At 42.3% G+C, this 50,749-nt stretch overlaps 2 protein-coding genes across 2 annotated transcripts; one reads left to right on the top strand and one right to left on the bottom strand.

The window, feature by feature from the left end:
• Nucleotides 1-8,392: 8,392 nt before the first annotated feature.
• LOC307118635 (solute carrier family 12 member 3-like) lies at nucleotides 8,393-29,985 on the top strand (the record flags this gene model as incomplete). The annotated part of the gene is made up of 26 exons (XM_079804326.1): nucleotides 8,393-8,638; nucleotides 8,727-8,816; nucleotides 9,229-9,304; nucleotides 9,832-9,927; nucleotides 10,572-10,711; nucleotides 10,882-10,992; nucleotides 11,076-11,187; nucleotides 12,101-12,231; nucleotides 12,314-12,398; nucleotides 12,518-12,678; nucleotides 12,916-13,023; nucleotides 13,103-13,226; nucleotides 13,314-13,415; nucleotides 13,757-13,912; nucleotides 14,017-14,116; nucleotides 14,200-14,311; nucleotides 16,831-16,965; nucleotides 17,041-17,147; nucleotides 17,229-17,311; nucleotides 17,414-17,497; nucleotides 17,883-17,981; nucleotides 18,186-18,297; nucleotides 18,385-18,471; nucleotides 19,229-19,361; nucleotides 19,787-19,854; nucleotides 29,847-29,985. 26 exons carry the CDS (start codon nucleotides 8,393-8,395, stop codon nucleotides 29,983-29,985), a joined length of 2,997 nt encoding a protein of 998 aa, XP_079660452.1.
• Nucleotides 29,986-31,763: 1,778 nt separating this feature from the next.
• Nucleotides 31,764-48,571, bottom strand: slc12a10.1 (solute carrier family 12 member 10, tandem duplicate 1; the record flags this gene model as incomplete). The annotated part of the gene is made up of 26 exons (XM_079842578.1): nucleotides 31,764-33,125; nucleotides 33,307-33,374; nucleotides 33,457-33,592; nucleotides 33,695-33,781; nucleotides 35,304-35,415; nucleotides 35,528-35,641; nucleotides 35,736-35,801; nucleotides 35,883-35,965; nucleotides 36,884-36,990; nucleotides 37,124-37,258; nucleotides 37,369-37,480; nucleotides 38,794-38,893; nucleotides 38,985-39,140; nucleotides 39,989-40,090; nucleotides 40,206-40,329; nucleotides 40,442-40,549; nucleotides 41,645-41,802; nucleotides 42,460-42,544; nucleotides 42,664-42,788; nucleotides 43,464-43,575; nucleotides 44,661-44,771; nucleotides 44,860-44,999; nucleotides 46,212-46,307; nucleotides 46,606-46,681; nucleotides 46,767-46,904; nucleotides 48,263-48,571. The coding sequence occupies 26 exons, from the start codon at nucleotides 48,569-48,571 to the stop codon at nucleotides 32,987-32,989; spliced, it is 3,099 nt and encodes a 1,032-aa protein (XP_079698704.1). The 3' UTR covers nucleotides 31,764-32,986.
• Nucleotides 48,572-50,749: the final 2,178 nt, after the last annotated feature.

Raw genomic sequence — 50,749 nt, 5'->3', positions numbered from 1 at the left:
ATGGGGGTCCCAATATAATCCCGCCACTCAGCCGTCTTCCAGCGCCCTGCGTAAGTGTGAGTTCCCTGTCGTAAGACTAGTACGGACGAAGGACTCCCACTTAACACAGGATTACCAAGGTACACTGGGAAGCATATCCCAGTGAGGGAATGCCAAGATGCCTACCCGTGGGGAGGACTTAAGAGACACATATGACCCGGAGAGGGTTGCATATGGAAGATCTCTAGGGTACCAGCCGAAGGTGGATTTTTAACCCTAGGGGTGGCGGGGACACGCCAAGGGAAGAAACCCGCTCACTGCGGAGACTTACGGTGAAATACACATGTGGGGGTCGCCAGAGGGAACCATGCACATGGGGCACCTGGCCGGACATGAGGGTCTGGGCTCGAGAGGGCAGACTGAACTGATGTCGGCGTCGACAGTGCTGGAGGAGCTCAGGGCTCTCGGGGAGCTCACCTGAGGAAAATATCGCACGTATCCAGTCCGTGGAGTGGAGTGGCGAGCAAGCGAAGACACCTGAACCTGGTCTATCACCGGCCCCTCGGGGGGGCGAGTACATAGTCGGACACTGGCTCCACTCGGAGATTGTAGAATCTGGCGAATGTGTTGGGTGTCGCCCAGCCTGCAGCTCTGCAGATGTCTGCTAGCGAGGCGCCATGCGCTAGAGCCCAAGAGGAAGCCACACTCCGGGTGGAGTGTGCCCTCACACCAAGGGGACATGGTCGGCCTTGCTGCTGGTAAGCCAAAGCAATGGTGTCCACTATCCAGTGAGACAGCCTTTGCTTTGAGAGAGCACTTCCCTTCCGCTCTCCACCATAACAGACAAAGAGCTGGTCTGAGGTCCTGAAACACTGCGTCATGTCTACGTAGGCGCGGAGAGCGCGTACTGGACAGAGCAATGCCAAGGCTGGGTCTGCCTCCTCCAAAGGCAGCGCTTGCAGGTTCACCACCTGGTCCTTGAACGGAGTGGTGGGAACCTTGGGCACATATCCAGGCCGGGGTCTCAGGATCACGTGAGAGTTAGCCGGCCCGAACTCCAGGCACGCTTCGTCAACCGAAAATGCCTGCAGGTCCCCGACCCTCTTGACTGAGGCCAATGCGGTCAGCAGAGCCGTCTTCATAGACAGAAACTTAATATCGACCGACCGCAAAGGCTCAAAGGGAGGTCTCTGCAGAGCAGTTAGAACTACTGCGAGGTCCCAAGAGGGTACGAGAGGAGAGCGAGGAGGATTCAGTCTCCTAGCTCCCCTCAGGAACCTGATGACCAGGTCGTGCTGACTTACCTTTTTGTTCTCCAAGAGATCGTGGTGGGCAGATATTGCGGCCACATATACCTTGAGGGTGGAGGGAGACAGCCTTCGCTCCAGCCCCTCTTGGAGAAACTCAAGCACGGACCCGATCGGACATTTCCAGGGGTCTTCTTGGCGGGAAGAGCACCAGGTGACGAAGAGGTTCCACTTCAACGCATAGGCATGCCGAGTGGACTCTGCCCTAGCGGAAGTGATGGTGGCGACCACCGTAGGTGGTAGGCCACTCAAACCTGCCGGGTCCCGTCTAGGAGCCACACGTGGAGGTTCCAAAGGTCGGGACGCGGGTGCCAATGGGTGCCCCGTCTCTGAGTGAGGAGGTCCGGTCTCAGAGGAATAGGCCAGGGAGGGGCTGTCGCAAGGAGAATGAGTTCGGGGAACCAGGTCCGGCCGTGCCAGTACGGGGCGACCAAAAGGACCTGCTCCTTGTCCTCCCTGATCTTGCACAGAAGCTGTGCGAGTAGGCTCACTGGGGGAAACGCATATTTGCGTAGGCCCCGCGGCCAGCTGTGCGCCAGTGCATCCGTGCCGAGCGTGCCCTCGGTCAGGGAATAATACAGGCTGCAGTGGGAAGAGTCGTGGGAGGCAAACAGGTCTACCTGTGCGTCGCCGAACTGTTCCCAAATCAGCTGAACCGTCCGGGGATGGAGTCTCCATTCTCCCGGGAGAGGCTGAAACCGCGAGAGCTCGTCGGCTGCGTGGTTCAGGACTCCCGGAATATGGACAGCACGAAGGGACCTCAGGCGCTTCTGACTCCATAAGACGAGATGGCGGGCGAGTTGAGACATGCGGCGGGAGCGTAGACCGCCCTGGTGGTTGATGTACGCTACTACGGCCGTGTTGTCTGTCCGGACAAGCACATGTTGGCCCTTCAGCAACGCTCGAAAGCGGTGCAGGGCGAACCGTACTGCCAGCAACTCGAGGCAATTGACATGCAGGAGGCGCTGGGGTCCTGTCCAGGAGCCCGCGGCTGCTTGTCCATTGCACATGGCACCCCAGCCCGTGGCAGAGGCATCCGTCGATACGACAACATGCCTGGAAACTCGTTCTAAGGGCACACCGGCCCGTAGAAAGCTGAGGTTCGACCACGGGGTGAGTGTCTGTAAGCAGGCCCGAGTCACTTGGATCCGGAGCGTGCCAGACTGCCATGCCCATCTCGGGACTCGATCGCGAAGCCAGTGCTGAAGCGGTCTCATATGAAGCAATCCGAGCGGCGTTACCGCGGCTGCAGATGCCATATGCCCCAGGAGCCTCTGAAAAAGTTTCAGTGGAACCGCATTCTTGCTCTCGATTTGTCGGAGGCAAGTCAGCAGAGACTGCGCGCGCTCGCTCGAAAGCTGCGCGTACATGGCGACCGAGTCGATCTCCATACCGAGAAAAGAGATCCTCTGCACTGGGCAGAGTTTGCTCTTCTCCCAGTTGACCCGAAGGCCCAGACGGGTTAAGTGGTGGAGAACCAGATCTCTGTGTCCGCAAACCTGCTCTCGAGAGTGGCCTAGTATGAGCCAGTCGTCGAGGTAGTTCAGGATGCGGACCCCGTGCTGCCAAAGGGGCGCAAGGGCTGCCTCGGCAATCTTCGTGAAGACGCGAGGGGACAGAGATAACCCGAATGGGAGAACTGCGTACTGGTATGCCCGCCCCTCGAAAGCAAACCGTAGGAACGGTCTGTGTCGAGGAAGGATGGAGACATGGAAGTAGGCGTCCTTCAGGTCGATCGCTGCAAACCAATCGTCCGGACGAACGCATTCGAAAAGGCGTTTCGCAGTCAACATCTTGAACGGAAGCCGGTGAAGGGATCGGTTCAAGATGCGAAGGTCCAGGATTGGCCGTAACCCACCGGTTTTCTTGGGTACAATGAAGTAGGGGCTGTAGAACCCCGACCTCATTTCGGCTGGAGGGACAGGCTCGATCGCACCCTTCGCCAGTAGAGTGGCAATCTCCGCACGCATGACGGGGGCATGGGCCCCGGTCACGGTATAGCGGACTCCCCTGTAACGGGGAGGAGCCTGCGCGAACTGAATCGCGTAGCCGAGCCTGACGGTCCGGGCAACCCAGCGGGACAGCCCCGGAAGCTGAAGCCAGGCTTCCAGAGACTGCACCAACGGGGTCATACGGACAGTAGGCGTACCCCGGGTGGGGCAGCGAGGCAGCGTTACCGGCGCGGACAGGGGAGGCTGTTGGGCGTCCCCGGGTCGGAGCACGGTTAACGGCTGCGCCCTGACAGAGGAGACCAGGGAAGGACTCGCGTTCCACGGGGGTCTGCTCTGCCAGGGGGCTGGCGACAGAGAGGGACGAGAGTGGCGTGACCCGAGGGTGGCGCGCACTGCCGTCACCGATCTCTGGGGGCTCAGGGATGGGTTTGTCAGTTCTTTCTTTAACCACATTAGGGTGCTGCTGACCCGGGGGCCAGCAGCTGAACAAAAGATTCTCCCCCGGCCCTCCACCGGGGGAAGGAGCGGCCCTGCCGCCGTCTCCTGGAAAGAACTGCCCATCCCTGAGCCGTCCGCATCAGGAGCGCCGCTTAGCCTGGCGTTTCTTCGCGGGCTGCGGGGCTGGAGCGGACTGGGACGCCTTCCTGCGGCTGCCTCTGCGCGGCCCGGGTGGAGGCTGCTGCTTGGGTGGCGCAGAGGCGGAGGAAGCCGCGGGAGGACGTCCTCGGCGGCGAGCAGGCTGAGGCACCTGCGCGGGCGGTGGGGTGGAGGCAGCAGCTGACCGCCGGGGCAGGATGTATTTTATTGCCTCAGTCTGCTTCTGAGCGGCCGAGAACTGTTGGGCGAAGCTCTCGACCGCTCCGCCGAATAGCCCATCCTGTGATATGGGGGCGTCGAGGAAACGTGTTCGCTCGGCGTCGCGCATATCAGACAGGGTGAGCCATAAGTGTCTCTCCTGGACCACATTTGTGGACATCACCTGACCCAGGGAGCGCGCGGTCACCTTCGTCGCCCGGAGAGCGAGGTCGGTGGCGGCACGCAACTCATTGCTGAGCCCTGGATCAGCCCCTCTCTCGTGCATATCGCACAGCAACTTGGCTTGGTAAGCCTGAAGAGTTGCCATGGTATGCAAAGAAGCGGCGGCCTGCCCCGCAGCTCTATAGGACTTCGCCACCAGAGATGACGAAAACCTACAGGCCTTGGAGGGGTGCTTTGGGTCACCACGCCAGGACGAAGCGCTCTGTGGACACAGTTGCATCGCAACAGAACGTTCGACTGGGGGGACCCCAGTGTACCCATGAGCCGCGGCTCCATCGAGAGAGGTGAAGGCGGAAGAGGCCGCCAAACGTTCACGGGAAGACAACGGGGCCTTCCAGGAACGCGCGACCTCTTCATGCACCTCGGGGAAGAAAGGTATTGGAGGAGCGGCCGGACGGGTGTCCGAACGCGCCGCCCCCAAAAACCAATCATCCAACCGCGAACGCTCGGGCTGAGGCGGAGGGTTCCACTCCAGTCCAAGCGCTGCGGCGGCCCGAGAGAGCATGGCTGTCAATTCTGGGTCCGACTCGGGCAATGCTGGGACACCCGAAGGTGGCAGCACAGCCGAATCCTCATCCTCAGATGACTCCAGCCCACCTTGTGATGCGGCGATAGACATCACTTCCTCCTCCGCCGCGCCAAACGCCACAGTCGGGACAGCAGGAGCCGGCCCCGATGTAGACGCTTGAGCGCGGGCCGGGTCAAGTGCCTGAGAGGGGGGTGTGGGCCGAGGAACTAGCGTCGGAGCTTTATTCCACACCGTCACCCTCAGATCACCCTGGTCACCAGCCAAAGTGCCGCCTCCAGAGGAGACCGCAGATTGGGGGGGGACGGAGGGGACTCTCGTTCCGGCATCAGCACGGAATTCACGGAGTCTCGATCGTAACACTGAGATGGCCAGGTTCCCGCAGAGAGAACATGAGTCATCCACGAGCGCTGCCTGAGCGTGCTGAAAGCCCAAACACGTCACACAGCGCTCGTGCCCGTCGAAAGAAAAAAGTGATCTACCGCACCCAGAAGTGCACGGACGGAACATCCTGAAAAGGACGCGTCACGTGCAAGCTCTTTTATGAGAGGAAACTTCACAGTCGATGCCGAAGCGCCCAGGGAAACACACACCAGCTGGATGCAGACCACTGCACAGATCAGCAGGCAGGAAGTATGCGATCACTGGAACGCGCCGTCACACCAACACCGACTGGAAAGCTGCTCGTCTCGAAGAAGCTGACAGAGTCTCAGAAGGCTGTAGGAGTGAAGAGGTAGGTACTCTTGGCTCCGAAAGCAGAAACATAATGCGATATTGCCTCGTACTTCCTTATATACTCACGCAGTGAGGCGGAGCTACGTATGCAAATTCCGCATGCCCCATGGCATTGGCACGCCATTGGGCGTTTTCTCAAAACTCGAAGTTGATAGGCTTCTAAGCGAAACCCCCATTCGTTAGTCACTAACGTTACGTCGTAGTGACTGAACGAAAGGGAACCATCGTTCCCTGAAGGAGGGAATGGAGACGTTATGCCGACGTATTGGTGACTTCGATGTAATGAAAGGGAACCAACGTGTGCGGTAATTTCTTCTATAGGGCGCTCACTGCACGTGCTTGTAAACACTTGTAAAACCAGACACAATACGTCTTAAATTAGGGTCTGTTGTTCACATAAAGCAATCAAATGAATTCAGAAGTCTCTGAATAACACACAAATAATATGGACTACTTTTATGAGTCTTTTGAACTTCACAGTCTTGAGTTTTTGTTTTGTTTGTTTGATGTAAATTCTGGGTCAACTATTCCTTAGTTGTCTTTTTCCTCCTGTATATTGTAGTGTCTACATGATATTAATACAATAATAGGCTATATACAAATAGTGAGTTCTTCATGCATAATTATTATTGTTTAATTAGCTCATAAGATTTCATTTTTTAATGCTTTTTTAATGCTACTTAACTGTAAATAGCTCTCACTTTAGATTAGGCCACGGAAAATGGGAAAATGTCAGTTCTTTATATATCGTTTTCTGTATATTTCTATTTTTAGGGGTAGAGTTTGTGTTAGGGGGTAGAATATACAATTTGCACAGTATAAAAACCATTAAGCCTATGAAGAGTTCCTGTAAACAACATATGCTAACGTGCGTGTGTGTGCTTAATGTATTTATGTATTTACATAACTGGTATTGCATTGTTCCATTTACTTTTTTTATCATTATAATGACGAGATTATCAGATTATCTGTTAAAATATTATTAATTTATCTATTTTGTTATCCCAAAAGGTTTGTTTTTTGACAATGATCTACAGTGGCAAATCAGTGACAATCTACAGTTACGAGTACTATTCACTGCTGCCATTTATGTACAAAAACTTTCCCTCCTGAATGTTCATTTGAATATATATTGTTTGATCAATATGTTTTTGTCAGTCATAAAGTTGCAGATCCTCATAAAACACAGACAATTCAATAATCGCCTTAATAGCACCCTAAATATTTCAACTTACATGTCTGACATGCCACATTTTTCAAATAGAGAAATCTTTCAAATGTCCTGCTTCTCAGATGTTTCTTCCAAGGAAAAATGTAATAATCTGAGATTTAAAAAAATAATCTCTCCTCAAGAGTTGCAAAAGCGATCTGCCAAATCTGCCATCAAAGGCCAGAGATCTCAAAATGAATATGAACTCAAACATTTCCTATCAAGTCATTAATTTTATAGCATTATACTCTTACTGGACTCTGTTTTTACCTCAGATGAAACATTTGAGACACAGTTGAGGAGCTATCTAAGCAAGAGTCCTTCCATTCAATCATTGTCAATTCCTTCCCTGGGGTCATTTTGACCCGAAATTTAGATTTTTTTTTTTAAAAATTGAGTGTTCATCAGAGGGGACTTCTGTCGCACTTGAACCATGAATACACACAAAAAATGGGCTGAATTCGAGATCTTGTGGTTTTAAAAAAATAATTTACACACGGGTCAATTTGACCCCCTTAGGAATCAATGGGAATCAATGGGAAGCAAGGAATGCTTCATTATACATAGAAAAGATAAAATGACTAAGACTAAAAATGCTAAAAATTTCACCCAAAAAAATGATGGCTAATGTGTATCTAAATGGATTCTGAAGAGATAAACTCGAGAACTGATTTTAGGACCCAGCGGAACAGCTCATTTGCTTCATGAAGAGCTATAAGGCAAGAGACATGAAATATCATGTTATATTATTTTTAATTGGGTAAATAAATAAATATATATTTAAAAAAAACTCTATTTAATAAAATTATATTTAAAAGAAAACAATATTATAAAAATAAAATTATATAAGATTTTTGGACCAAAAAAAAAAGGTATAATTTTAGGGCTTCGGGTCATTTTGACCCACAAGTTTGTTACAGGTTGCGAGGGAAGAATGAGAGTTAAAAAATATCTAATTTATGTATTTTTCTATCCTTTGAGGTGTGTGAGCAGGTTAGAGATGTTGCACACTGCTCTGATAACAGATAGATAAACTTTAAACTTGCTTCAAAGCATGGAACATCCCAAGTTTCCAGGCCTATCCATGCAAGTCATTCAGACAAGGAAACTCAATCAAGTGTCTGTCATGATCTGTAATCATTTAATTTATGATGGTGGCTTTGGGTGAAGGAGATCTGATCTTCAGATTTCTAAACTTCAGTGTTTGTTTTGCTTTTCTTGCTTGTAATGTTGACTAGTTTTATATTAATCAAGTTTTTTTCTACATGACTGAGTAAGAGCTTTTGGCAGTCTCTATTTGACCGATCTTTATGAAACCAGATCGTTGATATTTTCAAACAAGATTTCAAAGATAGCAAGAGAAAACAATATAACCACCGGTCATGGTTGTGCAACAGTGTTTGTGGATGTATAATAATTTATGTTTGTGTGGGTGTGTGCAAGTAAGCTCAATTAGGGTATAAAAGGAAACGCAACTGATTTCCTGACAGCAGAGGAAGGTCGTTCATGTCCACTCGGCTCACTGGACGCACGGAATGACTCAGCACTGTGATCGTCTGGTGTGATTTCTGAGGGATCATTTTGTGATCTTCTTCACAAGGATTAAAGCAGGAAATTCACAGGCTAAAGTATCCCAGAATCCACAATGGTCAAACATATTGATCGCATCAGAAACTCGATCCCGGGTCTGCACCGCCCAGATGACAACCTCCCACCTCAAGGTGTTACGGTGGATATGGGAGAGTTTGATTATGGGAAAGAGCAGGACAAGAAAAAAATGTCGTTCTACAATCCGATTGACCCCGTGCCAAAATATGAATATTACGCCAAAGACACGTGGACAGGACGTATAAAAAGCACCAGACCATCACTGGATGTTCTGCGCAAACCAGTAAGTGTCTAAATAAATGTAGATAATATTGTTTGGATGGCAACTCTTTGATATTTGGTGTTGATTCTCTGTATGTTCCTGTCAACAGCCGGAACCGGATGATCTTTCTCCACCACCAGAGGATGATGGACAGCCCAAAGTCAAACTCGTCCGCTTTGGATGGGTTCTGGGAGTCATGGTCAGAAAACACAAATTATACATTTGATCTCTTTAACATAAGTTGCTTCTCCTAGACGTTAATTGCTGAACTAATGTTCAAGTCTCTCACTTCTCAGAATATTTTATACTCGAGGGTTTCAAGAGATCTCAATGTTAGAGCTGTAACCTTGTGCTTAGGGTGACTCAAAACTCTCCCAACGTCTCCTCTCACACTGTCCTATGAAATAAAAAAGGCAAAAATCCCAAAAATACACACTTAAAAACACCAAATTCTCCTAAGAGCAGATTTTTTTCCCAACCGCATTCATTTTATACCTCTAAACTGACTAGATACGGATGAATTTCGAGTCCCTTTTCACCCCATTGTCAAACAAAATAATAAAGTTCATATCCCCCCAAATTGTCATAATCTTTTTTGCTATGCATTTCAGATTCGCTGTATGTTGAACATCTGGGGAGTCATTATGTTCCTGCGGCTGCCGTGGATCACGTCTCAAGCCGGAATCAGTGAGTCAATCCTTCATTTGGTTTACTTAATTCAGTTCATACCTAAACTTCAGTTAAAGTCACTTTACATTCTCAAATGCCTTTTAAACAGGAACATCCCAGCAAACTATTTTGCCATCCAAACACAGCCCTGACGTCTAGGTCAAAACAAGGCAAAATTTGGGCGTTCAGTGAAAATGTAATAGATGTCTAACCATAGCCCAATAATAGACCAGTCATCTAGAACATGAAGATGTCAAAGAAATGAAACCAATCACCTTGTAGTCACTCTTGACTTTGCTTACATGATGGAATATCATACATCTCGCAAGTTATTTTGGCAAAAACGACATGCAACCAAATTCAAGGTTATTTTGGCTGGGAGAACTCATGGCCGGATTATATGGGGTCTTTAGTTAACTGAGATTATGAAATGACAGCTATTGCTTGCTGGGATTTTTCCTCTTTCAGGGATTTATAGGCCAATTTTACAGACATGTTACATATGTGCCTCAGGAATTCCATACATTTTGCCTTTTTGCCTCCAGTTTTGACCTACGTCATTATCTGCATGTCTGTCATCATCACAACAATCACGGCGACGTCAGTGTCGGCAATCTCCACCAATGGGAAGGTCTACTCTGGTGAGTCAAATTAATCATTTGCCATGAGAAAGCAACATGTTTTAAGTAAATCAGACCTATTTGATTTCATATAGGTTTTATTCTGGCTCTTTGTCTCGTTTTCCAGTAAAAATATGTAAACATGCTTAAAACAAGATAAGTTTACTCAACCTGATCTCATGGGGAAATGTAACTTTTATATATTAACGAGACAAATACCAACAAATGCCAATTGCATGCTTTCACTGAACAGGTGAAACACATATGACACAAATACACTAGCCCAAATTAGTTAAATAAGGAAACCCAAACGTACCAAATGCAATACAGAAATTCATCAACAACATCACACCTCCCAATATACCATAGTACAAGGTGGTGATTAAATTTTTTTAGGATTATTAGAAAAAAGTAAGCATGAAGGTCCACCCTGAACCCCACCCTTAAACATACCCATCACTGGGGCATAAGTAAATCATATGAAAGAGATTGACGAATTCATATGAAAAAGCCACCAATTCACCAAAATGTAAAATAGTTACAAATTACCATGATATTGTGTTGTTTTACCTGAGTATAAAAGTGTGGACGAAATGAATCATTTTAATTTATTTTAAACAAATGTAGAGAGATTTATTTGTGAAACAAAGTCTTCTTTGCACCAGGTGGCACGTACTTCTTGATCTCTCGGAGTCTGGGTCCGGAGCTTGGAGCGCCCATCGGTTTGCTCTTCGCCTTCGCCAACGCTCTCGCCTGTTCACTCAACACGGTGGGGTTTGCAGAAACCGTCAGAGATGTTCTCAAAGTGAGACACACTTACAAATACATTTATTTATTGTTGGGTTTCAGGAAATTCAGAGAGCTGCATGAAAGAAAATGCAGTACAAATTTTAATCCATACAAGCACTTTCAATATTTAACTAAACACTGTCCAGTACAGCACCGCTGTTTATATCTCACTTTCTCTCTTTTAAGGACAATAAAGCTCAGATGGTGGATGATGTCAATGATGTGAGGATCATTGGGACGATTACTGTCGTCCTCCTCCTCTGCATCACATTCGCTGGCATGAGTTGGGAGGCGAAGGTATGGTCCTCTGCTCTTGTCTTCGCTCATTTCCCAATTTTTAATGGCATGACTGCTTCTTTTTGGTTTTCACTCCACCACAGGCTCAGATCCTGTTCTTCATTGCGCTCCTGCTGGCCTTGGCTAATTATTTCGTTGGGACCCTCCTTCCCCCCAGCACAGAGAAGCAGGCTGTGGGATTTTTCGGCTACCAGGGTGAGTAAACAAGATTCAAATCTAATTCAGGCATTAAGTAGACTGTAAACCCAGTCTGATCTGCTGGCTATTTGATTTCGCCCTGCAGCTCAGACTGGAAACCTGTACAAATGTACAAATCTGCGGGGACCAATAACAAACCGGCTAATCCACCTGGCACGCTATCGTTGGTCTGATTGTTTATGCCCGTTGATCACACCTCTTGTGCAGTAGAAAATACAGAGAAGACTCCCCAGACCAATGTTCAGTCTTAAAAGATTGAGCTTGGTCTTGGGATGTTGCCCTTATTACGTGATCTACCAGTGTCATTCACAAATCCTTTCCCATGGCCTCATGGGATAGTAAAGTGTCCATCATATGCACACTTCAGAATCTCGCCAGATGAAGTAGGTCAACCGTGTACTTTTTGCCTACTCTTTCAGCTGTGAATTCGGACATACTTCTTTTGTGATATACTGTTTTTCGCCTACTAGTAGGGCGATTTCGGATGCAGCTGCGGTTATGGTAAGGGGCAGGACATTCCTCAAACAGGCTTGAAGCGCTTGACCAATCACAACACACTGGTCCAGCCCACCAATCAGAGCTTTGCTTCATAGAGACAGGAAAGAAGTGTTACTGATAGACTGGGAGGAGAGGTGCTGCAACAATGTCAAAAATAGGAAAAATGTGTTTTGGAACATTCAATCATGAAAAGATATTCTAGTAGAGCCCAAAAGCAAAACAAGACTTTGTAAAAGGGGATAATATGGCCTCTTTAAAGCAGTGATGACTCTGATTATCCAAAAAATGATCGACTCATCCTTGTATCCTGAAGGGCTTTTTTAGTCAAACCATCAGTTATCATCAATATCACAGCCAGATTGTGATATTGTGAAGGTTGAGCTAAACCTAACTAGAGTTTTTATTCTTCCAGCTGATATTTTCATATCAAATCTGCTGCCTTCCTTCCGGGGTAAAGATGGATCTTTCTTCAGGATGTTTTCCATCTTCTTCCCTTCTGCCACTGGAATTCTGTCTGGTGTCAACATCTGTGGAGATCTCAAGGTAATCTTGTTGTTTTTCAGGTGGAGCGTGTAAAGTAGGAAAACGCTACAAAAATGATGCGTGTGTGTCCATGTTTTTTCAGGATCCAAGTGGTGGGATTCCTAAAGGGACACTGCTGGCCATATTCTGGACCACCGTGAGCTATTTATTCATCGCAATCACATGTGGTGAGATTAGACATTTTGTTCTGCTCTGTTTTGTATCTTAAACTCCTATAATTGCTAAAATAAGCGTCTTATTGGTAAACGGTCCTCCATACTGAACACTTCCCTCTCTCCCCCCTTAGCTTCAACTGTTGTAAGAGACGCTTCTGGTGATGTGAACGATAGTTTAGCGCTATCGAATTCTTCAATCCACTGCAGTGGTCTGGGCTGTAAATTTGGCTGGAACTTTGACCGATGTGAACAGAACTACACCTGTGGCTCTGGACTGGCAAACAACTTCCAGGTGAGCACATTGCCCGGTTAGCACAACGCAAGCGACTGATGCTAGAGTCTTTAGCTTCCTTGTTACAGCGCCCACCTCCCACGCCAGAGACCACTCTTTTGAGTAGGACCGGTTACACACAGAGCAGTGTTCATTTAACGCCAGGATTTCACTGTGGATGGATGGCTGAATGAATGGATTGATGGATGAATAGATGGATAATGGATGGACTGACTGTCTAAGGTTATTTTTCTCCAGGTTCTTACGACTATTTCAGGATCTGGCCATTTGATTACCATTGGGATCTTTGCCGCCACCTTGTCGTCAGCACTGGGTTTCTTGGTGTCTGCACCCAAAATATTTCAGGTAGACGATGTGACTGTTTTGATGATGATGTTTTTCTCGCATGCAGTCGATTGTAAAATTGTAGGTATATTTTCAACAGTGTTTGTGCAAGGATAACATCTACCCCTACATTGGCTTTTTCGGGAAGGGTTACGGGAAAAACAATGAGCCTCTACGAGGATACATGCTCATGTTCACCATCGCTTTGGCTTTCATCCTCATCGGTGAGTCCTGGATCTCCTCCAGATCAGTTGCTGAGCTGTTTCTCTCTGCAGATGCTTTAACATTTGGCGTAATGTTGATCTTTTCAGGTGATCTGAACACAATCGCTCCTCTGATCTCCAACTTCTTCCTCTGCTCTTACGGCCTCATTAACTTCAGCTGCTTCCATGCAACGATCACCAAATCACCTGGTGAGAACTTCATCATCAACAGTTTTCGCAGTGTGTAAATGACAGACTGGATTAACAGACAAACTATATGTGAATAAATAAATAAATATATATTTTTAGATCTTCTGTTGTCATCTAAGGCATATTTTTGTAAAACAGGCATTCAGAATTGTGCTCCGGTCAAGTTTAGACACTTTAACCTTGTTAATTAGTATATGATTATTGATAAATGGATGGAAATTAAGAGATAAAGTTAATCATGGCTTTGTGAGAGATTGAAAATAGGGTTTAAAATATACTTGTACAGTGATTTGGTCCATAACCGGTGTCTAATATTTGTGTTTGTCGTCTGTGTCTCGCAGGCTGGCGGCCGCAGTACCGTTACTTCAGCCCGTGGACGTCTCTGTTTGCCTCTTTCTTGTCTTTTGTCCTCATGTTTCTGTTCACCTGGTGGGCCGCTCTCGTCACATTCGCTATCGTCCTCAGCCTCTTAGGCTACGTCACCTATAAAAAGCCTAGTGTGTATATGATGCAGATTATGACTTTTCCAATTATGACCATCAAAACATAATTTATGTTCAGTTATTTGAATGCCCTGACTGTTGTCTGATCATGTGTCCAGGGGTTAACTGGGGCACGTCTTATCAGGCCGGTTTCTACAACATGGCTTTGTCCTTCTCGATGAATCTGAATGGTGTGAGTGATCATGTCAAAAACTACAGGTGAGACTGTAAAAGTAAATATTACCAAACTGACCATGACATATCACGATACACCAGCCGCTCACGTATGAACTCTTTCTTAGGCCTCAGTGTCTGGTTCTGACCGGCCCTCCGAACACCCGTCCCGCTCTGGTGGACTTTGTGGGCACTTTCACCAAAAACATCAGCCTGATGATCTGTGGGAACATAATCATGGTAAGAACCGGAACTGAGCCATATTTAATGCACACAGATATGTACTATGATGTATGGGTTAAATTCTAAATGAAATCAAAAATTTCGGACCCACTTTATATTAGGTGGCCTTAACTACTATGTACTAACATTTTAATTAATAATTTGATACAATGCACTTATTGTGCACATACGATACATGTTTTTACATTGTACTTACATTTTAAAAAATACCTGCATGTAATTTACATCTGTAAATAATTTCTGTAGTTACATTTGTACACAGTTACACAGTTGGCACTTCCCTTAAACCTAACCCTACCCTTAAACTTCACCACACCTGTCCCTAACTCTACCCGTATCCCACCTCAATATCAGCAAAGGTGTTTTGCAATACAATTTGAACACAGTAAGTACATTGTACTTATTTTTTATCTAAGTACATAGTAGTTAAGGCCCCCTAATATAAAGTGGGGCCAAAATTTCATACATATATGAAGTTTTTCGTATTGTGCAAAGCTTAGTAACTCTGGCCCAGGGTTATTATCTCAGTTTTTCTCAGAATACTAAAGTCTGATTCACATCAGTGCACCTGTACAGACAAATGGTGAACCCCCTTTTTTTAGTTAGATTTTTTTGACTGAGTAGCAGCAGCATCGACTCACGCATATAATACGGCAAACTACGCAATGCTCGTTCCCGTTATCTCAGGGAACCAAGGTTACATTTACTGGAAAAAGGTTAGTAACCGGAATGTTCCCTTTCGATATGGTTCACGCGCATTGCCTCAGTTTATGGCATGTAGTTGGAGCGCAATTCAATAGTCGCGTGCTTCTAGCGCAGAACATCTCAAATCGAGGATGGGCCTGAGACTGCATCTTTAGGAAGTAGACGTGAGCGTTGCATGCAGCAGGATGATTCAGAGGAGGAATGCTCTGTGTGTGAAAGGCGTTTGTTTTTTATTTGATTCGCTACAACAGGGGAAAGAGGTCTGGGCGCCAGTACCACTGGTGGGGAGACCCAGTACCGAGAGCAAACACAACGGCTCCAACGCCCAGGAACTGGTGGTGAACACACGATTGTTTTGGTGGTGGTCTGGCCTCAGCCTCCTCCTCCTGGTGCACAAGGCTGCTTGGGTGGTTTAGGGACCCCACTCTTTCTTAGAGCAGGGTCCGTGGCACCTGGGAAACGGGTAGCACTTTAGCGCAGTGCTTCTAGCGCAGAACATCTCAAATCGAGGATGGGCCTGAGACTGCATCTTTAGGAAGTAGACGTGAGCGCTGCATGCAGCGCGATGATGCAGAGGAGGAATGCTCTGTCTGTGAAAGGCGTTTGTTTTTTATTTGATTCGCTACAACAGGGGAAAGAGGTCTGGGCGCCAGTACCACTGGTGGGAGGACCCAGTACCGAGAGCAAACACAACGGCTCCAACGCCCAGGAACTGGAGGCGAACACATGATTGTTTTTGGTGGTGGTCCGGCCTCAGCCTCCTCCTCCTGGTGCACAAGGCTGCTTGGGTGGTTTAGGGACCAGCTCTTGCTTGAGCAAGGTCCCTGGCACCTGGGAAACGGGTAGCACTTTTCTGGATGGAAGCGCTGCTTCACCTCTGGTTCCGCTTTTGCTGGGTCTGAACGGGTGCAGGAGCTGGCTTGGTGTGTTGCTGAGTTGTCGACGACTTAGGGCGACTTGAAGCAGTAGAGGAACTCAATCGTTTGGGCAGGAAGGGGTGCATCAATTGTGATGTCTTCTGCGCGGCTGTGAAGCGCTCAGGGAAGCCATCCACTGTGGAATCAAATAAGCCAGAGGGAGAGATAGGGGTGTCGAGGAGGGCTATCTTGTCAGCGTCCTTTATCTCAGTTAAGTTCAACCAAAGGTGACGCTCGAGGACCATACAATTGGCCATGGCACGCCCGATCGCTTGAGCTCCTTGAAGGCCGTCGGGTTAGAACTACTCTCTTCCATGGCATGGAGAAGCTTGGCCTGGTAAACTTGAAGCACTGCCACTGTGTGAAGGATGGAACCAGCCTGGCCACTTGTAGTATATACTCTGGCCGCAAGCACAGACGTCACTCTGTACGGCTTAGACGGGTGAGAGGCTTTAGTCTTCCAGCCGAGGACCGTATGTGGATAGAAATGCACAGCGACTCCTTCTTTCAATGGGGGAAGTTTAGAATATCCCTTTTCCTCCATGCCATCAACTGTGGTGGAGTAATGGGCGCACACTTAATTGGGGGTGCACCAGGACCTCATCAGGTCTTCATGGACCTCCGAGAAGGATGGGGCTGGTCGTTGATGGGGGGCCTGCTGATGGCACCTGGCTGCAGGAACCATTACTCAAGGCGGCTGCGGGCGGGCGGGAAATTTTACTTTATATTTTTTTTTAATAGGAGAAAGGTCATATGATTTACAGAAATCCTGATCGATACACATTTGCTTATCACCACAATTTCCCCTTGCATTTTAACACCAAATGGCTTATTCAGTGTGCACTCGTGATGTTACGGTGTTGTGGGTATATTGTATCTCTCTCATGCTTTCAGGAGGACGAGAAGTCCAGTTTTCCACAGCACAGCACTGATATGCTGGTGGACTGGCTTAATCAGAGGAAGGTTCGATCTTTCTACACATCCTTCAATGCTGACAGTCTGAAAGAGGGCGTGCACAATCTCATGCAGGTAAGACCATCGCTAATCTATTCTAAAACCTTTTTCCTCATTACGTCCTTCTCAAACGGTCGATCATCTTTCTAGGCTTCAGGTCTCGGTAAGCTGAAGCCGAACACCCTCGTTATGGGATACAAGATAAATTGGCGGGAATGTAAACCTGAGAGCTTACAGGACTACGTCAACACCATCAGGTGAGTTCTTCAGATGCTGCTTTTGTTTATTTGCCATGCATTTCTTTCTATAATTGATGTTGTTTAATGTTTCTCATTCAGTGACGCTTTTGACTCCTGTTACGGCATCGCGATTCTGAGAATGATGGATGGATTGGACGTTTCGGATGCTTTGCAGAGTTCAGGTGTGTACTGTGTGTTTTATACAGTGTAATGACTTGAAAATGGATTGACGCTGCAGTTTGAGACATAAGACACAATTTTATGTGGGTTTGTTTTGGCTGAAGGCCGATCATCGGCAATTGACAATCCAGCATTTGACGCAGATGAAGTCAAGCAATCCGAAAACGATGAGACAGACCGAAATTCAGGTGACCAGTCTATGTTTATGCATTAATTAATTTAATTTGACACACCCTGACGTAATTTAACACCAAGGCCAATAACTACATTTACCTGCTGATAAATTATAAAAACACTGTCAGGCAATCAGAATCAACTTGACTTTAAAGAGCTTGAGCATTTAAAGTGGCAGATGACATTATAGAACATGCTTATAATAAACAGTACAATATTGTGCGTTGGTGTGGGTGATAAAATATTTATCATTATAGTTACAGTTATTGTTCTTGGTTGTGATCAATTGATGTGATCACTCAGTCAGCCAATCAGAATGCTTCCATTGTAATCAACAAAGCCATGTTTCTTCAATCAAGCTTCATTTGATGGGATCTGACCCCTAAACCTCCTTTTTAGATATTTCGGATGATGGCTCGAGCGATCAGGTCAGATCGGTGTTTCAGACGAAACAGGGCAGAAAGACTATTGACATCTACTGGATCTCTGATGATGGAGGTGAGACACGACTACCTGAAAGATACTCAAAATCACTGTGGAAAAAAGTAGTAGTTCAGTCTGTGTTGGTATTGGTCTTGCTGCTGGACCAACATGGTTTTGGTCTGGTAAAGCTGATTAAAGCTCAAGGGGATATAATAAACCTCCAGCACTATCCGTTTGCATTCCCATTTTCGTATTCTGAATGCTGTTGCTCTCTTTCAGGTCTGACTCTTTTAGTGCCATATTTGTTGACCAGAAGAAACCGCTGGAAAAAGTGTAAAATCAGAGTGTATATCTTAGGAGACCAGGAGACCATGAAGGAAGACCGTAAAGAGTCAGTTTATCATTATATCCTCATCATCAGTTACTAGTTTTGATATGCAGAAACAGTGGTTCTGTAAAAGTTTTTTTCTCATTCCAGCATGAAGATGCTGTTGAAGAGATTCCGGCTGGAGATCGAGGACATTGTCGTGATAACAGACGTTGATAAAGCTCCTCTGCCTAAAAAGTGAGAATTGTGCGCAAATAAACACACATACAAAAACATGCAGGGGTGCGTTTCCCAAAAGCATCGTTAGCCAACTATGGTCGCAAGTTCCGTCGTTATCAACATATTTCAACCAGTCTGTGTTTCCCGAAACCATCGTTCGAACGAACATTCGCAAACAGTGTCGCAAACTTGTGTGGTTGCAACGACAGCTCTCGACCTGTGGTTAGAAGCATAGTTTCTTGTTTGCATGACATGTGGACTTAATAAATCCTTATCTTGAGCAAAATAAGCAAGCTGACATTCAGTACAAACTATATCTTTTATTTAGAATACATACAAATGTCATTAATGTCTTTTAGTTTGTCAAGAGATTTAAAGCACCGTTTTTGAAGAATACGCATGTGCGGACGTGCTCTAGTACGTAAAAAAGAGCCTATTTGAATCTGGAAATAAAGCAAAATAACTGAGAAAAATTTGAATTATTCCTCAGGTGCCATATCCATAATGTGTAGCAAAAAATCTAGCATGAATTCGATCTCAAAATAATTAATTAAAAGCATTTATTACTCCACCACCTGCGTGACATCATTAACCAACGTGGTTGAACGACAGATTTGCGACGATACGGTTTCGGGAAACAGTCGTGACTAGCTAGTTGATTTCTTCAACGATGCATAGTACTATGGAAGTTAAGCAGGGAGTTACGTCGTTGTACGGGAAACGCACCCCTGGTTTGTAGTAACTGTAGTGGTTTGCTTCCTCTCTGTTCCTGTAGTTTGCAGCGGTACAAAGAAACCATTGCCCCCTTCATGGTGAGTGAAGAACAGGCTGGAGGAGACGTACAGGAGCTCAAAAGACTGAATCCATGGAAAGTTTCCGACAAAGACCTGGAGGCCATAAAATCCAAGGTATGTGTATGTGTGTGTTTTCTGCTGTGTCGTTTTGAACACGAGTGCAGTCCCAACTAACAAAAATATATTCTAATAAGTTTTGCTTTGTTATGTTATTTCTGAATATTTCCTGAACTTTTTAAAAAATATTTTAAACTTTTTTTCCTTGGTTATACAAACGGTAGTAAAATTTTAAAACAGACGCATGTTCTAAAACGTTTCAGATAAAAACATTCCATGGATGATGTATAAATAATATTTTTGTGCTAATGTTTTGAGAACATTATTACAGACTAGATATCTTTGAATGAACATTTTCTTAATGTTCCTGGAAGAACGTTTGTTCATCACTTTGAGAGATCATTGCCAGAAAATTATGTTATGTTATTATCCCTGTTGGCAGGGATCCATCAGACCCTCCATTCAAAATCCTTTATTTTCAGGTGGAGAGGACGGTGAGACTAAACGAGATCATCAAGAAGAACTCCATACACGCTGCTTTAGTTGTAATGTGAGTATAGATTTAATAAAAGTAACAGTAAAATAAACACTAAAATAAAACAAAACTCTATACAGTAGTCATATTTAAAGAAACACTTTACAAATAGGTCTAATTTGTACCTTTGGGTTGTCCCGAATTCTGGAAGGCCACTACGACTTAATATTTAATATTTCTTTAAGGAGTCATAACTATTGGCCAGTGTAGGGCCTAGTCTAGGTCTAGGAAGGCTTTCTGTGACTCTCCAGATAAAAATGGTGCCAATATTTTGGCCCATTGTTCTGTTGGCCATTTTTCTCTGAAAGCAGTGCTTTCAAAGGCATGGAGGTAAGCTTCAACATCATCATTCTCTCCCATTTTAGGAATCAAGTCACCAGTCGGTATCCTGCTAATATCTTGGGCTTGTTTCAGTTCCAATTCTTTAACTTTAAGGTTATTAGCCCTCTTTTCTTCCTCCAGTAAGGCCGCTTGGATTTGGTGCTGGATTTTACTAATTTCTATCATTGATTTCAGTAAGTCTTCAAATTTACAATCAATTGACTGTGTACTTAGAAACTTAAAGTCAAAGTCAAAGTCAACTTTATTGTCAATCAAAACCATGCAACAGTACATTACACAGTAGACTGAAATTGCGTTTCTTCCATACTCCAATGTGCAATATTAAAAAATAGAGAAGGACTTGACACACACTAAGCACAGACTAACCATAAGACTAAACATAGGACACCACTAGAAAAGTGCAAATAGATATTCCAGAAATATAGTTTGGTTGAGGTATATTAGTGTAGTATAGTGCAATACAAGGTGCAATTTGGAAAAAGTGCAAGGTAGCAGCATGGAGATAAATACATTTTGTAAACTTGTTACCTTCTTGTGCAAGGGGATATTGGCATATGTACATGGAGTAAAAAAAAAAAAAAAGTCCTCCACTTCCCTCTGGAACATCAGCAGTCATCCACATGCCCGCATTTTCTACCATATGTGACAACATTAAAGGTTCAGGATCTTTAACTTTCCCAGTAAACACCACTTCAACAGTCTCTTCAGTATGCAGGTGTAGGTTTTTAGCTTCAGCTCACAACAAACAACTTAGTCTGTGTCTTTTCCCAGCCACACACACCTTGCACAATTCTCTCACACCCCTATTAGATCCTACTTCTGCTCTTATTAGCTGCAGCTGCTCTCTCTGGCAGCCTGGGTTTTGTAGTCCTTAATAGGCAGCCATCTTGCCCCCCAGCTTCCACTTGTGGTGACCTGGGAATGGTAGTTCTTAACAAGATGCCCTCTTGCTCCAGCCATCTCAGAGTAATGTATCTGCCCTCTAGAGCACGCCCTCTTATGATGCCACAAGAGGTTAATTCAACATAAACTAACAATGTTGTGTAATTAACTAATGTTAACATGATTTTAAAAATACATTATTAAATGTCAAAATTAACATTAACAAAGATTGTTAATTGCTGTAGAAGTATTGGTAATTCTTAGTTCATGTTAACTAATGTTAACAAATAAAACCTGGTTGTAAAGTATTACCATGAAATAATTCAAAATATGAACAAAAACTATATTAGTATATCAATGGTATTAAAATACACTGTAAAATGCAACAAGTTCAGCTAACACATTTAATTTGAGGAAAACAATTACCTCAATTCAATTAAGTTTTTAAAAAACAATAGTTCCCATTCAGTCGGTCACGTTCGACTACGTCGGACGTACCGACGAATTGGGATCACTTCAGGGAGCCCCTATCAGCTTCGAGATATAGAGAACAGGCCAATGGGCCATTGGTGTGCGAGATTTGCATCTCGCGCTCTGCCCCGCGCCGCGGGTATAAACAGGAAGCGAGAGCGAATGCACGCTGTCATTCACTTCGGAGCCGAACGGCGTTGATGAAGCAAGACTGCTTTTCTAAAAGAGAGCCTATCTGCAAGAGAGATGCTCCAGAGAACGAGAAGGACGCTCTGTGTTGGCGAAAAGGCACAATCAGCGCGACCGCATGTTCACCGCTGCATCAGCATAACAAACTGCTGTTCTTACAGCAACTGTCGGTCTGGTGAGGGCGTTTGTTTCAGTGAGCGCAAACACAGGACTGCACTTACCACCTGTGTGTTGCCGCGGTCTTCCCCTGGGTGCTTCAGCACTGTTTAAAGAGCGTTTCCTCACAAAAGAGCAACACGGGTGTGAAACTGCGTCTTTTTCAAGACGTCATTCCACTCGTGCGTTTCTGGATGCGGTTGTTTCCTGTCCTGACGGCCACGATCCCTCTCGCATAAACATGTTGAGACTGTGTTCGTGGGTGATCCATGTTCTCTCAGGGGAACAGGATCACGTCGACCAATGGTCATCTCACCTTCCGCGTGAGGGTTTGAGTGTTCAGCGCGCCGTGTGCCGTCTGGCTGCCGGGTGACAGCGCGGGTTGCCACGGCAACTCTGCGCGCGTCACTCGGCGCCTCCGATGCGCGGTCGAGACTATGATGCCTCAAACGGGGTTGAGTCCCTTCGCTTATACCCCGATCTAGTCTCTTTTCTGGTGCACCAGAGGGGGGACTATTTTGGCTGATAAGCCTGGGTGGCCTGAGGATTACAGTGAGGCTTCCCCGCCGCGTACATCTCTGTGGGCCCCTCACTCCTCTATCGCATCACAAGCATGTTGAGACTGTGTTCGTGGGTGGTCTATGCTCTCTCATGAGAGCATAGCCACGTCGGCGCGCTGTTCGTCTTGCCTTTTTCATAAGGGCTTGAGTGTTCAGCGCGCCGTGTGCCGTCTCACAGCCACGCCCACTGTCTCACGTGTCTGCTGGTAGCTTACAGATGGGATTGCTGGTCCTTGAAAGGGGACCTAGCGTTTCATTTGGGGCTCTAGCAGAGGACAGATGTCAATCGCTGCATCGGAGAGAGGGCTGTTATGTGTTGAAAATGAAGATGATGCCGAGATTCCCACCGTAATAGTGGGCGCTCGTGCTGAATCAGATTCATACTTGACAGCCATGCTTTCCCGGATGGCTGAGGCATAGTGCAACGCGTAAATCGCCTTGCCTGCCCCTTGCCTTTTCTCGGATGTGCATTGGAAGGCTTTGGCATTGTGGAACTATTGGTGCCAAAATATGGAACACCAATAGGGCCATAATCTGTATAAAGTTTTCCTCTCTCTCACTACCCTCATCGGTGGGGTGGCAGTGCCACTGGCAGGCCACCTCCGCCCTGCTTAGTGCACGAGGGTAGTTCTGAGCCGAGGTTGAGCTGCGCACAGCGCTGGCCCTTGGCTAGACGATGTCCACCCTGGTCCAGAAACACCATTGACCCGGATTTGGTCTGGAACTGTTCTTCCCCGGAGGAGGGCCGGGTGGTAAACCATTAGTAATTCTGTTCCGCCACTGATGTGCCAGTGGTACCCAAATAAAAAAAGAGCAGTTCCAATACCTCTGGGTCTCGGGAGTTCAGGAATGGCAGCGTGTGACGCTACAAAGCCTCGCCGCTTTCATTCCCCTCCCCATAAGAGGGCGAGAATGGCAGTGTGTGACGCTACAAAGCCTCGCCACTCTCATTCCCCTCTTCTCAGCGGTGCGTGGACAACAGTGCGCGACGCTATACCTCGCCACTCTTGTTCCCCGCTGAGGAAGGAGGTGAGGCAGACCGTGCGCAACGCCACAAAGCCTTGCCACGCTCAGCCCCTCCTTCATTTGGGAGCGCGCTTGGCGGTGGTCAACGCTCCATTGCCTCGCCACCCTCAGACGCCTCTCCCTTCGCCAGCAGGGGGCGCCGGCTGTGGGAACGCACTCAAGCGGCCTCCCCACACTCGCACGCCCCCTCCGCGGACGCAGGTAAGTGTTGCACAGCACACTCAGATCCCACTTCGGGCCGCTCCATGCCGTCCGAGTCGGATCCCTGCATTCCGCGTCGCTGCCCCGCTGCGGGTACATCTGTGGTTAATCCCCTTGCTCGGTGTCTGGAAGCCTGGCTAGAGCTTCCCAGCCCGTCTCGGGGCCGTACCATCACACTCGGCTATGCGATTCAGTTCGCCCGGCGTCCCCCTAAGTTTGGGGGCGTTCACTTCCCAGTAGCGAAGGAGAGCGCCCCCGTGCTCCGGGCGGAGATCGCAGTCCTACTGGCGAAGGACGCGATGGAGCCGATCCCTCCAGCCGATATGAGGTCCGAGGTTCTACAGCCCGATATGAGGTTCTACAGCCCGTACTTCATTGTACCCAAGAAAGGCGGCGGGTTACGGCCGGTCTTGGAACTGCGATTCCTGAACCGGTCCCTTCACAGGCTGCCGTTCAGAATGCTAACGCAGAAGCGCATCTTCAGGTGCGTCCGTCCCCAAGATTGGTTTGCAGCGATTGACCTGAATGACGCATACTTTCATTTTCGATTCCCCTCGACCGGCCCTTTCTGCGCTTCGCGTTCGAGGGACAGGCATGTCAGTACCGCGTCTTGCCCTTCAGCCTGTCCCTGTCGCCCGCATCTTTACGAAGGTTGCGGAGGTGGCCATTGCCCCCATGAGAGAGCATGGTGTTCGCATTCTCAACTACCTCGACGACTGGCTGATCCTTGCCCAGTCGTGAGAGCAGTTGTGCTAACACAGGGACAAGGTGCTCAGTCACCTCAGCCAGTTGGGACTTCGGGTCAACTGGGAGAAGAGCAAACTCTGTCCCACACAGAGGATCTCTTTTCTCGGTATGGAGATAGACTCGGTCGCCATGACAGCGCGCCTCACCGAGGAGCGCGTCCAGTCAGTGTTGAACTGCTTGAATTCGTTCAAAGGCAGGACAGCCGTACCACTGAAACATTTTCAGAGGCTCCTGGGGCATATGGCATCCACAGCCACAGTAACGCCGCTCGGATTGCTTCATATGAGACTGCATCAACGCTGGCTACACGATCGAGTCCCGAGATGGGCGTGGCACAGCGGTTCCCTCCGTGTCCAAGTGACTCCGAGGTGCCGCCAAACCTTCAGCCCATGGTCGGACCCTTTGTTTCTACGGGCGGGAGTTCCCCTAGAACAAGTGTCCAGGCACTCCGTTGTCTCCACGGATGCCTCATCCACGGGTTGGGGTGCCACGTACAATGGGCTTGCAGTTTCGGGTCTGTGGACGGGGCCTCAACTGCAATGGCATATCAATTGCCTCGAGTTGTTAGCAGTTCGTCTTGCACTCAGCCGCTTCAAAGTTCCGCTCAGAGGCAAGCACGTTCTGGTGTCACAACTCGCCCGCCATCTCCCCTTATGGAGTCAGAAGCATCTGAGGTCGCTTCGTGCCATTCACATTCCGGGCCTGCTCAATCGTGCAGCCGACGAGCTGTCACGTCAGCCGGTGCTTCCGGGAGAATGGCGACTCCATCCCCAGGCGGTCCAGCTAATCTGGAGTCGTTTCGGGGCCGCACAGGTAGACCTGTTTGCCTCCCCAGAGACGACCCACTGTCAGTGGTTTTATTCCTTGACCGAGGGAACCCTTGGGTCGGATGCCCTGGCCCACAGCTGGCCCCGGGAAGAACGCAAGTATGCGTTTCCCCCAGTGAGCCTTCTTGCGCAGACACTGTGCAAAGTCAGGGAGGACGAGGAGCAAGTCCTGTTGGTCGCTCCATACTGGCCCAACCGGACTTGGTTCCCGGAACTAGTGCTCCTTGCGACAGCACCTCCCTGGCCCATTCCTCTGAGGAAGGACCTCCTGACTCAGAGACGGGGCACCCTATGGCACCCGCGTCCAGACCTCTGGAAACTCCATGTCTGGTCCCTGGACGGGACGCGGAGGTTCTAGGTGACCTACCGCAAACGGTAGTTGACACCATCACTTCCGCTAGAGCCCCCTCTACGAGGCGCCTCTATGCGTTGAAGTGGAACCTGTTCGTCGATTGGTGCTCTTCTCGCCATGAAGACCCCCGAAGATGTTCGATCGGATCTGTGCTTGCCTTTCTACAAGATGGGTTGGAGCGAAGGCTGTCTCCTTCCACCCTCAAAGTCTATGTTGCCGCTATCGCAGCTAATCATGAGCTAGTAGATGGAAAATCTCTAGGTAAGCACAATCTGGTCGACAGGTTCCTTAGGGGGGCGAGGAGGTTAAATCTGCCTTGCCTCCCTCCATACCCTCTTGGGACTTAACTCTGGTGCTAACTGCACTACAGAGAGAACCCTTTGAGCCTCTGCAGTCAGCTGAGTTGAAAATTCTGTCGTAAAGACAATACTCCTGACTGCGTTGGCCTCCATCAAGAGGGTAGGGGACCTGCAGGCATTTTTGGTTGACGAATCGTGCCTGGAATTCGGGCCCGGTAACTCTCATGTGATCATGAGACCCCGGCCTGGATATGTGCCCAAGGTTCCCACTACTCCCTTCCGGGACCAAGTGGTGAGCCTGCAAGCGCTGCCTTCGGAGGAGGCAGACCCAGCCCTAGCTTTTCTCTATCCCGTCCGTGCTCTCCGGACTTACGTGGACCGAACGCAAAGCTTCAGGACCTCAGAGCAGCTCTTCGTCTGTTACGGAGGACAGCAGAAGGGAAAGGCTGTCTCCAAGCAGAGGATGGCCCACTGGATAGTGGATGCCATCGTCTTGGCTTATGAGTCCCAAGACGTGCCCTGCCCGCTCGGGTTAAGAGCCCACTCCACTAGGGGTGTTGGCTCTTCCTGGGCGCTGGCTCGTGGCGCCTCGCTGACAGATATTTGTAGAGCTGCAGGCTGGGCGACACCTAACACGTTCGCTAGATTCTATAGCCTCCGTGTAGAGCCGGTATCTTCCTGTGTGCTCACTTCCCATAGTCAGTAACACCGAAATGCCTGTTCTAGTGTCGGCTTGCTGCGCCATTCCCTCCCCTATGGTAGACGGATGCTTGCGCTTATTCTGCTCCAGTCGAGTTCCCCGGATCGGCGAACCCTGTTGAGTCCTCCGCAACCCACGGCAGTCGGACGTGGCGAAGCGTTCGACGCCAGGTCTAACACTCGTATGCATTGGTGGAACTTGTGTTAGGCTGGGTTCCATATGTAGTGACCCCCACGGCGGTCCCATATGTGTATTCTTCCACGGTACGGCTCCCTACGGCGAGCCCGTGTCTTTCCCTCTGCAGAGTCTCCTCTGCCGTCCCAGGTACGTGTTGTCCCCCTCCACTAATTGGCCGGGGCCAATTCTCCACATGTTAACTCCCTCTGGGCATGATGTGGCTTCCGCAGCGGCCTTCACAGGCACGCTTTCCCAGCGTTATCCAATACAGTCAGCTGAATGGGCTTTTGCGGAACAGCAGCTTTGACTCTCCCTGCGTGAATTCCCGCCCGCATCAGATCGGGGTCTGAGGGGCTCATCGCTGGCCGCTGGAAGTGGTAGTAACTATGGCGTTTTCCATAAGGGATCCCAATTCGTCGGTACGTCCGACGTACGTCGAACGTGACCGACTGAATGGGAACGTCTCGGTTACGTATGACAACCCACGTTCCCTGAAGGAGGGAACGGAGACGTACGTCCCGTCGCCACAGTTGCTGTACCATCACTGCAGGTCGAGCCACTAAGTTCGGCTCCTCAGTGAAAAACAGCGTGCATTCGCTCTCGCTTCCTGTTTATACCCGCGGCGCGGGGCGGAGCACGAGATGCAAATCTCGCACGCCAATGGCCCATTGGCCTGTTCTCTATATCTCGAAGCTGATAGGGGCTCCCTGAAGTGATCCCAATTCGTCGGTACGTCCGACGTACGTCTCCGTTCCCTCCTTCAGGGAACGTGGGTTACCATACGTAACCGAGACGTTGTCAGTACTGAGCTTATTTTAATAAATTCCACTAAAACAAGGATATTTTTTAATATACAATTAAACTTTACACTGCATTTAGCTCAAAATAGCACACATAGTCAAATTACGCTAACTCATTACATTTGATGACACAGATTACCTCAATTAATTTAAGTTTAGAACCCAATAGTTATGAGTACTTATTATACAATAGTTATGAGTACAATTTCAGTTGAGTTCACTTAAAGAAGGTATAAATTGAAGTCAAGAAATTAAGTTATTAATTAAGTGATGATTGCACATTAGTGATGAACACCTGATGATAATGAGCAGAATCACTGAAGGAAAGAGAAACACAAGAACTACAACTGACTTTCGCCACAGCTTTAGATGTAATCAACTGAAGAAAAAAGAAGACGTTAAATCTCTGAAGATCTCAGCAGAGGAGGATTAAACTCCACCAACAGCATTACCAGCTTCACACATTACTAACCAGACTGACTTTTTTTCTGTCAGACATCTACAGACGATCTTATTGAGAATTAATAGAGGTTTAGATGTTGATGTTCTAAGGAAAATGTTTGGTCATCATTATGGTTATCAGTATTAGCTTTAGTTTGACTCTGGGTTTTTCTGTGAGTTTGTGGTCTTTGTAACCAGTGTTGGGAATAACGGCGTTATAGATAAACGGCGTTACTAACGGAATTACTTTTTTCAGTAACGAGTAATCAAACGAATTACTGTTTCTTCCGTTACAACGCCGTTAGCGTTACTGAGGGAAAAAAATGCGGCGTTACTATAATTGAGCTCATTGAAGCGGTTTTCATCCGAACAGGCTCTCTGTCAGTCGGACCTGCAACGCGCAACGCGCGCGCGTTGATAGGTTGAGTTCACACACACACCTATGACGCACACGCATATGCCCAGTCAGCGATGGCAGTCCAACGACTTCAAAGGTAGCTTTCGCAAACTGAAAGTATAAACGCTTCTTTTCCCTCGTTGAGGTGAAAGGTAAGAATGTTTATTGTAACGTGCAGCTTATGCCCAAGAAGAAAGAGTCTCTCCTCGTCGGTGGAAAGTAATTCTATTTCTAATCTAATGAAGCCTCACGTCATCACAGCCACAACATTAGTGGCTAAAAACCCAGGTGATAACGTGAGCTCCACTACCAGAGGAGTAGTAAAGAAGTACTGATACTATTTACACAATATTTACACTATAGTAGGTCTACTGATAATATTTACACAATATGTACACTATAGTAGGTCTACTGATAATATTTACAATAATATATTGAATTTGACAGGTGTCTCTCACATTGTCCCACAGCAACATTACAATAGTGTACATTAATGTACAATGTTTTATAATAATAATTTATTCTATTTAGTGTCCAATTCATTCATTTAACATATTTAATATTGGGGGCATCCAAGTTATTTGACATATTTGAACATTTGAAGGAAAAAAAAAGTAACACATTAGTTACTTTCCCTGGTAATTAGTTACTTTTATAATGATGTAACTCAGTTACTAACTCAGTTACTATTTGTAAGAAGTAACTAGTAACTATAACTAATTACTTTTTTAAAGTAACGTGCCCAACACTGTTTGTAACAGTGTTTACTAAAACTAGTACTAATACTTTGCTGCAAAGGAAACCAGAAACAAAGATTATCAGGTGATATCGTTTTCATCATCATAAAGTAAATTAATCAGTTAATCTTATCTCTAACCAAAAGTGGTAATTGGTTATTAATAGACTATATTCACCAACAAAATTATTATTGGTGAATATAATCTATTAACACTATTATCAACTATACAATTATTATCCAATTATCATGCTGGGAACTAGAAATTTTCTCATCTGAACTCATTCAGTTTGAGTTCTGTTTCAGTCATTGTATCCACATAACGTTTGGTAATATTTCAGTGCAATTAGTACTTATTTTACGGTGTAACACTGGTGTAGATAGGTAGACTAGTTAACCCATCCCATTTGTTTTTCCTGTTCTGCCAATAAGCAACTTGAGCCAACAAACAAATGAGTGACATCACAAGTAATATATCACAGTTTTGCATATGTATGAAGCTAAAACAAAAACACAAGCAACAAGAAAACTGGAAAGTGACAAAGAAAAGAAAAATATGTTTTATAAGGAAATTTGTACATAAGCATAATTCGTATTTGCTTCTAAAACTAATTTTGAAGCATTTAAAGAAGTGTTTGGCTGGTAGTGTATGCGTTTAATGCATCTCCTCATCAAATGTGTGTGTGTATGTGTGTGTGTTTCAGTTCTCTTCCAGTCCCTGATGTCAACTGTCCCAGTTCTCTCTATGTGGCCTGGATTGAAGCGCTGAGCTACGGCATCCACTGTCCCGTCCTGCTCATTCGAGGAAACCAAGAGAACGTAATGACCTTCTACTGCCAGTAAAACACTCACATTAATGTGAGTTCATCATTAAACACAATTATTACTGCACGTGAAGCTGCTGTCAGTTTCAGTGATGTGAAGAATCAGACCTGTTGAACTGAAATTAGCTGCTTAATCCTCTTGTACAATGATTCTTTTACTGCGAATGTATATGGTAAATGGACTGCATTTATATAGCGCTTTTAACAGACCAATGGCCATCCAAAGCGCTTTACACATTGCCTCACATTCACCCATTCACACACCGACGGTATATTTATATCACATGTTCATATGTCTGTATCTTGGAGGATGTCAGATTCAGATAGATTCGGCTAGAAAGAGTACAATATAAATACTGTAGAAAGGCAGTGCAGTTATGCTGGTGGAGGGAAACAAAGAAACTTGGTTACACTTTATTTTGTCCGTGTTACAGTGTAATTATACATTAAAATACTGAGTAAAAAGAATTACCTACATGTACTTATTATGGAGTCAGGATTAGGATTTGTGTGTGGTTTAGGTTAGAAGTGGCATGTAATTAAGCACAGTTTATAGTAATTACTGTAGTAACTACAACACTAAACACTAACATAGACACTAAAATACAGTGTTATCTGAAACTTTGTTTCAGCGTAGAAATGTCATGTAATTTAAACAAGACAACATTATAATACAATAAAATATGTTTATTTGTTCTTGCTTGTAAAATTACATTTCATAGACCAAAACAATATAATGAAAATTTTACATTTTGACCACATATAAATACTAGATTATTGTGAATTACAAGTATGTTCTTGATCTGCTTTTCAATGTGAAAAAATGCAATTAAATGCAAAAATACAATGATGACCATCTCAATTTTCATTGATTGTCTCATTACACCAAGTAGAAAAAAAACATGTTATAAAAGCTGTTCAATCACATGGAAATAAACTTTTTTAAGCATCACAACTTTAAGAATATATTGGCTGAAATAAACACAGATTGCATTGAGTGTTTGTGTGTTTCTGTGTTATGGTCCCCCTTTTTTAAAAAAAAATGAAGACAATATTTATCACATAATTAAAATTTTAAATGATTTAAATTACAATTTAAATCTAACAGCTTCAGCCCTTCACCTTCAAAACCTTGACACAGACATTATTTCACAGCAAAGATAAAAATTAGAAATACAATAATGCATATAATGAGCTTTAAGCAAGAGGATAAATGTGCAAAAAGAATAAGGCAAATCACACATTTTATACACTAAAAATGCAGGTAAATTTAAAGCAGCGGCCTCAAACATATTTAGAATCATACAATGCCAAAGTCATGGGTCCAATTCTCAGGGAATGCATGAACTCATATAATATATTTCATAATAAAATGTAATATATTTAATATGTAATATATATAATAGTTATATTACATGCACACATTTTAAAGTGTGATAAGTGTTTGAGGCTGCTGTAGCTTATTTTAAAGATTTTTTTTTATAGCAAACGACAAGCAAAATCTATAAACTGCACTTGGCCAAGTGAGTCGACACATTAAGGCAAAACACCATAGGTGAATAAGGTCAAAAATTAATAGGTATCATCATACTTCCCCAGTCAACTGATTATATTGGGAATTGCAAACATGTTTTTGTATCACACATTTTCTGCAATTTTATGAGGCAATATGTAATGGAATATGCACAAATTTGCATTTACAGAACATAAATCTGAACATTGGATAAAGGCAGGTTCAAAATTCTTGTTTGATTGTGTTAACATATTACAGATACAAGTTTTTACTGAGGGGATTTTGGATATCTCCTTTTATTACACCATAAATCAGAAAATACTCTCAACAGACAGACAGAAATCATTTTCACCGTGTTTTTACTAATGAAGTGTTGTATAAAATTATATGAATAATATGAGCAAAACACTCAGTAAAAACCTTTTTAATATAGATAAGAATAAAACTGTACATTTTGGCGAATAAAGGTGCTGCTTAAATGGAGGATTTTATGAGAAAACGTCTTTTAAAGATATGCACTGTAATTGAAATGCACAGATGCAAATAGAAAAAAATTGATTTTTCCGCCTATTACATTGTAAAATCCACTAACAAAACAAAAAGTTCATTTTACTTAATGTTTTAACTTAATAGTAAAAATCTGTACTATTCACATACTATGCCTTTTTTACTCAGAAACCCAAGTTAAGATTAATTGATTGGTTTGAGTGCCATTTTGTCAAGCAAGAAAAAAAAAAAAATGAGGCGGAGCAATTTTTAATAGACTTTTCACTTATTTCCTCTACTTTGCAGTTATGTTTCTGTTTTTATTCACTCATTTCCCAAAGTCATCTTGAATGTTGAATTGTCAATATAATTGAAAATTTTAGAGAACATCACATAAGATGACTTTATTAATTGATGTAGATTTTCCTAAAATGTTTTTGTTTGATCAGTGTTATATTTGGTTGTGCTCTTGAACATCAATTATATCATTTAAATTCTCTTCTTATTGATGCAGCGATGCATGTGTGTGTGTGTGTGTGTGTGTGTGTGAGAGAGAGAATGATACAAAACATAACTATATTTCATGTCAAATAATGGGAAAAAAATTGTTACTAACACTTATGTCATAAAGACCTTGTGAAATGTTTAATTGGGTTGATATAATCCGTCTATAGCATTATGAGTCACACACACTTTAACATTCAGCATCAAAACACAATGGTAACAATTAAATTATCAAGAACCCTCAGTTCTTTTTTAGTGACTAGAGCTCTTGTGTAAGTGAACTAAGCATTTGTCAGTACAACATAATATTCCTATTTCACGTTAATCGGTTTGCATGCTTTTTTTAAGTAATTCTAACTAATTATATTTTACAGTGTAGTCTGAAGTAAGACATTTTATGAACAGCCACCTAGACAAAAGTCTCAAAATTGACCAGTGCATGAAAAAACCCTATGCTTCTTGCCTGTAGTGTCTTGCCCTAAAGAGCCAGGATAAGCCAGTAAATCACGTGAGTGTTTTACTGGCAGTAGAAGGTCATGACGTTCTGCTGGTTTCCTCGAATGAGCAGGACGGGACAGTGTAGACCGCAGCTAAGTGTGTCCAACCAGGCCATATAGAGAGCACTGGGACAGTCCGCCTGCGGTACGGGGAGAGACCTGAAACACACAAGTTCATTAATAATTAACAGGTGTGTTGACCCTCCAATTATGATTCTTAACATTTCAGATGTAAATGATTAATGAGGCTCCAATATTATCAGATTGTGCTTTGTGTGTGTATGAACCACATATTGACCAGCAGCCAGTAATGGTTAATGGTCTGACAGTAAATACTCACACTAGGACCAGCGCGGCGTGCTTCGAATTCCTCCGTATGATCTCGTTCAGGCGCACTTTTCTCTCCGACTATCAGAGGAGGACGGAAAAATTTAGCTTCCAAGTGGGATTTATGATTGTAGCAGGACATTGAGGTCAAACACACACACACCTTCAGTCTCAGCGCGTCCATCTCTTTGTCCATGACCTTCCACGGACACTCTGCCCTCTGCTGTTGAGCCGTCCTCTCGTCCAGCTGTGCCTCGTTCAGCCTGAAGGGGGCGAGTGTTTCCTCAAAGCGCCTTGTACTAATGACACCAAAGAAGTTCTGTTAGTGTGTTTGGGTGTTAAAATCCACTTCAATCTGATTAAATCACACTAAATTCAAACTAAAATTGGGGTAAACCTACCTTTTGGGAAGGGGTGGCCGTTCGCTGTCCGTCATCACGATGACATCATGAACGTCCAGTCGGAAACGCTGGAGCAAAGTCATCATTCTGAGCAAAATAAGATGTTTAGTTCATCAATATTCACTGAATAGAGTTACAGTGACTGGCAGCTTTTAGGTACATTTATACTAGCAGACTTACGATATAAGATACTTGACTTTTACCATTTTTAAGGAGCTTGTATTTGTTTAGTGAAATTGTTGGCGGATTCCAATGATTCAATGACTCTCCCACTTCTGATGTGTCAAATAACTGGTGCTTTGAAGATTAGGCGGTTATTCATACAATGACGATGAAATGTAAATGGTAAATATGAGTAATTGTGATGATCTGCATGATTTGAAATAACGAATGTTCTTGTTGAATATGCTGATTTAAATGATTATAGAGTCCAAGATCATTTGATCTTGGGAGAATTTGATTGAGAAATGCTTAAGTTCATATTGAGATGCCTGACTTTTTTGATTGCAGACTTTGGTATCTTGCAGGGCTCCAGACTGCGACTGAAACGGTCAAAATATTAATTTGCGAGCGCCAAAATACGCGTCAGAAATACGCCAAAGTGGAAAATATTAGGCTTTCTCAAAGCCCTCATCTCTATCGAGCAACAACACTGACGACTGTGCCAGCATGAGAGAGATCGAAAGAGACGTAGACGTGTCAATGAATGAACGTCCCAGTGCTGTAAAAGTGCAGGAAGGCAAGTGTCTATTGCGTACACACAACGTGGTTTACCACAACAGATAAACATGTCAGCTGTGTGGACGCCAACTAATTGGTAACAATTCTTGTTTTTAATTGATACTGATATGGATTCTTATTCTCAATATATTTTAATCTTTGCTGTTTTCTGTGACTGAACTTCACGTTATTTGTAGCGCAGCCATCCATAATCGCAGGCAGATTTGCACTTAACTGTCACCTTTAATATGTCCCTTTTAACTTGTTTAATGTTAGTAAACAGTAAACTTTTTGCCGCTCTTTAATGTGTCCTGACAGATGCTCAATCAGCATCTCGAGCTTGGAAAGAGCTTGTGTAAAACAGCTCGAGAACAATTATGTCAAGTTTACCTCAGAAAAGCCATTAAATGCTCATGAACTCGATCGTTAGTCAGCGAGAAAAATAACTATAGAAAGTTGCATTTTACTAAATATATGCACTATATAACGTTATCCTTATATTTTTACTTAAACTGTTGTCTTCATGAGAAATAATGGAAGGAGCTAGCAATGAAATTCAACACCGCCGATATACAGTAATTGCACGTAAAAAATGTAAACGCGTTTATTCTTTTGTGCCACTCAAAAAAATGTATTTGCCGCCTTTTTCCCTTATAGAAGTCAATGCCTCCTTAATTTCTTTTTTTGTCTGGAGCTCTGTCTTGGGCACAGTTTGAGACATTACTGAGATCTCTTCTGCTCACGGGGGTCTTTTTTTCTCAGGAGATACATTTGAGAAGTGGGAGACTTGAGAAAAAGTTCTCCAATGAATCTAATTTTCATCTAGAAGAAGTAACTGAGATGTTCAAATCTCCTCTGGGTGATGATTCAAACGATTCAGGAGTCTCACTCTTTGCGGTCGTCCTCCATGGTTTGCTGTTCTCCGATGATGAACACTCTGACTTTGCATCGTGTCCAGCGTTTCCTTCTGGTCAACAGGTACGGCACTAACAAAGTCAGACCTGAGACGGACAGCGAGGACCACATTACTCAACTGTTTCGAGTTGACTGAAGGGTTATCAAACCCAAATGATGACGGCCGAAGCCTGGTAATGATTACAGTCCGTATCTCACCTCCATCGTCAGAGATCCAGTACACGTCGATGGTCTTCTTCCCTTGTTTATTCTGGAACACAGTTTTGATCTGATCGTTCACCGTCTTCTTTGTGTTCTTTGTGTTGTCGACGTCTACGAGGGAGAATCAGATGAAAAGAGAACAAAGAAATTAGATAAGGATTGAAGAACAAAGAGAAGACGCATCGATCGGTTTGAGTTGATTCACCTGAGTCGCCGTCTGAGTTCTGCTGATCAGACTCGATGGCCTCGTCCATCTCGAAGGCCTGATTGACTGTCAGATACACAGGACAGAATAACCGCAATAATCCACATGTACTAAACAAGCACACACACACTGACAAAAGGGACATACCCTCAGTCTGTAACTCGTCTCGGACGTCCAGTCCGTCCATCATGCGCAGAACACACACGCCGTGATTGGAGTCGAAAGAATCACTGAGACGAAAGAAAAATACTTAATTTCTGCTTCCGGCAGAGTGAATCTCACAAAAACATGTCCTGGTCACTTTTCAGGTCACAATATTTTACATGAAGGAAATTAAGCCTTTACAGGACCATTAGCAGAATTAAGCACATTTTACCTCCTAATTGTAACTTTCATGGTCAAAGGAGATTCTCTTTACAAAAGGATACTTTGAAGTGTTTTATATTATTATTAAATATCAGCATAAATTAAAGTAGTGGAACAAAAAATTGCCATGGTGAGTAAACACAGTACAATTTAAATAAATAAGCTTTTTTTTAAATTGCATATACAAGCAGAATTGCAATTTCTATTTGCTTTTAAAAACTAACTTTGTAATGTAATTTGTGTTGTTTAGTTCATTTAAAAAAAGCAGTGGAACAAAAACGTTGATGGTTTAACAATTTGCAATTAAAATACATAATCTTTTTTTTTTTTGCATTACAATAAAGATCATTATATATTCTTTTGCATTACTGGGCATGTGCTTATGTCAATTTTCAATAAGCAAGCAGACATACGATCACTCTTCACTTTTAAAAATTATGCTATGAATTGTAATATATGTGAAATGTAAATTTTTAAAGCACATTTTCACTCCAAATTTCCCATTTTTCTAAATTTTCATTCACAATGGAGATTCTCTAGAAAAGCCTTTTTCTTTTTTTTTGCTTTTTTATTAAAATCTGTATAAATTAAAGTATCATAACACAAACTTGTATGGTGTCTACTTTACAAATAAAACAAATACGTTACAATAAAGAGTTTTTTTGTTTGTTTTTCTCATTACTGGGCGTGTGATTAATTGTACTTATTTCCCTTTAAGCCAGATATAGTTTGATATTTCATTCTGGACAGATCTTAGAGATTGTGAGGCAGTGTACACTCACTATATGGTGTTTATGTAGTCCTCTATGACTTGACTGCTGCTCTCCTGCCAGTTCACTTTGAATCCGACCACCAGTATATTCGGCTTCAGCTTTCCCAAACCAGAGGCCTTAAGAGGGGAACATTTTCATATTTTCTACATGAAATTAAATGCACCACTCACTCACTAGAAAGCATCATAAACAGCATTGGAGAATATCAATCACTGGGCTTTATGCATGAAATATCATGGCGTTTGTAACCTGTAGAAGATGCCGGGCTCCGTCTCTCAGACTGGACGCCTTGAAGGCCGTGTAGAAGGAACGAACCTTCCTCTGATTGAGCCACTTTATCATGTCATTAGTGTTGCGCTCAGACACGACCGACTTCTCACCCTCCTGAAGAAAGAAAAACATATCCATAATAGGAGTTTTCAGCTCTTTTGAGGGCAGAAACATCTCAATTAGAAGTGCTTTATATGCCATGAGATGAAATGCCTGGCTCTTACCAAGAGAATGTCTCCACAAATCATCAAACTGACATTTTTGGTGAAAGAGCCCACAAAGTCCACCAGCGCTGGACGCAGATTCGGAGGACCCGTCAGAACTAGACACTGAGGCCTGAGGAGACGAAACAAACAAGTGAATATATCAGGGTAAACTCCATGTAATCTACCATTTCATTTAAAGTAAATGAAAGTAAGGCTGCTCGACGGGTTGCAGTAAATCAGGCTCTAGAAACGGCATGCTGGTGCATGAACTTCCTGGTGTTATGGACAACAACATTTTTGATTCTGACGCTAGGTTTACCTGAGTATAGAATATTGTTGTGACCATTTATATTGGGCTGAATTAAAGATGGATTTATTACAAATCATTAACATGATTGATACCCAATTTTTGAACTTTTATGTTGGACTCATGGACACTTCTATTATTGATTCTTCTATTATCTATTATTATAAATTCCTTTCAATTCTTGGCAACTTTTATGTTGAGAATTTTTTATTTGCATATATTTGTTTTGATGAAAATATGTTAAAATACATTCAAATGGCAGAACTGACAGTTATTATTCATTGGTAAATTAACCAAAACCATTAATCGACTATTCAGAAAATAATCATCAGGGGAAAAAAGTTGATTATTAATAGTTTGATTATTTGACTAATCAGAAAGTAAAGAGTAATCAACTGAAAAAAATTAATAAAATAGATGTAGCCTTAGTCGTAATTATGAGATAGAACAATCTAAATTATGGCATAAAACATTTTATAAAGATGAAATTATGACATTATAATTTTAATTATGAGATAATTATGAGATAAAACGTAAAATTTTGGAAATTAAAAAGTCAGATTATAAAGTCAAAGATTTTTTTATCTCAAAAATGTTTTTTTTTTAATCTCATAATATTGGCTCCTCATCTCATAATTATGACTTTTTTATGCCAAAATGACTTTAAACTAATGACTTAGTAAGTCATTATTTTGGCTTCTTATCTCATAATTATTATTTTTATGTCCAAAATATCTTTTTATCTCATAATTTACTTTTTATCTTAAAAATGACTTTTTATCTAAAAAATTACATTTTATCTCATAATTATGACTTAGTAAGTCATCCTTTTGACTTCTTATCTCATTATTATTACTTTTTATCTCCAAAATAACTTTTTAATCTCATAATTATGACATGTTGGGTCAAATCTCATAATTATGAGATAAAAAGCCAAAATGATGACTCACTAAATCAGCATGAGAATTTGCTAAAACAAGGCGTATAGCTATTTGGCTGTTGATTATTATTATTAAATAGCTTGTAACGTGCATTGATGAATTGTTCACAATAAAACCAAGAACATGCATTAAGAGCGCACTGTGCATCTACATCGTCTCATTCATATCCTATTAAAACCTCCTCTAGCATCTGACCTGTAGTTTTTGACGTGATCTTCAACTCCTGCCAGAGACACGGAGTAGGACAGAGCCATGTTGTAGGTACTGGCCTGGACAGACGAACCCCAGTTCACCTCTTGAACGACACAAAGTCATCATCATTGTCAGTAAAAGTGCATCGTTTCAATGCAATCTTTACACTGATGGCTCAACACGGTCCTGCTCACCTGGTTTCTTGTAGGTCACGTAGCCGAATAAGAAGATGATTAAACCCAAAGAGATGAGTGCGGCCCACCAGGTGAGCAAAAACATCAGTATGACAGAAATAACGGCCCCGAACAAACCCGTCCAGGGGCTGTAATACCGAAATGATGGCCTCCATCCTTAAGTAAGCAGCAGATATGAGCAGAAAACACAGAGGGTAGAAAAAAAACTTGATAATTTTTATATCTGGACTGAATAAACTTTCAAAAGTAAATACATTTTACATGATTATGATGTACACAGCAACAACCCCAGTGTTAAATTAACAATCATCAGAGTAAATTTAAGTCCAGACTCAAGAGTAGGACAGAGACTCAGGACAGAGTTACAATTTTAGGTCACAATTATGGTGATCAGTATTTGCTTTAGTTGGGCTTTGTTGAGATTCATACGCTGATTCTTGATGTGTTTGTGTCCAAAAAAAAGTGGTTCAAAAAAAAAATTGGGGGCAGAATCTCATGCTCACAGGGCAGCTGTAATATATAATGTAAAAATAACAAATCACCCACATAAGAGATTGATCTCAGAATGATATTAGTTCATCAGGTCACGATGTGGTGATTGTTACTATGAAAACATAACACTGATAAAAAGTTCCTGTTCTTTCTCTGCCATAACAAATGATTTTTTTAAACACACATTTAAAGAATAGAAAAAGTAATGTTAAAAGTCAAGGGTCAAGAGTACAACTAAATCAAACACTTTTCTCCATCATGGTGACTAAAATGGTGACTTACCTTCAGTGATTCTGCTTGTTAACATCATGTGTCCATCACTAATACCCAATTATCACTCAATGAATTACTTCACTTAATTAATATCACTTAATTATCTCATTAACTTCTGAACTTAAATAAACTCTGAGGAGTTTTAACTTAACACTGTGTTTTTGTTGTGTACTCAATGTACTCAAAATATGTCTAGAACAGATAATCAGACTGATTTTCGTTTGACATTTTGAACTCACCAGGTGAATTGGTGATGGAAGCGTGAAAACAGCTGAAGTTGATCAGCGCATAAGAGCAGAGGAAGAAGTTGGAGATCAGAGGAGCGATTGTGTTCAGCTCCGCTGCCGAGATGAAAGGGGAACTTTTATATAAAATATAAGTGTATACAGTATTATCTTTGAAAAATGCAAATTGAGATGAATATTATGTAGCATTATCGCATGTATTTTGACTCACCAATCAGAATGAAGCACATGGCGATGACGTAACACAGCAGATAAGCTCGCAGTGGCTCATTGTTTTTCCCGTAACCCTTTCCAAAGAAGCCAATGTATGGATAGATATTGTCCCTACAGAGACACTGTACCCAGAGGAGATGTTCAAAATTCTTTGAATTTTACAGGCCATGTTCACTTTGATGATCTGATGAAGTTACATATTAGCTATTATCTGTGTAAGGTTTGGCAATTCACCTGGAAGACTTTGGGTGCGGAGACAAGGAACGCAAGGGCGGACGACAGGGTGGCTGCAAATATGCCCGCGTAGATCAACGGACCAAAGCCGGAGACCTGGACTAGAACCTGCAGATTTGAACGGAAAAACACATGATTGCAACATAAAGTTCATCTGTCAAATCAGTGGTGTTGGAGAGAGCCATCCAGAACAGTATCAAACATTTTGACCAGCTAATCTCTACGCGAAGTAAACTAATTCATATATTGTCAAGGCAAAACATAGAAATGTGTCCCCTCAGATTTTGAGGCAAGTTAAATAATAATAATAATATATTTATTTATTTATTTATTTATTTAACTGAGGTGACTTAACTAATAAATAAATTTATTTAAACAAATAAAGAGATAATCATTATTATCTCTAGTAACCAAAGTAATACATAAATACATTAATAATGAATAATTATAAATATTGACTAAATAAATACATTTAAATAAATAAATAAAGAAAGAAACCTAAGTAACCTAAGTAGGAACACATTTAAATATATAAATTGAATAAATAAATAAATAAATAATGATAATTTAATCTAGTAATGAAAGTGATAAATATATTTAAATATATACGTAAATAAAATATATTACTCTAGTAACCTAACTTATACATACATTTATATAAACAAATAAATAAATGCTAATTAACATTGTAACCTGAATAATAAATAATCAAAAAATCAATAAAATGTACTCTAGTAATGAAAGTGATAAATAAATCAATAAATGTAAATAAAAAAATTAAATAATAATAATTACTCTAGTAACCGAAGTAATACATACATTTATTTCAATAAATAAATAAATGTACATAAATAATTATTAGCTCTAGCAACCTTACAAACAAATACAAATAAATTGATAGAAAAATAAATTATAATAATGCATTATAGATTAAAACAGCATTTCTCTAAAGTACTGCGGTGGAAATCATGTAAAAATCATAAAATCCCGGTCTATTTTTGGTCCGCCACATCTTTGCAGATAATTTGCTTTACACTGAACAGTATGTCACACTTCCTTCTGTTGTCCAAACTCTTTTTTCCCCTGTTCTGTTAGGCACTCCTGGTGATCACTGGCTGTCTAGTTGAGTGGCGATCTATAACTATAACAATAGAACAACCCATCTTACATTCATACACCAGTGTTAGAAGTGAAGCTGGTCACCTGGAAGTTGTTGGAGAGGCCGAAGGCGCAGGTGCCGCTCTGCTGGCACTCGGTGAAGTTCCAGCCCAGACTGCAGCTCAGACCGTCACAGGCCTCGGTGAAGTTCAGCGGCAAACTGTCGTTCAGGTTCCCGGAGGCGTCCCGCAGAACACACGCTCCTGTGGGACAAACGCGTTACGTCATTCACTGCTCTTTCTCTGTATTTTTGTCTTGTTTTCTATGACAAATATCTGAACATTCCTAAATCAAGCAGGATGGATTCTGATTGGCTGTCAATGATTTATTGTTCACCAAAGAAAAAAATAGTTCTGAAAGAGATTCCAACGATATTGTTCCTCTGTGCCGTTATCGTTATAGTTGTGATATCTTTATCGGAGAAGGAAACACACGTGGCCGCTCCCTTCGATTAAAAATAATAGCTAGTGCGGTGGCTGGGATATATGTAAACCTATCAACATCTGTTGCCATGATTTTTGGAATGACTTATCACGAGAAGAAAAAAGAAAACAGTTTTAGTCGCATAACATCGGAAACGCTGTCATTTCGCAATAGTTTTTATCGACATTTAGATAATAACCACAAAAGTTTTTCGCAAATCTGCGCTAGTGTCACAGTAACTCAAAATCTTTATTTCAAGACATGCAAATCAAAATAATGAAAGATAATGTTAAAGAGATTCCTTAAGAAACCACGAGCAGCCTATTATTAGACTCAACTGTGAAAGCTAGAAATAAATGGACTTTTTAAACATTAGTGCTGATACTCACTGCATAAGAATTTAGTAAATGATGTTGTCCGCTTGATTAAATACTCACCCACGGTTGAAGATATGGCTAAATAACTAATGGTGGTGCAGAATATGGCCATCAGTGTCCCTCTCGGGATGGCGATCTCAGGCTCCTGAAACATTCACAAACACAGCATTTGATTAATACCATATTTGCGTTTCAGAAACACTGAGACAAACTTCACAAATTCATTCATGTATTTATGCTAGATAACTCAAAGTTGGTTTTGACCTTTAGATCGCCTGAGATGTTTGCTCCGGCGAGGATCCCAATGGCAGATGGGAAGAAGATGGCAAACATCTGGAAGAATTCGCCACTTCTCCAGTCTGGGAAGAGGTTCTCCAAGAAGATGTCGCCTGGCAAAAATAATTCAGTTATATTTTGCAAAGATAAGATTCACCCTCATGTTGCTTCAAACCTCAACAATCTAGTGGCTATTAATATTTTTGCCTTTTTGCTATTTTTATACCATTATATGTCAGCAGATGTCACCAAAGTCACCACATTTTTAGGTTTCGTCTGTCTGAACTTACTGGAATGATTAATTTGTTTTACTGAAGTAAAATAAATATAAAATATAACATAAGATAAGCATATTTTACATAAAAATATGGTACTTTTAGAGGTAAATAAATTCAAAAATAACCCAAAAATCACAAAAAAGTGCATAAATTGATGTATTTTATTGAAGATAGTGATATGACATTTATTTTACAAACATTTGGGATCAAACCTGAGACCTTCTTGCCCAAATTTGAGGGTAAATGGGCAATTTACAAAACTTTAACATAGTTTTTTCATGGAAAGTTTTTTATAGTGACCAAAAAGACACCATAAAATTAGTCCATGTCTTCTGAAGTCATAGTATAGCTTTGTGTGAGAGTACGTTTGTACCTTTTTGTTTCACAAATTGTCAAGCAACTATTGCACAACGCTTTAACCCTATTTGTATGGTATTAAGTGCTCTTGTCTTGTTTTGAAGAAGTCAACAAACTTTTTTTTTAGGATGCTGCACATGCAAAAAGACTCACTGCGGTAACCGAAGATACCGATCGACTGTTTCTGAGGAGTCGCTGGAATCACGGTGCCAACAAAGTAGTTGATGAAGGACACCATAAGAACCAAGAAGAACAGGATCTGAGTCTGCGAGAGAAGGAAAGCACTGCATTATGAGCTGATGGTTTGTGAGAAGATGCTCAGAGTTTTGTAACAAGGGCTTTGTGGAGCATCTAGAGGAGAGTGAAGGAACTGCAGGCTCATGAGATTAGGAACTGCTCAATATCAAAATAAATTGAATTAAAATGCGTCATTTTCAAGGAAATAAATGCATACAATTGTCATTAATGTGATTAATATAAGAAAAATAATAATCGAAATATTCCACAACACTGAAAAAGTAACTCAAAATAAGTTAGGCATTTTTCCACTTTTTTATAAGTTATACAAGATTCAACTCATTGAATGTAATTCAAGTTGAAATGACTTTAACAACCAAGTTGATTATACTTAATTTAAGGCAGCAGTTTTTTTTACAGTGAAGTGATCATGCAAACATTTTTAAGGGTGAAATATTAGCTTTACTTGAAAAATCAGACAAATAAAATAGATCAATGGATTCAGCTGAAAAAAAAAAAGAAAAAGAAACAGTTTGGGAACCCTTAAATTCAGTAAAGTGACGTTCAAACAGTGATAAACCAAACAGAAATTCATTTTCAATAAGAAACAGGTCAAATTTCTGCAACAGTATTAAACTGAATGCGTTTTAAATACACATTAACCAAATTATTTATGTGTGTGTGTGTGTGTGTGTGTGTGTGTGTGTGTGTGTGTGTGTGTGTGTGTGTGTGTGTGTGTGTGTGTGTGTGTGTGTGTGTGTGTGTGTGTGTACATGCAATATAAGCATTTTGAAATATGATTATTAAAATAAAACCAAATATATGCACATACTTAATAAAGAACTATGATATGATTTCTTGAGTGTAGAAATACCAGTTTCGTACCTGCTCATTTATGTATTACTGACAAATATGCCTCATATTTAGTTTATTAGTTTATGTTAAAACTGTGGGATGGAAATGGATGGAAATTGTATATGCAATCATTTTATATGCAATACATCTTAAATTTAGAAATCAAAAGCAGATTATGTTTCCCCCTCACTGAAGTTGCATGACATATTGCCAGCAGTGCCTATGTTGTAAAATGCATGTTTATTTTGAGGACTGTACCTTCGACTCCCACTCCATCCCAGCCAATGAGATGAGAAGCAGCATAGTGACTGTAATGGATCCTATAATTCGGACATCATTGACTGAATCCACAATTTGGGAGTCATACTCCTGTTGCATCATAAACAAACATCATATCAACGATCGGCATAAACGGAAGATAATGTCATGCAACAGAATGACAGTGTTTGTTTCTTACAATGAGAAGATCTCTGACCGTCTCCGAGAATCCCACCGTGTTGAGTGCGCAAGCGAGAGCGTTGGCGAAAGAAAACACCACGCCGATAGGACCTCCCAACTCAGGGCCCAGTGTGCGGGAGATCATGAAGTATGCACCACCTGACGGGTGGAGGAGAGACACATGGAGAACCATGAGTGCTATGTGGATGCTAAAGGTTTTCGGGTGGTTTCAAGTGGGCTGATGTGTGCCTACTGGCCAAAAGAGTACCCAGTACCAAATATTGTACACACACACACACACACACACACACACACACACACACACGTTTGTTTTTGTGAAATGTGAGGACATTCCATAGGCGTAATGGTTTTTATACCGTACAAACCGTATTTTCTATCCCCTTACACTGCCCCTGTCCCTAAACCTAACCCTCACAGGAGACTGTGCAGTTCACTTTCTGTGAAAAAAACCTCATTCTGTGTGATTTATAAGCATTTTGAAAAGTGAGGACATGGGGAACGTCCTCATATTTCACCCTCTTTTTGTAATACCTATGTTATACCCATGTCATTATACACATTTGTGTCCTGATATTTCACGAAAGCACGCCCACACACACACACACACACACACATATATATATATATATATGTATTTCTTCCCTTCCTTTTGAAACCAAATAACTGTGATTTCTTGTTGCATTGCTGCATCAATAGGAAGAGAATTACAATAATATAAATTAAGTTCAAGAGCCCAACCAAAGGAACACTGATCTCCATCATGGTGACTTAATGTAATCTTATGTGAAATGTTTCAGTTGTATTGACATTTGAACATTCAAGATGACTTTGGGAAATGAGTGAATGCAAACAGAGAAAAATAACTGCACAAGTGGAGGACATGAGTCTGTTAAGAAATGCCTCGCCTCAAAACTTTATTTTTGGCTTGACAAAATGGCACTCGAACCAATCAATTAATCTTAACTTGGGATTCCAGAGTAAAAAAGGGATAGTATGTGAATAGTGCAGATTACTAGATTTTTACAATTAAGTTAAGACATTAAGTAAAGTGAACTGAAATGTGTTAGTTAGAATCACTGTTGGATTTTCACAGTGTAGTAATCTGGAAATGTTAGTATCTGGTTCAAAGTAATCCAATCCACAATGTTGCTTTGAAAAATCATTCAACTTTTTGTCTAGAATATACTTTTTTTCAATCAGAAATTAGATTTTTTTTGTCCCAACTGCTTAGAAAAAGCAACAGCACACTTCTCTCAAATAAGACAGTGAAGGACGAGTTACGCAGCAAAGGAAGCATCAGCATCACCGATAATCAAAGTACAATCTGATCAGTTTGATATCATGACTCACCAGAAGAGACTCTCCCATTGGTGGAAATGGCAGATACAGACAGTGCCGTTATGGAGGTCACAAGGACTGACATCAGTATTATTACCCATGTAAGAACTAAAGTAGAGGAAATAAAAAAACGAATGAATAGGACACAATGTCTGTACAGAGCTCCAGTTCAAAGAATAGACAAAACACTTCAGAGATAAGTGGCCATCAGAGATTGTACACACACACACACGGTTCTGAGAAGTCCTTCTATAAAAGTTTTTCACTGGGAATTTTATTAAGCAACATTATCTTTACTAAAGTAAATAGCCTGTCTGGCCTGTGGTTCACTAAAGGAAGTTGTTTTACTGCATTGCACAGACTCTCAAATTTCCCATTTCCCAAATGACCAAAAAGTAACACTCACGGATTCCTGCTTGAGATGTGATCCAGGACAATCGCAGGAACAGAATGACTCCCCAGATATTCAACATACAGCGAATCTGAAACACAATAACCGAGCATGTTTATGCACATGCACGCGTGGCCGTTTGCAAGCACGAGTGTGTATTTTTCACTGTTTCTCACCATAACCCCAGTCACCCATCCAAAGCGCACTGGTTGGTAGGTCTTTCCTCCTTGGCCGTTTTCCTCGGACTCGTTTCCACTCTCTTGAAGCGCTGATAGGCTTCCCATACTAGAGCCGCACGTGCCAGATTCTCCATCCTAAACCAGTACATACACGCACAAAATCACTACATTTAAGGAGGCCATTTTTTTAAGTACAATCAACTTGGATGTTTAAGTCATTTCAACTTAAATTACATTACACTGACTTAATGAGTTGAATAACTTATAAAAAAGGTTGAAAATTGCTTAAGTTATTTTGATGAGTTAAAGCAATGTAAAAACATTTGTTGTCATAGCTTGTTTATTATATAGCCTAATTTTACCGGACGCTACAGTTTTGGGACCACATTTCTAAGACTTTTTCAGTCGAATTTAATGATTTAATTTTTTTTTTAATAATTAAAATGTAGTTGATATATTGTCCTAACCAAGTCCTAAGCCTAAACAATCTAATCTAAACTAATCTGGTTATGAATTCAGTTTTCTTGGAAAGAAAAAACGTATTTTTCAATGTGAAAGCACATGACATGCGTGGGGAAAAAATATCATATATCATAGCCACAAATTAACAATTTGCTCTCATTTAATTCGTATTCGTATTTAATCACATTCGTTCCCTTGATATTCAAAATTGTGGCCACGTTGTAGTAATTTTATTTACTTAAATCAATTTATTTTATTTTATTTAAATCAAAACAAGGGAAGGAAATAGTTTAAGGTGGCCACGCTTTACTAAAACGAAAGGAATTAGTAAATCGTCGAAACTTATTCTTAATTAGTGGCCACGATTGAACAAAAATGAGAGAAGAATTCCAGGCCTATATATTTTTTACGCTTAAAGATGTGGAGACTTCCAAAATAAAAAGAAGATATTTCCACAAAAAGTGCAAAAAAGTACCCCACTGTCAAGCGGTTTCCATTAAGCATGTTTATTATTACAACAACAAATTTAAACGATATGATATGAAAATGTGAGTTAAAAGAAAAACCAGTTTGCAACATTAAGCAGCATAATGATTCGTTTTACGCAGCTAAAATACCCAGAAACTCGCACATTTGAGTTTAAAATGGCGGGATACGCTCCTACGTTAAAAAACGAATTGCTAATTCGAATTCTACATTTTCTGTGTACAGTTTGTGCGAGACTTTCGTTTCATTACAAAGTGCAGTAAAGCATTAAACGGATTACTAGCGTGTTTATTTTACAATAATAAATGCAAATGATATGAAGATTCCAATCTTGAACACTAAGCAGCATAATGAACCGTTTTGCACAGCTAAAATAACTGGAAGTCCTACATCTTTAACTGGCTATCATCTTTGCGTCTGTTTTAGAGTATCTTATAGAGTAGATTTGGCTAGGTGGCGCTGTCACATTAAACAAGGGTCCTAGAAATGCGGTCCTGAAACTGCAGCCTCTGGTACTTTTCCTATAGTTTCAACGAACGACCCACATCACAAGCCTTGCGCAGAACCTCCAGTGACGGTCTGCTGCGCCGGATGCGGCCCGTGGCAGTGGCGTTGGCGTAAAACTCTAGATGCGGCAATGCATCCATGGTGCTGTATATGGATGGTCGCCTGTTGTCCTGCCTCGAGTTCAGAACATCCGACGTCCTCCGTGCCGGCGTCTCCACGCTGATGGCCGTCTCATTGCCGGTGCTGTAAGAGGAGTAATGCGGCGGAGCATCTTCACTGGCCGAGAAGTGACCAGAGGGCGAGATGTCTGATCCCTCCAGCCTGCGTTTGGAGAAGCGGTGACCCATTTGTGCAAGAACTACTTTGCCTGTAAAGTGAAATAAGTTCAGACATTTAAAAACAATGTTACAGTGGTTTATAAGCTACACTGCAAAAAAGAATCGTGTTTCTGTTTGGAACAGAAACAAGATTATTTATCTTACCCCATTGGCAGATAATTGCTTGTTTTAAGCAAAAACTCACTTCATTTTGATTTTATTTTCCAGAAAACAAGAACAAATATCTTATATCATTTCACTCATCTAGTAAATGCATCTTGATTTAAGAATGTTTAGATATTTAGACTGGAAACAAGAGAGAGAAAAAAAAAACTACATAAGAAAAGCATGTTTTGCAGTGTATTAGAAGTAATGCAGAATGTAAAAAAAGTAGGATACTAATCTGCTACAATCACACTTGTGACATTGATATGAAATGCTTTTATGGACAGATTTTGCTTTGGGCAAAGGGGGGAGGAACAAATAAATAAGAGGTTTGATTTTCACCCCAAAATATTCAATAACTTACTTTATATGGCTGGTCAGGCTATCTCTCCTCTTCTCCAGAATCTCCAACAAAATTGACAACACCAACAAAATGATTCTAAAGAGCTTTCATCCTATTTTGAGGAGATATGCAGTTTTGTCTTTTATCATCACGGCTTTCTTAATTTATAGCAAAAGTCACACCTCCCCTCACCCCACGTGAACGCGCGCTACTTCTGAGACGCGTTTCTGCGTAATTGATGACATAAAAGATGTCAAGCGCGCTCCGTTTCCTCCTGGGATTATCCTGATAACGGTATCTGTGTCAACTGGCTCTCATCAATCATTAACCCAAATAATAACATCTAATATGAGACTGGCATTACATCACACAATAAATGCGATGGGTGGTAAAAAGAGCTAAAAACATGATTTGATGATATGATTGAACGTTTCTTATTCTTGCTACATTATGCGGAGATTAAAACGTTTGCACTGGAAGTACTTTATTTAACACAAGGGGTCCTTCATTTTCGAAATGTCCACCAAATGACACATAAGTAGTGTGCTTTGTTACCGAGTTTATGATCTTTTTGCAGAAACTCCTTTTACAAACGTTCTGTAGACTTTATGGCGAGGTCTCAAGTTCACTTGTGTAAAAAAAATCACACACACACACGTTTGAATAAAAACTTTATCTTGAGCCCTTTGTTTGCTAACCGCTCATTACTGACTGACTGAGGTAATCATGCGTTAATCTGGCAGAACTTTCCATTAAAAAGAGGGCGCGCGACTGTAAACGGGTGTAAAATTGCCAAAACTGTTTAGACAGTTCCTGGAATTTAAAACAGCACTGAATATATGGTCCAGGATTAATGTTTTGCAGAGATTTCATGAGAGAACATCATTTATCACGCCATATTAAAAGCTTTATTATGATTGTTTATATTTTATTAAAACTCAGATGCGCAAGTTCACTCACCTTTACAAGAAATATTCGTATAAGAAACCCATGACACAGGATTTCAATAATGGTCAGAATAATAGTTGACCAATTTTTTTTAAGCACAAAAACACGATATTTGCCAGATGTTGAAACAAATTGATTGATTATTGAAAAAAATATAAGAATAGAGGTTCCTTTCTCTTTTGTGACGCATGCGTGTCCCATAGTTGTGTCCAATTTTTCTACATAGTTCATGTAGCCTAATGGCTTTTTTTCTTGTTTTAGACCCTGAAATAGCAACAGTGGTCTATATGGTGAAATGACACGTGTGGTGTGGGTTATGCTGCCTTCACGTGCTATCAGAAATGTCCTTATTCCCACTCGTGATTACGAGCTTGTTGTATTCAAGTGTTTTGTTGTCTGAATGAACAGGCGTCATTTATTGGGAAAATCTTACTAAAACCAAATAGTGCTGGGCAAACGATTAATCGTGATTAATCGTGATTAATCGCATCCAAAATAAAAGTTTATTTTTACATAATAGGGTACAACGGGGCTAAAGGCTCCACAGGGTAAAACGCTTCTTTGATTGTATTTTCCTCTAAACCACTAGATGGCAAAAAAACTTGCCTCAGCACTTTCCAAAACATCCGCTTTTCAAGATCTAATATTTTATGTTTTTAAAAATGGTTGTAGATTTAAATAGTAAATAAGAATCGCTAAAATTATTGAATATATTTTGAGACAAAGGTCATGTTAATCTTTGTCAGTTTTGT

This window comes from Gobio gobio, assembly GCF_949357685.1.
Source record: "Gobio gobio genome assembly, chromosome: 2".
In the NCBI taxonomy this organism is placed as follows: Eukaryota; Metazoa; Chordata; class Actinopteri; order Cypriniformes; family Gobionidae; genus Gobio; species Gobio gobio.
This window is presented reverse-complemented; position numbering and strand designations above follow the sequence as displayed.